Source organism: Petromyzon marinus, chromosome 74 (assembly GCF_048934315.1).
Source record: "Petromyzon marinus isolate PM22_M1 ecotype Great Lakes invasive population chromosome 74, UKy_Petmar_22M1.pri1.0, whole genome shotgun sequence".
Classification (NCBI taxonomy): domain Eukaryota; kingdom Metazoa; phylum Chordata; class Hyperoartia; order Petromyzontiformes; family Petromyzontidae; genus Petromyzon; species Petromyzon marinus.
In genome coordinates, this window is record NC_133740.1 from 10,758,098 (window position 1) to 10,821,144 (window position 63,047).

Genomic DNA, 63,047 nt, shown 5'->3' on the forward strand with positions numbered 1-63,047 from the left:
CATCACCAAGTCCACCCACCTCGACCATCAACCTTGTATCTCCAAGTCCACCCACCTCGACCATCAACCTTGCATCACCAAGTCCACCCACCTCGACCATCAACCTTGCATCACCAAGTCCACCCACACTGACCATCAACCTTGCATCACCAAGTCCACCCACCTCGACCATCAACCTTGCATCACCAAGTCCACCCACCTCGACCATCAACCTTGCATCTCCAAGTCCACCCACCTCGACCATCAATCTTGCATCTCCAAGTCCACCCACACTGACCATCAACCTTGCATCACCAAGTCCACCCACCTCGACCATCAACCTTGCATCTCCAAGTCCACCCACCTCGACCATCAACCTTGCATCTCCAAGTCCACCCACACTGACCATCAACCTTGCATCACCAAGTCCACCCACCTCGACCATCAACCTTGCATCACCAAGTCCACCCACCTCCACCATCAAGCTTGCATCACCAAGTCCACCCACCTCGACCATCAACCTTGCATCTCCAAGTCCATCCACCTCGACCATCAACCTTGCATCACCAAGTCCACCCACCTCGACCATCAACCTTGCATCTCCAAGTCCACCCACACTGACCATCAACCTTGCATCTCCAAATCCACCCACACTGACCATCAACCTTGCATCACCAAGTCCACCCACCTCGACCATCAACCTTGCATCTCCAAGTCCACCCACCTCGACCATCAACCTTGCATCACCAAGTCCACCCACCTCGACCATCAACCTTGCATCACCAAGTCCACCCACCTCGACCATCAACCTTGCATCTCCAAGTCCACCCACCTCGACCATCACCCTTGCATCTCCAAGTCCACCCACACTGACCATCAACCTTGCATCACCAAGTCCACCCACCTCGACCATCAACCTTGCATCACCAAGTCCACCCACCTCCACCATCAAGCTTGCATCACCAAGTCCACCCACCTCGACCATCAACCTTGCATCTCCAAGTCCATCCACCTCGACCATCAATCTTGCATCACCAAGTCCACCCACCTCGACCATCAACCTTGCATCTCCAAGTCCACCCACACTGACCATCAACTTTGCATCTCCAAATCCACCCACACTGACCATCAACCTTGCATCACCAAGTCCACCCACCTCGACCATCAACCTTGCATCTCCAAGTCCACCCACCTCGACCATCAACCTTCTATCACCAAGTCCACCCACCTCGACCATCAACCTTGCATCACCAAGTCCACCCACCTCGACCATCAACCTTGCATCACCAAGTCCACCCACCTCGACCATCAACCTTGCATCTCCAAGTCCACCCACCTCGACCATCAACCTTGCATCTCCAAGTCCACCCACCTCGACCATCAACCTTGCATCACCAAGTCCACCCACACTGACCACCAACCTTGCATCTCCAAGTCCACCCACCTCGACCATCAACCTTGCATCACCAAGTCCACCCACCTCGACCATCAACCTGGCTCACCAAGTCCACCCACCTCGACCATCAACCTTGCATCACCAAGTCACCCACCTCGACCATCAACCTTGCATCACCAAGTCCACCCACCTCGACCATCCACCTTGCATCGGCAAGTCCACCCACACTGACCATCAACCTTGCATCTCCAAATCCACCCACCTCGACCATCAACCCTTGCATCTCCAAGTCCACCCACCTCAACCATCAACCTTGCATCACCAAGTCCACCCACACTGACCATCAACCTTGCATCTGCAAGTCTACCCACACTGACCATCAAACCTTGCATCACCAAGTCCACCCACACTGACCATCAACCTTGCATCACCAAGTCCACCCACCTCGACCATCAACCTTGCATCACCAAGTCCACCCACACTGACCATCAACCTTGCATCTCCAAGTCCACCCACCTCGATCATCAACCTTGCATCACCAAGTCCACCCACCTCGACCATCAACCTTCTATCTCCAAGTCCACCCACCTTGACCATCAACCTTCTATCTCCAGGTCCGGCCATGGTTGACTGTCCACCTTCCACCAAGATGAGCAGCACGAGATCAACCTCACCGTCCAATCAGGGAGCCGGCCACTGTGGACCGTCCAATCAGGGAGCCGGCCACTGTGGGCCGTCCACTCAGGGAGCCGGCCACTGTGGACTGTCCACTCAGGGAGCCGGCCTTGATGAACCGTCCAATCAGGGAGCCGGCCACTATGAACCGTCCAACCAGGGAGCCGGCCGCTGTGGTCCGTCCACTCATGGAGCCGGCCTTGATGGACCGTCCACTCAGGGAGCCGGCCACTGTGGACCGTCCAATCAGGGAGCCGGCCTTGATGGACCGTCCACTCAGGGAGCCGGCCACTGTGGACCGTCCAATCAGGGAGCCGGCCTTGATGAACCGTCCACTCAGGGAGCCGGCCACTGTGGACCGTCCAATCAGGGAGCCGGCCTTGATGGACCATCCAATCAGGGAGCCGACCACTGTGGACCGTCCAATCAGGGAGCCGGCCACTGTGGACCGTCCACTCAGGGAGCCGGCCTTGATGAACCGTCCAATCAGGGAGCCGGCCACTATGAACCGTCCAATCAGGGAGCCGGCCACTGTGGTCCGTCCACTCAGGGAGCCGGCCTTGATGGACCGTCCACTCAGGGAGCCGGCCACTGTGGACCGTCCAATCAGGGAGCCGGCCTTGATGGACCATCCACTCAGGGAGCCGGCCGCTGTGGACCGTCCAATCAGGGAACCGGCCACTGTGAACCGTCCACTCAGGGAGCCGGCCACTGTGGACCGTCCAATCAGGGAGCCGGCCTTGATGGACCGTCCACTCAGGGAGCCGGCCACTATGAACCGTCCAATCAGGGAGCCGGCCGCTGTGAACCGTCCACTCAGGGAGCCTGCCTTGATGAACCGTCCACTCAGGGAGCCGGCCGCTGTGGACCGTCCAATCAGGGAGCCGGCTTGATGGACCGTCCACTCAGGGAGCCGGCCACTATGAACTGTCCAATCAGGGAGCCGGCCGCTGTGAACTGCTTGATGAACCGTCCACTCAGGGAGCCGGCCGCTGTGGACCGTCCAATCAGGGAGCCGGCCGCTGTGAACCGTCCACTCAGGGAGCCTGCCTTGATGAACCGTCCACTCAGGGAGCCGGCCGCTGTGGACCGTCCAATCAGGGAGCCGGCCTTGATGGACCGTCCACTCAGGGAGCCGGCCACTATGAACTGTCCAATCAGGGAGCCGGCCACGATGGACCGTCCACTCAGGGAGCCGGCCACTGTGGACCGTCCACTCGGGGAGCCGGCCACTGTGGACCTTTGGTCTGCGGCCAGAAGCTGGGATGGACGGCTGACCCCCGCATCCCCCCTGGTGTCCCCCTGGCCGCCGGCGGGCTCGCCCGTCGAGCGCTGCGTGGACGTGCTGGTATCCAGCGCCAGGCACCCAGCGCTCTTCGCCGTGCAGGCCTGGAGCCAGCTGCACCGGCTGGAGCGGCTGGAGGCGAGAATGTGGCGCCACTATGGGAACCTCCAGGGCCACGGGGGCAGGCGGACGTGGCGGAGGAGGCGGAAGATGAAGAGGTGGCGGCTGAGGAGGTGGGCGACTGAGCCGTCGTTCGTAGCCTGCGTCAGGATGACCGGTGAGTGGTGTTGTATAAGTAGGTTATGAGAATTTGATGAGAATAATAAAATTAAATGAAATTTGGAAAATTGCGTAATTATCCGAAATTATGTTAATTGATGTAATTATGTGCATAAATTATGCTAATCCAGGAGATAATCGTATTCATTTATGTGCGAGTGTGATTATGCTACTGCAAGCCGTTATGGTAATCAGCCCCGCCTCGCTGACGAGGGTCGGATTATCAATCGGGATCATGCAATTAACGTATGAAAGTATGCAGGTGTGCTGTAAGTATGTCAGATTAAACTCAGCTTCGTTGTTTAACTTCGTATTATTGATCAGTATAATACAATTATTCTCGCTTTAACATTTGCTGAGTGTATGTGTGTTTATGTCAGGTCTCCAGATTCAGATCTCAACGCAGGATACAGCTCTTATGCATGAAATTTGCGGAAAGAAACACGCAACCACTTGTGCGTTAATCAATTTTATTTTCTAACTAAACTTTAACTCTAGAAGATGCAACTCCCGGCTTGGAATTCCAACACAGTATCAACACGGTATCACCAACGACTGCGTCGCTTCACTTTGACAACGACACATGTGACCCATTCGACCGCGTAACGCGAGCTCAGTTGGTGAGAGAGAGATAGAGATGGAGTCGTTAAAACATACAGGCACGCTATTCTAACAAAAACCTTAATACTCTATTATGAATGATTATACTTGAATTGCCCACGCAGTACTGCACTCATTATTGATCATATGCAACCCTTAATGCAGTTCTTGTCACGTTGCTAACAGGGCAGCAGGCCGATTGATTATTATGCAACGATATTCATATGACAAGGCAATCAAACAATTATTAATTCCCAAAAGCACAAGTATCCGTCAATAGATTAGTCGAGAGAGCTAAGAATATGAATGCACATTACAATTCCTTATAGGGGAAACACATTAATTAACGGATTATTAACATAGCATATAATCACTAACACATTACAACTAATTACTAATCTACAACTCATTACTAATCATAACCATTAACTGATTACTAATCGATTATAGAATTACAATACCCCCCCTCCGCCTCAAATCACTGCACCTGAAATGAGTTAAATGATGACGTCACCCTGCTGCTCTATTTAAAACCGGGAGCAAGCGAGGGCTTTACCATTCTGGCGAATTGCCCGATGATGCTGGATGTATTTACCAGCGAAACGTCGTACAACTCAAACTGTAAATGTTGTGGATTCACTCTTCAACACACCGGTGGGCTAAAGTAGTGAACTATTTGCCTTTTGTCAACTGTGACACTTTTTTTGCTGATTGGCCGTGTCGGGTGGTGGGAGGGTTACGACACATTTATGAATGTGTGAGTGTTGTTGATCTTCTGCGTTAATTCTTTGCGCAAAGCAGACGCCAAGGTTGGGGGCATCCCTTGTATCAAAAATGTGTTTGTTCCCCTGCGGGGGAGCGGTGGGGGTGTGAGGGTGTGTGTGTCAAACGGACAGCGGGGTTTCCTCTGTCACGCGGTCGGCTGGAGTTCGGCTGATGCGGATTGACGAGTGGACACGGTGCTGTAGTCGCGGTGTTCCGTCGGTAGATGGCGCTCACTGGTTGCGCGCTCTCTAGCGCTGTGCGCTCCTGGTGGCTGCTGATTTTGCTCACGGGCGGCTGGTCAGGCTCTTTTCCGCTGCTGGATGGGCCAAGTCTCACGCGCTCTTCGCTGGTTCGCTGACCCTTTTGCTTGCGGGCGGCTGGTCAGGCTCTTCCGCTGCTGGATGACTGCGCTCTCTCTCTCTCTCTGTGGAGATGCCCGAACACGCGCCCTCTCTCTGGTTCGCTGGCAGCGGGCTCTCTCCGCCGCTGGATGGGCCAAGTCGGCACACGCTTGGCCGCTGGCGGCAGACGCTCTTGCTCGGTGCGTCGGTCGCGCTGCAGCTGTGAGCCGGCACCCGATGTGGAAATAAAAGTCTTTTGAGCGATACTTAGTAGCCTTCCAGCTCTGAACTCGCGCTCGTTGGCGCCTCGCTACTCGGCGAGCCTCGCCATTCTCAGTTGACCGCGGGGCCACCCCGGGCCTGCCGGGCGCCGCACTCTTCTGCAGCCCGCCGGGCTGACAACTTGTTGAACTCGCCGTTCCTTGTTGGACTGAACTTTTGAGATGATGGTTGAGCCATTTGAAAAGAAATCTCCGCTCTGCGCAGTGGGGGGGGGGGGGGGGGGTGGTCTGTGTGTGTGTGTGTGCATCCGTGTGTGTGTTCCGTGATCAGGATATGTATGTGAACTGTCAAAAGTCAAGCGGGTCATGGTATGTGATCCTTGGCAGTCTGGAGATCCTCCAGATAGTCGTTTGACCTTCCTTCGCCCCGGAGTTTATTAATTATTAATATTTTTAATGGACTTTTTACGGTCTACATCTGCTGTTTGCTGGGTCCTTGGTTTGTGTGTTTTTATTTATTATTTCGGACACAATAAAAAAAATGTATCGGCAAATATTATTGATATCGATTTTGGAAAAGGCCTATATATCCAACAATGGGCAGCGGTGAGGGGGACGCGGTGAGGGGGACGCGGTGAGGGGGACTCGGTGAGGGGGACGCGGTGAGGGGGACGCGGTGAGGAAGATGTGGTGAGGAGGATGTGGTGAGGAGGATGTGGTGAGGAGGATGTGGTGAGGAGGATGTGGTGAGGAGGATGTGGTGAGGAGGATGTGGTGAGGAGGATGTGGTGAGGAGGATGTGGTGAGGAGGACGTGGTGAGGAGGATGTGGAGAGGAGGATGTGGTGAGGAGGATGTGGTGAGGAGGATGTGGTGAGGAGGATGTGGTGAGGAGGACGTGGTGAGGAGGATGTGGTGAGGAGGATGTGGTGAGGAGGATGTGGTGAGGAGGATGTGGTGAGGAGGATGTGGTGAGGAGGACGCGTGTCGCTCTCCCTCAGGGTGTACCGTGTGGAGCTGAAGTGCGCATGCCCGCCGGGCAAGGCCATGGTGTACCGGGTGGACTACGGCGAGTGGGACCTCGTCCCCTTGTCCACCCTGCGGCCCCTCGTCCCGGCGTTCACCCGGCTTCCCGTGCAGGCCCACCTGGCCCAGCTCGCGGGTGAGGCCCCCGGGTGTCCCCCACCCCCGGGTGACCCCCACCCCTGGGTGACCCCCACCACCCAGGTGACCCCCACCCCCAGGTGACCCCCCCCCCCGGGTGTCCCCCCCTACCCCCAGGTGTCCCCCACCCCCGGGTGACCCCCCCCCCCCGGGTGTCCCTACCCCCAGGTGTCCCCCACCCCCGGGTGACCCCCCCCCCCGGGTGTCCCCCCCCCCCTACCCCCAGGTGTCCCCCACCCCCGGGTGACCCCCCCCCCGGGTGTCCCCCCCCCTACCCCCAGGTGTCCCCCACCCCCGGGTGACCCCCCCCCCCCCGGGTGTCCCCCCCCCAGGTGACCCACCCCCGGGTGTCCCTACCCCCGGGTGACCCCCCCCCCCCCACCCCCGGGTGTCCCCCCCCCCCCACCCCCGGGTGTCCCCCCCCCTACCTCCGGGTGTCCCCCCCCCTACCCCCGGGTGACTCCCCCCCGGGTGACCCCCCCCCCCCGGGTAACCCCCCCGCCCCCCCCCACTCCCCGGTTCCCCCCCCGCCCCACCCCCCGCTGACCGCCGTGAATGTCCGCTCCGCCTCCCGCCCTCAGACGTCCCCTGCAGGCGCTGGTCGCCGGAGCTCAGCCAGGTGTTCAGGAAGCTGGTGGAGGGGCGGCCGTTTGTGGCCCGCGTGGAGGGGGCGGGGGGCGACCCGGCGGGGCGAGCGCCCAGGCTGAGGGTGTCCCTGGTGGACACGTCCCATCCCGAGCGGGACGTCGTCATCGGCCAGGTCATGATGGGATTTGCTCGGGATTGGTGACGAGGAGGACGACGAGGGAGGAGGACGAGGAGGAGGAGGACGATGAGGAGGAAGAGGAGGAGGAGTGCAGCGTCGTCCCACGCACAGCGTCGTCGCCACGCGCAGTGTCACGCACAGCGTCAATACACGCACAGCGTCGTCACACACACAGCGTTATCACAGCGTCATCACACGCACAGCGTCATCACAGCGTCATCACACGCACAGCGTTATCACACGCACAGCGTTATCACAGCGTCATCCCATGCACAGCGTCGTCACACGCACGCGTCGCCACACGCACAGCGTTATCACAGCGTCATCACACGCACAGCGTCATCACACGCACAGCGTCATCACACGCACAGCGTCATCACAGCGTCATCACACGCACAGCGTCATCACACGCACAGCGTCATCACACGCACAGCGTTATCACAGCGTCATCACACGCACAGCGCCGTCCCACGCACAGCGTCGTCACACGCACAGCGTCATCACAGCGTCGTCGCCATGCACAGCGTCGTCGCCATACGCAGCGTCATCACCACGTGCAGCGTGACCACGCACGTCATCACACGCGCAGCGTCATCACACACACAGCGTTATCACTCGCACAGCGTTATCACAGCGTCATCACACACACAGCGTCGTCGCCATACGCAGCGTCATCACACGCACAGCGTTATCACAGCGTCATCACACGAACAGCGTCATCACACGCACAGCGTCATCACACGCACAGCGTCGTCACACGCACAGCGTTATCACAGCGTCGTCGCCATGCACAGTGTCGTCGCCATACGCAGCGTCATCACCACGTGCAGCATGACCACGCACGTCATCACATGCGCAGCGTCATCACACGCACTGTTATCACAGCGTCATCACACGCACAGCGTCGTCACCACGCGCAGCGTTATCACAGCGTCATCACACGCACAGCGTCATCACACGCACAGCGTCATCACACGCACAGCGTTATCACAGCGTCATCACACGCACAGCATCATCACACGCACAGCGTCGTCACGCGCAGCGTTATCACAGCGTCATCACACGCACAGCGTTATCACAGCGTCATCACACGCACAGCGTCATCACACGCACAGCGTCATCACACGCACAGCGTCGTCGCCATGCGCAGCGTTATCACAGCGTCATCACACGCACAGCGTCATCACACGCACAGCGTTATCATAGCGTCATCACATGCACAGCGTCGTCACACGCACAGCGTCGTCACACGCACAGCGTTATCACAGCGTCATCACACGCACAGCGTTATCACAGCGTCATCACACGCACAGCGTCATCACACGCACAGCGTCATCGCACGCACAGCGTCATCACACGCACGGCGTCGTCGCCAAGCGCAGCGTCATCACCACGCGCAGCGTGACCACGCACGTCATCACACATGTCATCACATGCGCAGCGTCGTCACACGCAGAGTCCTCACACGCACAGTATCATCACCACGTGTTGCGTCATCACGCACAGCGGCCGCCCCGGTTAATGCCGCCTGCTGGACTGACCGCGGCGATACTCTGCAGGACCCTCTTTTGAATCGTCTTGAGACTCGGCGAGGCGAACCCAACGGCACCCGCAAGCTTTTTGCGAGTCACTCCACGTTAACCAGGGCTGCCTCGGGGTCCCGAACCGCGACCCTCTGTAGCAGGCCGGTGTTAAAACGCGCTTAACCGCATGGCCACTCGAATCATCATCATCATCATCACCGCCACCCACCCCCCACCACTTCTTTAATCGCATGAGAAAATAATTTCGACGCTTTTGTTGTTCCGTGCCGCGCTTATTTTTGATGTTTGTTGACTGTGTTGAAATACACGTGGCGATGGCAGGCGCGGGTCTGCGTGTCGGTTCATCCAACGGGGCCGCGGGACGTTGTTATTGCACGGCGCTGCGAACCTGGAAACGCACCCGAGTTCGAGTCCCCTCCGTGGCGAACATCGGTGGCGAGCGATGCCTTTCACAACCTGTTCCGCCCACCCCCTCCCCAACCTTCGCCAACCCTCAATGACGAGCGTGGCGAAGCATGGTCACGTGATCACCACCAGCGGTGGTCACGGCGCACGTGGCCGCTGACCAGTCACTGTGGAGGCAGGCAGCGAGGGTTGGTGGATTGCACACGGATGGGCTGTGTGGAGTCGTACCCCTGGCTCTGGTAGCAGAGGGCGTTGTAGCAGAGTGTGTGAACTAATCTCCATCTGTTCCATCTCACTCCCTTCTAACACCGTGTGTGGACTAATCTCCATCTGTTCCATCTCACTCCCTTCTACACCGTGTGTGGACTAATCTCCATCTGTTCCATCTCACTCCCTTCTAACACCGTGTGTGGACTAATCTCCATCTGTTCCATCTCACTCCCTTCTACCACCGTGTGTGGACTAATCTCCATCTGTTCCATCTCTCTCCCTTCTACATCGGGTGTGGACTAATCTCCATCTGTTCCATCTCACTCCCTTCTAACACCGTGTGTGGACTAATCTCCATCTGTTCCATCTCACTCCCTTCTACACCGTGTGTGGACTAATCTCCATCTGTTCCATCTCACTCCCTTCTACACCGTGTGTGGACTAATCTCCATCTGTTCCATCTCACTCCCTTCTAACACCGTGTGTGGACTAATCTCCATCTGTTCCATCTCACTCCTTTCTACACCGTGTGTGGACTAATCTCCATCTGTTCCATCTCACTCCCTTCTAACACCGTGTGTGGACTAATCTCCATCTGTTCCATCTCACTCCCTTCTACCCATGTGTGGACTAATCTCCATCTGTTCCATCTCACTCCCTTCTACACTGTGTGTGGACTAATCTCCATCTGTTCCATCTCACTCCCTTCTACCCGTGTGTGGACTAATCTCCATATGTTCCATCTCACTCCCTTCTACACCGTGTGTGGACTAATCTCCATCTGTTCCATCTCACTCCCTTCTACCACGTGGGTGGACTAATCTCCATCTGTTCCATCTCAATCCCTTATAGCACGTGTGTGGACTAATCTGCATCTGTTCCATCTCACTCCCTTCTACCACGTGTGTGGACTAATCTCCATCTGTTCCATCTCACACACTTCTACCACGTGGGTGGACTAATCTCCATCTGTTCCATCTCACACACTTCTACCACATGGGTGGACTAATCTCCATCTGTTCCATCTCACACACTTCTACCACATGGGTGGACTAATCTCCATCTGTTCCATCTCACTCCCTTCTACACCATGTTTGGACTAATCTCCATCTGTTCCATCTCACTCCCTTCTACCCCTGTGTGGACTAATCTCCATCTATTCCATCTCACTCCCTTCTCCACCGTGTGTGGGCTAATCTCCATCTGTTTCATCTCACTCCCTTCTACCCCTGTGTGGACTAATCTCCATCTATTCCATCTCACTCCCTTCTACACCGTGTGTGGACTAATCTCCATCTGTTCCATCTCACTCCCTTCTACACCGTGTGTGGACTAATCTCCATCTGTTCCATCTCACTCCCTTCTACCACGTGTGTGGACTAATCTCATTAAGTCTGTCAAGGCTACACGGGTGACCTTTGTCTTTAGTTCATAGAGTGCTAATCGCTAACAGCACTTGCCCCCAACTGACCGTTAAGGCTACCCGGGGGACCTTTGGCTTTGTGGTCCCTTCCCTGAGATATCGCGAGACTTCACCCCCCCACCCCCCACATCTCGCGAGACCCGCCAGCAAAGATGGCAAACCCTCACGGAGGTGAACATCTCTCTGTGTGGTGGTGGTGTTGTTGGCCTTCTCCCCGTTCATTCGTCTCGCTCATCTTTGCTAAGAACTCTTAGCGGCTCTCCTCGTTAAGAGAACAACAAATCACTCTCGCTTCGCGTCTCCGTCGTCAGCCGCCCCGATGTCGAGGAGGTCGGCGGCGGTGGGTCGGTGGATGGCGGGCGGGCGGGAGGTTTGGGGGGTGAAGCCGCTAGGAAAGCCGCAGGCTCGAGATCTCCGTCGCCAGGGGCCCCCTCCACCGCGGTGCATTGAGCGGGAAGACGCGAAGCTAAAAAAAAGATTTAAAATAAATTTCCTTTTGTTATAAGCCCGAGACGAAGGGGAAAGCGCGCGGTTGTATTGGGGCGCGCTGGATGGGGTCATCGAGAGGGCCGGGGGCATCGCATCGGTTTAGGAGGCCTTTGAAGCGTCTTGCTTGGGCGGTGTGAATCTGTTGGTTGGGTCGCCTTGTACATGGTCGGATATCTCCGGCGTTAAATCGATATTCTGATGTTGATTGTTACGTTATTTGTGGTGGTGGTGGTGGCGGTGGTGGTGTCGGTGGTTTTGATGATGGTGCGGTAGTGGTGATTGCAATGGTGGTGATTATTGAGGTAATGGTGGTGGTGGTGGTTGTTGCTATGATTATGGGGGTGGTCACGAATGATCTGGTTATTATATTATTATGACGGTAATGGTTTGATTGATATGATGGTGAAGATTGGAATGTGCTTTTTTTTTGGGGGGGGGGGGGTTGGGATCAAGGTAGCGGGGGGGGGGGTGTGATGATATTTAGTGCGGATTGCGGTTCTGATGATTATTATCGCATAATGATGCTTCTCCCGTTTGCACTGCTGATGCCTGCCTGCTTATGGTGCAGCTGTCACAGCGGGCTGTGATGTTGGTTCTATTAATCCTGCTGCTACTGCTGCTGCCGCCTATGATGATCTTGCTACTGGCTATCCTGCGGTAGCGAGATGTTAACTACCTCGCCTGGTGTACAGGAGTGGGGGTGGGTTTGAACCCGACCCTGACGCCTGCTGGATATTTGGGAGTTTGCGTGTTCTCCCTAGTGGTCGCGTGGATTTTTCTCCGGGTCCTCCGGTTTTCCCCACCACATTTAGAAACGCGCCTTTAGAATGATTCGCTGTTATACATTACCGCATGATAAGCCACTTTATTGGGCTATCATTTGTGGCCAGGTCGCTTCTGAAAAAGAGCTATATAGCTCAGTGGACCTTACCTGCTAAAATAACAAAAATGTTTACTTTAGTACTGCTCTTATTGCTGCGATTAACACGGTTGGCTATGCATGGTGCGAAAGAAGTTTAACATTGATTATCTTGCAACCTCTGATGCTGCTGTTGATGCCGATAATGCTACTCCTCTTGCTACCGAATGATGCTCATGCCACTGCTGATGATGATGATGCTACTGCTGCCAGTATTCACAAATCCGCTTGTGCTGTGTACAGTTGGATCAGCGATCCCCCCCCTCATCCCTGGCCTGCATAAGAGAGCAGCGCTACTGAGTCCCCGCTTCCCCAGTGAGTCCCTCATGGGGGGGGGGGGGGGTGGCGTCATTGATAGAGACTCGCACAGAGACCAATAGACTCACACAGAGACTCATAGACTCACGTGTCCGCCCGTAAACCCACACATAGACCCACAGACTCGCACAAACCCACAGAATCACCCAGAGACCCATAAACTCACGCCGAGATCCATAGACTCACACAGAGACTCATAGACTCAAAATGATACCTGCAGACTCGCATAGAGACTGGCAGACTCGCATAGAGACCCGTAGACTCGGAGATGTAACTTTACATAGAAGCTCATACGTACAGAGGTCCATAGCGTCACACAGAGATCGATATAAAAACTTGTTTATTTACCAGGTAACACCCACTGAGCAATGTAGCTCTTTTTCAGAAGCTACCTGGCCACAAATGATAGCTCAACGAAGTGGCTTATCACGTGGAAATTGTATAGCAGCCAAATACTCAAAACCAGTGGTTCTTCTTGACGTGGGGGTGCGAGACATGGCAATATTTTTGTTAGAAGGTAAGTCATCAAACAAAAATTAAGCACAGGCACGTGAGTACAATCAAACCTATATATTTCTTAACATATTTTTCTACGATTGAGAACCAGAGGGGGTGGAAGGCTGCAATAAAGGTTAAGAACCACTGCTGTTAACGAATGTTTCTTAACGTGCAGGGAAAAACCGGAGGACTCCCCCAGATAGCCTCACACACACAGACCCCGTAGACTTACACAAAGACATATCGACAGACACTCCAGAGACTTGACTGCCCCACGCTGTCCCGGTGCCACGTTAACGCTCCCGCTCTTGTCGCCCTGCAGTGCTGGGGAGTCCAGCTATGGGCCGCGGGGGTCTCCTGCCTTCGCCAAACCGGTGAGTTTCCCCCATTGGACTCCGGTCTCAACCAACAAGGCAATGGTGCAATTTTTAGTCTATGGTGCAGTGTTTTGAGTATTTGGGCAGTGTTGAGTCTGTGGATTGTCGAATCTATCGTGCAATATTGATTCCGGTGCAGTGTTGAGTCTATGGTGCAGTGTTGAGTCTATGGTGCAGTGCTGAGTCTATGGGTAGTGTTGAGTCTATGGGCAGTGCTGAGTCTGTGGGTAGTGTTGAGTCGATGGGCAGTGCTCAGTCTATGGGCAGTGTTGAGTCTATGGCCAGTGCTGAGTCTGTGGGCAGTGCCGAGTCTGTGAGTAGTGCTGAGTCTATGGGCAGTGTTGAGTCTATAGGCAGTGCTCAGTCTATGGGCAGTGCTCAGTCTATGGGCAGTGTTGAGTCTATGGACAGTGTTGAGTCTATGGTGCAGTGTTGAGTCTACGGGACGTGTTGAGTCTATGGTGCAGTGTTGAGTCTATGGGCAGTGCTGAGTCTATGGTGCAGTGTTGAGTCTATGGGCAGTGTTGAGTCTATGGGCAGTGTTGAGTCTATGGGCAGTGTTGAGTCTACGGGACGTGTTGAGTCTATGGTGCAGTGTTGAGTCTATGGGCAGTGTTGAGTCTATGGTGCAGTGTTGAGTCTATGGGCAGTGTTGAGTCTATGGGCAGTGTTGAGTCTATGGGCAGTATTGAGTCTATGGTGCAGTGTTGAGTCTATGGGCAGTGCTCAGTCTATGGGCAGTGTTGAGTCTATGGGCATTGTTGAGTATGGACAGTGTTGAGTCTATGGGCAGTGCTGAGTCTATGGGTAGTGTTGAGTCGATGGGCAGTGCTCAGTCTATGGGCAGTGTTGAGTCTATGGCCAGTGCTGAGTCTGTGGGCAGTGCTGAGTCTGTGGGTAGTGCTGAGTCTATGGGCAGTGTTGAGTCTATAGGCAGTGCTCAGTCTATGGGCAGTGCTCAGTCTATGGGCAGTGTTGAGTCTATGGGCAGTGTTGAGTCTATGGGCAGTGTTGAGTCTATGGGCAGTGCTGAGTCTATGGTGCAGTGTTGAGTCTATGGTGCAGTGTTGAGTCTATGGGCAGTGTTGAGTCTACGGGACGTGTTGAGTCTATGGTGCAGTGTTGAGTCTATGGGCAGTGTTGAGTCTATGGTGCAGTGTTGAGTCTATGGGCAGTGTTGAGTCTATGGGCAGTGCTGAGTCTATGGGCAGTGTTGAGTCTATGGGCATTGTTGAGTCTATGGGCAGTGCCGAGTCTATGGGCAGTGCTGAGTCTATGGGCAGTGCTGAGTCTATGGGCAGTGCTGAGGCTGGACATTGCTGAGCCTATGGTACAGTGTTGAGTCTATGGGACGTGTTGAGTCTATGGTGCAGTGTTGAGTCTATGGGCAGTCTTGAGTCTATGGGTATTGTTGAGTCTGTGGGTAGTGTTGAGTCTTTGGGCAGTGTTGAGTCTATGGGCAGTGCTGAGTCGATGGGCAGTGTTGAGTCGATGGGCAGTGTTGAGTCGATGGGCAGTGTTGAGTCGATGGGCAGTGCTCAGTCTATGGGCAGTGCTGAGTCTATGGGCAGTGTTGAGTCTATGGGCAGTGTTGAGTCTAAGGGCAGTGTTGAGTCTATGGGCAGTATTGAGTCTATGGTGCAGTGTTGAGTCTATGGGCATTGTTGAGTCTATGGACAGTGTTGAGTCTATGGGCAGTGCTGAGTCTATGGGTAGTGTTGAGTCGATGGGCAGTGCTCAGTCTATGGGCAGTGTTGAGTCTATGGCCAGTGCTGAGTCTGTGGGCAGTGCTGAGTCTGTGGGTAGTGCTGAGTCTATGGGCAGTGTTGAGTCTATAGGCAGTGCTCAGTCTATGGACAGTGCTCAGTCTATGGGCAGTGTTGAGTCTATGGGCAGTGTTGAGTCTATGGGCAGTGTTGAGTCTATGGGCAGTGTTGAGTCTATGGTGCAGTGTTGAGTCTACGGGACGTGTTGAGTCTATGGTGCAGTGTTGAGTCTATGGGCAGTGCTGAGTCTATGGTGCAGTGTTGAGTCTATAGGCAGTGTTGAGTCTACGGGACGTGTTGAGTCTATGGTGCAGTGTTGAGTCTATGGGCAGTGTTGAGTCTATGGTGCAGTGTTGAGTCTATGGGCAGTGTTGAGTCTATGGGCAGTGCTCAGTCTATGGGCAGTGTTGAGTCTATGGGCATTGTTGAGTCTATGGGCAGTGCCGAGTCTATGGGCAGTGCTGAGTCTATGGGCAGTGCTGAGTCTATGGGCAGTGCTGAGTCTGGACATTGCTGAGCCTATGGTACAGTGTTGAGTCTATGGGACGTGTTGAGTCTATGGTGCAGTGTTGAGTCTATGGGCAGTGCTGAGTCGATGGGCAGTGTTGAGTCGATGGGCAGTGCTCAGTCTATGGGCAGTGCTGAGTCTATGGGCAATGTTGAGTCTATGGGCAGTGCTCAGTCTATGGGCAGTGTTGAGTCTATGGGCAGTGCTGAGTCGATGGGCAGTATTGAGTCTATGGGCAGTGTTGAGTCTATGGGCAGTGCTGAGTCTGGGCACTGCTGAGTCAATGGGCAGTGCTGAGTCTATGGGCAGTGCTGAGTCTATGGGCAGTGCTGAGTCTATGGGCAGTGCCAAGTCTATGGGCAGTGCTGAGTCTATGGGCAGTGTTGAGTCTATGGGCAGTGCTGAGTCTATGGGCAGTGTTGAGTCTATGGGCGGCAGTGTTGAGTCTATGGGCAGTGCTGAGTCTATGGGCAGTGCTGAGTCTATGGGCATTGCTGAGTCTATGGTGCAGTGTTGAGTCTACGGGACGTGCTGAGTCTATGGTGCAGTGTTGAGTCTATGGGCAGTGCTCAGTCTATGGTGCAGTGTTGAGTCTATGGTGCAGTGTTGAGTCTATGGGCAGTGCTCAGTCTATGGGCAGTGCTGAGTCTATGGGCAGTGCTGAGTCTATGGGCAGTGCTGAGTCTATGGGCAGTGCTGAGTCTATGGGCAGTGCTGATTCTATGGGCAGTGCTGAGTCTATGGGCAATGCTGAGTCTATGCGCAGTGTTGAGTCTATGGGCAGTGTTGAGTCTATGGGCAGTGCTGAGTCTATGGGTAATGTTGAGTCTATGGTGCAGTGTTGAGTCTATGGGCAGTGCTGAGTCTATGGGCAGTGCTGAGTCTATGGGCAGTGCTGAGTCTATGGGCAGTGCTGATTCTATGGGCAGTGCTGAGTCTATGGGCAATGCTGAGTCTATGCGCAGTGTTGAGTCTATGGGCAGGGTTGAGTCTATGGGCAGTGCTGAGTCTATGGGTAGTGTTGAGTCTATGGTGCAGTGTTGAGTCTATGGGCAGTGCTGAGTCTATGGTGCAGTGCTGAGTCTATGGGCAGTGTTGAGTCTATGGGCAGTGTTGAGTCTATGGGCAGTGCTGAGTCTATGGTGCAGTGCTGAGTCTATGGGCAGTGCTGAGTCTATGGGCAGTGCTGAGTGTATGAGCAGTGCTGAGTCTATGGGCAGTGCTGAGTCTGGACATTGCTGAGCCTATGGTACAGTGTTGAGTCTATGGGCAGTGCTGAGTCTATGGTGCAGTGCTGAGTCTATGAGCAGTGCTGAGTCTATGGGCAGTGCTGAGTCTGGACATTGCTGAGCCTATGGTACAGTGCTGAGTCTATGGTGCAGTGTTGAGTCTATGGGCAGTGTTGAGTCTATGGTGCAGTGTTGAGTCTATGGTGCAGTGTTGAGTCTATGGTGCAGTGCTGAGTCTATGGTGCAGTGTTGAGTCTGTGGTAGGGGGGACTGCTCAGTGTATTCACAGCACACTGCAGACCTCTTAGCCGAGACCCTACCTACTACGGCAGGTACCGTGACCCCACGTGACGCACGGGGGCGGGCTCACCGTGTGCGTTGTGTGGCGACGGCGCAGGTTCGTCTCTCCCCACGACTCGTTTGATCGCGGCGGCGGCGGCGGCGGCGGCGGCGCCGTCCCGGTCCACTACCGCGCCGTGGGAATCCGCCCGCCGCTCATCCGGGCTCCGCCGCTCATGGGAGTCGTCCCACAGCCTCCCCAGCGCCTCCCGTCCCTGCTGCCGGGACGCATGGTGCCCGGCGCCCCGATCTCGATCCACCCGCTGCTGGTGAGGCCTTCACTCTACGTCCCGGCGCCCCTCGCCTAGGCCGACTCGGCCTCCCAGCAAGCGCCTGGCGAGGCAATGCGTAGTCAACGTCGCCCCCGGCGGGCGATGGCAAACGCGGCCGAGCGTGGTGCCGGGCCACCCACCGCTCCCTCCTCCCCGCCTCTTGTTGCCGTGTCGGCCTTCGTAGGGCGCTCGATCACGGCGCTTGCCCCAACGCTCTTTTTAAGGCTACACGGGGGGGGGGGATCTTTGTTTTTGTACTTGCGGTTGTGTTAATGTGCGAGTGCAGCGGGTAGATGCCGCCGCGCTACGAACAGGGGCTGCGACACCTCGGCTTTAAATGTTAAATGAGTGAACCTCGTGCGGGTCTGTGTGTGTGTGTGTGTGTGCCCGTCGGTGTGTCGAACGCCGCCACTGGGGAGGTGAAGGCGGGTCGGCCGTGGTGCTGGCCACACAACCGGTTCGCGCGTCGTGTTGGACTTGATGGGGTGCTCCCCGAACAAGCCCGCGGGTGTTTGGCCCCCAGTCGAGTTGTTTGCAGCGAACGTTGCGACATTTCGGGATGTTTTGGCCGATGCCCGATCATGCTGTGTTCTCCGAGCTCATGGGAGGGAGCCCGGGGGAAGCCGAAGCCAACCCATGCCGATCGGGGAGGAGGGGACATACGGTCACGGTGGCTAGGGAGATGTTAACTCTCTCGCCCGGTATACAGGAGGTCGTGGGTTTGATCCCGACCCATGACACCTGCTGTATATTTGGGGTTTGCGGTGTCTCTCATCGTCATCACCACGGTGGCAAGGAGATGTTAACTACCTCGCTTGGTATACAGGAGGTCGTGGGTTTGATCCCGACCCCTGACGCCTGCTGTATTATTTGGAGTTTGCGGTGTCTCTCTCTTATCATCATCATGGTGGCTTTGAGATGTTAAATACCTCGCCCGGTATGGAGGAGGTCGTGGGTTAGATCCCGACCCATGACACCTGCTGTATATTTGGGGTTTGCGGTGTCTCTCATTGTCATCACCACGGTGGCAAGGAGATGTTAACTACCTCGCCTGGTATACAGAAGGTCGTGGGTTTGATCCCAACCTTGACGCCTGCTGTATATTTGATAAAATACGAATCGGTTTTACCCTTTCTGGCAATAAAACAGGGAGGTGTTAAGATGTTCAAACACCAAATATAATCCTTTTGCAAGGAATCAAGTTACTGCATTAACCACACACAGTACTTGTGGTGAACGTGCAAACAAACTTACTCTGATACTGTTTGATGCATTGTCTTTGATAATAATATAATTGTAATGTTACATGCATTGTCTTTACTAATAATGTAATTGTAATGTTACACGAATTGTCTTTGAAACTCATTGGGCCTACACCAGAAACAGCAGCAGCCTTAAATTTTGATTTAAAGCTTTCGTGACTGCAGGAATTCATATTCTTGGTTCTTTCGGTAAAGTCACCACGTAGAAGGGAAACAATAAAATAATAAAAATATAAAAAACAATACAATTCTCACGACGTTTTGACTGCAACACAAGCAATCATCATCAGGTGTGAAAACCACAGCAAGAAAAAATGTAAAAAGTGGCGGTTTTCACACCTGATGATGATTGCTTGTGTTGCAGTTGAAACGTGAGAATTTTATTGTTTTTTATTTTCTTGTTTCCCTTCTACGTGGTGACTTTACCGAAAGAACCAAGAATATATTTGTCTTTTGTCAACGTGACACTTTTTTGCTGATTGGCCGTGTCGGGTGGTGGAGGGTCACGGCACATTTATAAATAACGCCATCTAACCCAAAAACCTTTATTATGAAAATTGGTGTCTGTTTGTGTTTCTCACTTGTGATGGGACTTTGCGGGATAAACGTTGAGATTTACAAGGGGCACGGGGGGTAGACCAATAAGTTACTGCATTAACCACACGCAGTACTTGTGGTGAACGTGCAAACAAACTTACTCTGATACTGTTTGATGCATTGCCTTTGATAATAATATAATTGTAATGTTACATGCATTGTCTTTAATAATAATGTAATTGTAATGTTACACGAATTGTCTTTGAAACTGATTGCGGCCTACACCAGAAACAGCAGCAGCCTTCTCTATGGCTTAGCCTCACTAGCAGTGTCAGTAGACCAAGTAAAATGTCAAACCTCAAAAAATAAGTAATAATTAAAGAAAACTTTTTTTCAAACCACGCTTTCATGAAATGTACCGTACTAGTAATGACAGAACTCCACGACTCCAGGAATTGGCCCTGAAGCTTGCCATAACGTAAGGGGGCCCGTGGTGATTTACAGCCAACGTTAGTTGAGCGTGGACAATCAGAGCCAAGCCGAAACATAACATGTAAAAAATGATATTTAAAAATATAAATTAATTTTTTTACGATAGAATGTAGTATTGTTATCAGTATGACATCAGTATACCGAGTTTGCAGTCGAAACCACACTGGGAAGTGGGTTAAAATCGAGTTACAAGATTTGAGGATACAACAACAGACAGAGTGAGTTAATGAACAAAAAAAAAGCGTGTAAAATAGCGAACGGTTTAGCCGATACAAACTCCGCACGCAGAAAGCTGCCCGAGTTGCCAATCGAGCCCCCCCCGCCCTCCCTCCCCCCCCCCCCCCCGGTCCTTTGCTTGCGCCGCGAGGCAACGGGCGCGGCCGCAGCGCCACCCTGCCGGGCCGTGAGCCTTGACGGGCCGCCGTACTGTCCCCCCGCAGCCTCGCCTGGGCTTTGGGCGCCCGGGCGCGATGCCGCCGCCCGTGAAGAGGAAGATGATGACGCCGCCGTCGGCGCTGGAGATGGGCGCGCAGGCCAAGCGGGCGCGCCCTCGCCACACACCCAGCCCCGCTCCGCTGCTCAAGACGGTGGCCCGCAGAGGCCACGGTCAGTGACACGCTCGCTCAAGTACTCCCTTGCTCACGTGCTCGCTCACTCACGTGGTCACTCACGTGGTCACTCACGTGCTCGCTCGCTCACTCACGTGCTCGCTCGCTCACTCACTCACGTGCTCGCTCGCTCACTTATTCACGTGCTCACTCACATGCTCACTCACATGCTCGCTCGCTCACTCACTCACCCGCTCACTCACGTGCTCGCTCGCTCACTCACATACTCCCTTGCTCACTCACTCGCTCACTCACGTGCTCGCTCGCTCACTCACTCACGTGCTCGCTCGCTCACTTATTCACGTGCTCACTCACATGCTCACTCACATGCTCGCTCGCTCACTCACTCACCCGCTCACTCACATGCTCGCTCGCTCACTCACATACTCCCTTGCTCATTCACTCGCTCACTCACGTGCTCGCTCACTCACTCACATACTCCCTTGCTCACTCACTCGCTCACTCACATGCTCACTCGCTCACTCACATGCTCGCTCGCTCACTCACTCACGTGCTCGCTCATTTATTCACGTGCTCACTCACATGCTCGCGCACTCGCTCGCTCACGTACTCTCACTTGCTCGCTCACTCACGTGCTCGCTCGCTCACTCACATATTCCCTTGCTCACTCACTCGCTCACTCACATGCTCGCTTGCTCACTCACGTGCTCGCTCACGTACTCACGTGCTCGCTCACGTGCTCACTCACATGCTCACTCACATGCTCACTCCCGTACTCACTTACTCACGTACTCGCTCACTCACTCGCGCACTCACCCGCCCACACACTCTCCACATACTCATCCAAACGTTAATTTGCTCACTCATCACACACTCGTACGCCCGTCTGCTCATAATCTCGCTCGCACACTCATCCATACATACACAACACACGGACACAACCGCTTAAACAACCACTCACCACACTCTTCACATCCTCTCTCACATACCCATACACTAGTCTGCTCACTTATTCAAATATTCCTTTGCTCACCGGCTCGCTCGCTCAATTACACTTACACCACGGTGACTCATGTTATCCTGGATCACCACTTGTTTTTTTCACTCGCTCATTCACCCGCTCACTCACTCATCAATGCACCAACTCATTCATTCACTCACACACCCATGAATGAGACCACATCACTCATTCACACTCGTCCACACACCACTGTCTCGCTCACACACCACAATACAACAACCGCCATTCACCAAGTGACGGTGACGTCACCCCGGCACCTGTGCCAGGCCACACACCGCACTCACTCACCCACACACCGCACTCGCCCCCACTCAATCACCCACACACCGCACTCGCCCACACACCCCTGTCACTCACTCACACACCTCACTCACCCACACACCCCGCTCACTCGCCCACACCCCACTCTCTCATCCACACACCTCCACTCACTCACCCACACACCGCACTCACTCACCCACACACCCCCACTCACTCACCCACACCCCTCTCACTCACTCACCCACCCACACCCCTCTCACTCACTCACCCACACACTCCACTCACCCGCACACCACTTCACACTGGGATTGACCCAATTGCTGCGCTTTGACCTGTGTGCGCGTGTGCATGTGTGTGCGTGTGTACACGTGTGTGCGTGTGTGTACACGTCTGTGTACATGTGTGTGTACACGTGTGTGCGTGCGTGCGCGTGTCACTCCGCAGTGTTTGCAGGAGGCAAGATGACACTTTTGGTGAGGACCCCCTGACCCCTGTGATGACCTCATGACCTCCGTTAACCCTCTGCCCATGACCCAGTGTCAGCCACTGCCTCTTGTTAAATGACACTTAACACACACTCACACCCTTTCACTCTCGCTCGCTCAGCCACTCGCCGCTCATTCTCTCTCACTACCACTCGCTCACTCCCGGCACGGACTCGTCCACTCACCCATTCACCCTTGCTCAACCACTTGTTCACTCGCCACTGTCTCATTCACTCATTGACACACCACTCGCTCCCTCACTCGCTCGACCGTTCACCAGCTCATTCAGGCACCCCTCATTCACCTCCCCCCCCCATTCACCCTCGCTAATTCACACGCCACTCACTGATCCATATACCACACTCAAACCCGCTCATTCACACACAACCACTGACTCACCCATCCGTTTACACACCACACAATCATTCACGCACCACTCGCTCACATTCACACACACACAGTCATTCGCACAACCACTGACTCGCCCACCCCGTTCACACGCCCACACAATAACTCACAGGCCACTCGTCGGTCCCAGAGGGCAGTGCAGCAAACACAATTGTTGGACTGTGCTTCTGTGCTTCCACATCCAGGTCAAGTACTGACCCTCTCCCCTCGCCCCGCTTTATGCATGGCATGGGGAGGCCCTCATCCAGCAGTGGACTGTACGTGTCTGTGAATAACACAGTTTGTGTGTGTGTGTGTGTCTGGTGCACGCGGTGCGTGTGCATGCGTGTGTGCACGCGGTGCGTGCCGGTGCCTCTGCGCGGTGCCTCCGTGCGGTGCCTGTGTGCGGTGCGTTGTTGAAACGCTGCGACTGTTGCAGGTGCCGCCGTCCTCCGGCGGTGCGCCAGTCCCGAGTTGCGGTGAGTTTGTTCGCGCGCCGCTCGTTCACCCGGCTTTCAGGAGCGTCCTGCCAAGTGTTTTTTTGCCGTGCGGGGGATGGGGTTCACGTTGAAAAGTTGCTGCTGCTGTAATAGAGTTAATTTTTTTTGGGTTGGATCGCGTGAATATATAAATGTGTCGGTAAAACCCGCCACCACCCAACACAGGCGAACAGAACGTGCCAATTCGTCACTAGTACAGCACTAGTGTATAGTGCAGTGTGCAAGTGTAGTGTATAGTAGTGTATAGTAGTATAGTAGTGTAGTGTATAGTAGTGTAGTGTATAGTAGTATATAGTGTAGTGTATAGTCGTGTATAGTAGTGTATAGTAGTGTAGTGTATAGTAGTGTATAGTAGTGTAGTGTATAGTAGTGTAGTGTATAGTAGTGTCGTGTATAGTAGTGTAGTGTATAGTAGTGTACAGTAGTATATAGTGTAGTGTATAGTGTAGTGTATAGTAGTGTATAGTGTATAGTGTAGTGTATAGTAGTATATAGTGTAGTGTATAGTGCAGTGTAATAGTACAGCACACCGGTTTGTTGGAGAGCCAAGCCACAACATTTACAATCTGTGTACGACGCTCCGCCAGTAATTACAACTGGCTTCAGCAGGCGACAGCCGGATCTGCTGTTGTTGCTGTGATCCCAATTGAGTCAAATTGACGGTGAGATATTTCAACGGTGGGATGTTTGGCCAATAGTTTTGTGTCCGTGCGTGTGTACCAGTAACGATTATCTGAACATGGTTATGGGGCCTCCCCCTTGGTCGACTAGGCCTCAAATGAGTAATCCGGTGCGGTCTGTGGTAAACACCGGCATTGGGAAGACAAAGGCGGCCAGGCGTGGTGGTGCCGGCCACCCACCCCCTCGTGTGCCGTGCCGGCCTTCATAGGGTGCTGTTCTCTACCAGCGCTTACCCCAACAGTCTGTTACGGCTACACGGGGGATCTTTGTCTTTTTTTGCCGTAGGGTTTTTTCACACCTGATGACGACCGTTTGTGTTATGGTCGAAACGTCGTGAGAATTTTTTATTGTTTTATATATATATATTTTATTGTTTCCCTTCAACGTGACTTTACCGAAAGAGCTAAGAATATGAATATCTTTGTGTGTGTTTGATTTTGAGCAATAATCGCCCTAAATCTATGTTGTTTCTGTCACTCGATTTTACATTAACACCCGCAGCTCCCCCCCCCCCCACCTCCTCGCCCTCCCCTCCTCTCCCTCCCCTCTCTTCCTCTCTCCATCCCCTCCTTCCTCCCTCCATCCCTTGCTTCCCTTTCTCCCTCCCCTCTCCCTCCTCTTCCTCCCTCCATCCCCTCCTTCCCTCTCTCTCCCTCCCTCCTCTCCCTCCCCTCCCTCTCCCCCTGGCTAGAGCGGTGCGGGGGTTTGAACGGAGCGCCGTGTCTTGTTGCAGATGAGGGCCGGCGTGGTTGTGAGATGCCTGAGAAGAACTGGTGAGTGGGGTCTTGCCGTGGAGCACTCCCATTGGCATAGCGGCCCGCACAAGCGGATGTCACAGAGCTACCACTGAGATCCCTTCAGCTGACACTGATCCACGCACAAGCGGATGTCACAGAGCTACCACCGAGATCCCTTCAGCTGACACTGATCCACGCGCAAGTGGATGTCACAGAGCTGCCACTGAGATCCCTTCAGCTGACACTGATCCACGCACAAGCGGATATCACAGAGCTAACACTGAGATCCCTTCAGCTGACACTGATCCACACACAAGCGGATGTCACAGAGCTACCACTGAGATCCCTTCAGCTGACACTGATCCACACACAAGAGGATGTCACAGAGCTACCTCTGAGATCCCTTCAGCTGACACTGATCCACGCACAAGCGGATGTCACAGAGCTACCTCTGAGATCCCTTCAGCTGACACTGATCCACACACAAGCGGATGTCACAGAGCTAACACTGAGATCCCTTCAGCTGACACTGATCCACACACAAGCGGATGTCACAGAGCTACCACTGAGATCCCTTCAGCTGACACTGATCCACACACAAGCGGATGTCACAGAGCTAACACTGAGATCCCTTCAGCTGACACTGATCCACACACAAGCGGATGTCACAGAGCTACCACTGAGATCCCTTCAGCTGACACTGATCCACACACAAGAGGATGTCACAGAGCTACCTCTGAGATCCCTTCAGCTGACACTGATCCACGCACAAGCGGATGTCACAGAGCTACCATTGAGATCCCTTCAGCTGACACTGATCCACACACAAGCGGATGTCACAGAACTACCACTGAGATCCCTTCAGCTTACACTGATCTACACACAAGCGGATGTCACAGAGCTACCTCTGAGATCCCTTCAGCTGACGCTGATCCACACACAAGCGGATGTAACAGAGCTGCCGCTGAGATCCCTTCAGCTGACACTGATCCACTATTGAGATCCCTTCAGCTGACGTTGATCCACACACAAGCGGATGTCACAGAGCTGCCACTGAGATCCCTTCAGCTGACACTGATCCACACACAAGCGGATGTCACAGAACTACCACTGAGATCCCTTCAGTTGACACTGATCCACACACAAGCGGATGTGACAGAGCTACCACTGAGATCCCTTCAGCTGACACTGATCCACACACAAGCGGATGTGACAGAGCTACCACTGAGATCCCTTCAGCTGACACTGATCCACGCACAAGCGGATGTCACAGAGCTACCTCTGAGATCCCTTCAGCTGACACTGATCCACACACAAGCGGATGTCACAGAGCTACCTCTGAGATCCCTTCAGCTGACACTGATCCACACACAAGCGGATGTCACAGAGCTGCCTCTGAGATCCCTTCAGCTGACACTGATCCACACGCAAGCGGATGTCACAGAGCTACCGCTGAGATCCCTTCAGCTGACACTGATCCACACACAAGCGGATGTCACAGAGCTACCATTGAGATCCCTTCAGCTGACACTGATCCACACACAAGCGGATGTCACAGAGCTACCACTGAGATCCCTTCAGCTGAGACTGATCCACACGCAAGCGGATGTAACAGAGCTACCACTGAGATCCCTTCAGCTGACACTGATCCACACACAAGCGGATATCACAGAGCTACCACTGAGATCCCTTCAGCTGACACTGATCCACGCGCAAGCGGATGTCACAGAGCTACCACTGAGATCCCTTCAGCTGACACTGATCCACACGCAAGCGGATGTCACAGAGCTACCACTGAGATCCCTTCAGCTGACACTGATCCACACACAAGCGGATGTCACAGAGCTGAGATCCCTTCAGCTGACACTGATCCACACGCAAGCGGATGTCACAGAGCTACCGCTGAGATCCCTTCAGCTGACACTGATCCACGCACAAGCGGATGTCACAGAACTACCACTGAGATCTCTTCAGCTGACACTGATCCACACACAAGCGGATGTCACAGAGCTACCTCTGAGATCCCTTCAGCTGACACTGATCCACACGCAAGCGGATGTCACAGAACTACCACTGAGATCCCTTCAGCTGACACTGATCCACGCACAAGCGGATGTCACAGAGCTACCACTGAGATCCCTTTCTTCCTTCAAGTCTGACTGCTTTGCACTCTATGGAGGGGATCTTTGTGTGCGATTGATAGAGATGCAAAGGATGTGTGTGCGCGGTGTGCTTGTGGTGTGTGTGGTGCGCGAGTGGTGTGTGTGTATGGTGCGTGCGTGCGTGTGCGAGGTGCGTGTGGTGTGTATGCATGTTGTGTGGGCGTGGTGCGTGCGTGTGCGAGGTGCGTGTGGTGTGTATGCATGTTGTGTGGGCGTGGTGCGTGTGTGCGAGGTGCGTGTGGTGTGTATGCATGTTGTGTGGGCGTGCGTGTGTGTGCGAGGTGCGTGTGGTGTATATGCATGTTGTGTGGGCGTGGTGCGTGTGCGTGCGTGTGTGTGTGGTGTGTATGCATGTTGTGTGGGCGTGGTGCGTGCATGTGTGTGGTGTGTATGCATGTTGTGTGGGCGTGGTGCGTGCATGTGTGTGGTGTGTATGCATGTTGTGCGGGCGTGTTGCGTGTGCGAGGTGCGTGTGGTGTGTATGCATGTTGTGTGGGCGTGGTGCGTGCGTGTGTGTGGTGTGTATGCATGTTGTGTGGGCGTGGTGCGTGCGTGTGTGTGTGGTGCGTGCGTGTCACGTGCGCGTGGTGACGGTAATGCACCGCGACGGTCTGGGCGTCTCCCTGTGCGGCGGCGGCGGTGCAGGCTGACGCTGCACTGCGCTCTGTGCTCGTTCCGCACGCTGCACGCCGCCGAGATGGAGGAGCACTACGGCGGGGAGCTGCACGGCAGCAGCCTGGGCCTGCTGCGCCAGGCGCACGCCAGCGACTCGCGCGTCGTCGACTTCCTGCACGTGAGGGCCCCCCTCCAACCCACCACCACCACCACCACGCGAGGAACGATACAGCACATTGCACCACAGTGTGGTGTTGGTGACGATGCTGTGATGATGTATTTACTTATACCGTGATGACAGCGGTGGTGATGGCATGGTGACAGTGCCGGTGAGGGTGCTTGTAATAATGACGCTGATGGTGATGATGTTTCTGATGGTGATGCCGCTGATGACGATGCTGATGATGTTGCTTATGATGATGATGTGTTTGCTGATGGTGGTGATGTTCCTGATGGTGATGTTGCTGCTGATGGCGGTGATGATGATGTTGCTGCTGATGGTGGTGGTGATGGTGATGTTGCTGATGGTGGTGGTGATGATGATGGTGATGATGATGCTGCTGATGGTGGTGGTGATGTTGCTGATGGTGGTGATGGTGGTGGCGGTGTTGCTGAATGGTGGTGATTCTGCTGCTGGTGGTGGCGATGTTGTTGATGGTGGTGACGCTGCTGATGGTGGTGGTGATGTTGTTGATGGTGGTGAAGATGATGCTGCTGATCATGGTGATGATGTTGCTGACGGTGGTGATGATGTTGCCGATGGTGGTGGCGATGTTGTTGATGGTGGTGATGATGTTGCTGATGGTGGTGGCGATGATGCTGCTGATGGTGGTGGCGATGATGCTGCTGCTGGTGGTGGCGATGTTGTTGATGGTGGTGATGCTGCTGATGGTGGTGGTGATGTTGTTGATGGTGGTGAAGATGATGCTGCTGATCATGGTGATGATGTTGCTGACGGTGGTGATGATGTTGCCGATGGTGGTGGCGATGTTGTTGATGGTGGTGATGATGTTGCTGATGGTGGTGATGATGTTGCTGATGGTGGTGATGATGTTTCTGATGGTGATGCCGCTGATGAGGATGCTGATGATGTTGCTTATGATGATGATGGTGATGTGTTTGCTGATGGTGGTGATGTTCCTGATGGTGGTGATGTTGCTGCTGATGGTGATGATGATGTTGCTGATGGTGGTGGTGATGATGATGATGCTGCTGATGGTGGTGGTGGTGATGTTGCTGATGGTGGTGATGGTGGTGGCGATGTTGCGGAATGGTGGTGATTCTGCTGCTGGTGGTGGCGATGTTGTTGATGGTGGTGACGCTGCTGATGGTGGTGGTGATGTTGCTGATGGTGGTGAAGATGATGCTGCTGCTGATGGTGGTGATGATGTTGCTGATGGTGGTGGCGATGTTGCTGATGGTGGTGGCGATGTTGCTGATGGTGGTGATGCTGCTGATGGTGGTGGCGATGATGCTGCTGATGGTGGTGGCGATGATGTTGTTGATGGTGGTGATGATGTTGCTGATGGTGGTGATGATCTTGCTGATGGTGGTGATGATGTTGCTGATGGTGGTGATGATGTTTCTGATGGTGATGCCGCTGATGACGATGCTGATGATGTTGCTTATGATGATGATGGTGATGTGTTTGCTGATGGTGGTGATGGTGGTGGCGATGTTGCTGAATGGTGGTGATTCTGCTGCTGGTGGTGGCGATGTTGTTGATGGTGGTGACGCTGCTGATGGTGGTGGTGATGTTGCTGATGGTGGTGAAGATGATGCTGCTGATCGTGGTGATGATGTTGCTGACGGTGGTGATGATGTTGCCGATGGTGGTGGCGATGTTGCTGATGGTGGTGATGCTGCTGATGGTGGTGGCGATGATGCTGCTGATGGTGGTGGCGATGATGTTGTTGATGGTGGTGATGATGTTGCTGATGGTGGTGATGATGTTGCTGATGATGTTTCTGATGGTGATGCCGCTGATGAGGATGCTGATGATGTTGCTTATGATGATGATGATGGTGATGTGTTTGCTGATGGTGGTGATGTTCCTGATGGTGGTGATGTTGCTGCTGATGGTGATGATGATGTTGCTGATGGTGGTGGTGATGATGATGATGGTGATGATGATGCTGCTGATGGTGGTGGTGGTGATGTTGCTGATGGTGGTGATGGTGGTGGCGATGTTGCTGAATGGTGGTAATTCTGCTGCTGGTGGTGGCGATGTTGTTGATGGTGGTGACGCTGCTGATGGTGGTGGTGATGTTGCTGATGGTGGTGAAGATGATGCTGCTGATGGTGGTGATGATGCTGCTGATGGTGGTGGCGATGTTGCTGATGGTGGTGGCGATGTTGCTGATGGTGGTGATGCTGCTGATGGTGGTGGCGATGATGCTGCTGATGGTGATGGCGATGATGTTGTTGATGGTGGTGATGATGTTGCTGATGGTGGTGATGATGTTGCTGATGGTGGTGATGATGTTGCTGATGGTGGTGATGATGTTTCTGATGGTGATGCCGCTGATGACGATGCTGATGATGTTGCTTATGATGATGATGGTGATGTGTTTGCTGATGGTGGTGATGTTCCTGATGGTGGTGATGTTGCTGCTGATGGTGGTGGTGGTGATGATGATGTTGCTGATGGTGGTGGTGATGATGATGCTGCTGATGGTGGTGGTGGTGATGTTGCTGATGGTGGTGATGTTGCTGATGGTGGTGAAGATGATGCTGCTGATGGTGGTGATGATGTTGCTGACGGTGGTGATGATGTTGCCGATGGTGGTGGCGATGTTGCTGATGGTGGTGATGCTGCTGATGGTGGTGGCGATGATGCTGCTGATGGTGGTGGCGATGATGTTGTTGATGGTGGTGATGATGTTGCTGATAGTGGTGATGATGTTGCTGATGGTGGTGGTGATGCTGCTGATGGTGGTGGTGATGCTGCTGATGGTGGTGGCGATGTTGCTGATGATGGTGGTGGTGGTGCTGATGTTGCCGATGGTGGTGGTGGTGGTGCTGATGTTGCTGATGGTGGTGGCGATGTTGCTGATGATGGTGGTGGTGGTGCTGATGTTGCTGATGGTGGTGGCGATGTTGCTGCTGATGGTGGTGGTGATGTTGCTGATGGTGGTGGTGATGTTGGTGGCGATGTTGCTGATGATGGTGGTGGTGGTGATGTTGCTGACGGTGGTGGTGGTGTTGCTGGCAGGAGTGCACCGTTCACAAGAATCGGCGGATGTCCAAACGGCGCCAACAAATGAACATCCCTGACGGACGCGTTCCCATGAAGGGTGAGCGAGCGTGTGTTGACGCCTGTGTGAGTCTCTGTGTGAGTCTATGGGTCTCTGAGTCTGTGTGAGTCTACGGGTCTCTGTGTGAGTCTGTGGGTCTCTGTGTGAGTCTTTGGGTCTCTGTGTGAGTCTATGGGTCTCTGTGTGAGTCTATGGGTCTGTGTAAGTCTATGGGTCTGTGTACGTGTGTATCTCTGTGTGAGTCTATGGGTCTCCGTGTAAGTTGCCAAGACATTGTAGTAGTGCTTCGACATTCAAATCTTTACACGAATGCTGGCTTACCATGTCTTTCTGTCTCCTTGTGTCTCTGTCTCCATGTCCATCTCCTCCCGTGGTGTCCTTGTCTCCGTGTCCATCTCTTACCCCCCGTGTCTCCCCCTCCGTGTCTCCCCCTGCGTGTCTCCGTGTCCGTGTCTCCCCCTCCGTGTCTCCCCCTGCGTGTCTCCCCGCCCGTGTCTCCCCCTCCGTGTCTCCCTGTCCGTGTCTCCGTCTCTTACCCCCCGTGTCTCCCCCTCCGTGTCTCCCCCCCCGTATCTCCCCGCCCGTGTCTCTCCCTCCGTGTCTCCCCGTCCGTGTCTCCCCGTCCGGTCTCCCCCTCCGTGTCTCCCCCTGCGTGTCTCCCCCTGCGTGTCTCCCCCTGCGTGTCTCCCCCTGCGTGTCTCCCCGTCCGTGTCTCCCTGTCCGTGTCTCCCCCTCCGTGTCTCCCCCTGCGTGTCTCCCCCTCCGTGTCTCCCCCTCCGTGTCTCCCCCTCCGTGTCTCCCCCTCCGTGTCTCTCCGTGTCTCCCCCTCCGTGTCTCCCCCTCCGTGTCTCCCCCTCCGTGTCTCCCTCTCCGTGTCTCCCCTTCCGTGTCTCCCCCCCCCCCGTGTCTCCCCGTGTCTCTCCCTCCGTGTGTCTCCGTGTCTCCCGCGCCGTAGACGTCCAGCCGGACCTGTGCCTGCGCCAGGTGTCGCTGTCCCACTGCCTGGCCTGTGATGTCTTCATGCCGCTCGACCCCAGCTCCGTGCAGGAGCACGTCAAGTCGGAGTGTCACATCGCCCGCAAGGAGGTGACCTGGCCCTACGCTCGCTCTCTCTCTGTCGTCTGTCCCTCGTTGTTGTTGTTGTTGTTGTTATTGTTGTTATTGTCATTCACACGCGCACGTGCGTTGTTGTCGGAATTTCAATGGGGGGTCATAAATTTCGATTGAAAGCTTTCGTGACTGCAAGGATTCATCTTCTTTGGTTCTCTCGGTAAAGTCACCACCACCACGTAGAATGAGAATAAAATAATAAATTAATGAAATAAAATAACACGATAAAATTCTCACGACGTTTCGGCCACAACACAAGTGGCCTTCATCAGGTGAAGGGACGAGACTGTCTCGAGGACAGCGCTGGAGCGGGGGGTCATCGGAACCGGGGGGGGGGGGGGGTGGGGGTGGGGGTGGGGGTGAGCGGTCCGTCTGTTCTCCGATCTGTGGTCAGACTTTAACCACCCCCCCTTCCCGTCCCGACGCACGCTGTACGTCATCGCGATGTTGTGGCGTGTATGCTGTGCGTGCAAGCTCATAGCACCAGCGCCATGGTGACGTCACCGCCGCTTAGTGGTCAACGGAGGTCGTTGTTGTACGTTTGTGCTGTGCGTGGTGTGTTTGTGTGTGTGTGGTGTGTGTGTGTGTGCGTGTGTGTGTGAGCGGTGGTGTAGCGGTTAGCGCGCTGCGCTATGAACCTGGCGACCCAGGTTCGATTCCCGCTCACGGCCAACACCAAGTGACGATTATCTGAACCGGGCCTCCCCTAGGTCGACTCAGCCTCAAATGAGTACCTGGTGTGGTGTGTAAACATTGCCACTGGGGAGACAAAGGCGGTCGGGCGTGGTGCTGGCCACCCACCCCCTCGTGTACCGTTCCGGCCTTCGTAGGTGCTCGCTAACAGCACTTGCCCCTACAGTCTGTTAAGGCTACACGGGGGATCTTTGTCTTTGCGCTACGAACCCGGCGACCCGAGTTCCGTTCCACGCTCTCGCGGCCAGCACCACCAGCGACGATCATCTGAACCGGTCCCGGGGCCTCCCACTAGGGTCGACTCGGCCTCAAACGAGTTACCCGGTGCAGCGGCGTGTGTGGTTAAACGCCAACGCCGCTGGGGACGCGAGGCACCTTCGGGGCGTGGTGCTGGCCGCCCACCCCCCTTGTCGTGCACCGCAGCGGCGGCCTTGAACGGTGCCGTTGCTCGCTGACGGCACTTGCCCCCAACAGTCTGTTGGTGGGCTGTGTACCGGCGGGCGGGCGCGGGGGTCTTCATGCGCGCTTGCTCCACGCGCGCGTTTGCCGCTGTTGCGCCTGCGAGTTGCCGCCCTCGGCGTGTCTCGGCGCAGGTGTACGAGGCGGCCAGGAGCCAGACGGTGCAGCAAGTAGCTCGACACCTCATCTCCAATAAAGGCACCCGCGCCAAGTTTGAGATGTACAAGAAGGTGAGCTTCAGGACGCCCGGGTTCTACTCCGGGTTTCAGCCGCGCGCCCGCTCAGTGAGCCGGAGACTCGCACGGACGCCCGTAGGCTCGCTCAAGAGACCCGCGCTTACACAGAGACCCACACTTACACAGAGACCCATCGACTCGCTCGGAGAGCCATAGACTTGCATGAAGAGGCGTAGACTTACGCAGAGCCATAGGCTTGTTCAGACATCCAAAGACTCACAAAGGGAGCCATTGACACGCACAGAGACCCATTGACTCGCACAGAGAGCTATAGACTCACTCAGAGAACCATAGACTCGCTCAAAGAGCCATAGACTTGCACAGAAATCCATAGACTCGCACAGAAAGCCATAGACTCACACAGAGAACCATAGACTCACTCAGAGAGCCATAGACTCACACAGAGAGCCATAGACTCACTCAAAGAGCCATAGACTTGCACAGACATCCATAGACTCGCAAAGAGAGCCATAGACTCACACAGATAACCATAGACTCACTCAGAGAGCCATAGACTCACTCAAAGAGCCATAGATTTGCACAGACATCCGTAGACTCGCAAAGAGAGCCATAGACTCACACAGAGAGCTATAGACTCACTCAGAGAGCCATAGACTCACTCAAAGAGCCATAGACTTGCACAGACATCCATAGACTCGCACAGAGAGCTATAGACTCACACAGAGAACCATAGACTCACTCAGAGAGCCATAGACTCACTCAAAGAGCCATAGACTTGCACAGACATCCATAGACTCACACAGAGAGCCATAGACTCACACAGAGCTATAGACTCACTCAGAGAGCCATAGACTCACTCAAAGAGCCATAGACTTGCACAGACATCCATAGACTCGCACAGAGAGCCATAGACTCACACAGATAACCATAGACTCACTCAGAGGGCCATCGACTCACACAGAGAGCCATAGACTCACACAGAGACTCATAGACTCGCACACAGAGAGCCATAGACTCACACAGAGAACCATAGACTCACTCAGACATCCATAGACTCACACAGAGAGCCATAGACTCACACAGAGACTCATAGACTCGCACACAGACATCCATAGACTCGCACAGAGAGCCATAGACTCACTCAGACATCCATAGACTCACACAGAGACTCATAGACTCACACAGAGACTCATAGACTCACACAGATAGTCATAGACTCACACAAACTGAGTTGCTGCAAGTTGAGGGTCTGAGCCCGGCCTCCAAAAAATAATCTCCGACTTAAAAATGTCGTTCCGCACTCACTGTTTGCCTGAACTCTCCCAGCCTTGTAAATGAATCCCACACGCACACACAACCTCTCACGACCTCTCAACCACAGGGAGAAGATCCATTCTCAAAGGAGGACGATGACAAAAACAACACTGGTGAGGACGAGGTTGAAGAGGGGGAGGTGGGAGAGGACGAGGAGGAGGAAGATGACGACGAGGAGGAGGAGGAGGAGGAAGCTATCGATTATACCAACACCGACACGGCCACCGTCGCTAGCACCACCACTACAGCCGCCGCCGCTAGCACCACCACTACAGCCGCCGCCGCCGCCGCCGAGCCCAAAGAAGCAGCGCCAACGCCGAAGCGCGGCAGCGGCGAGCGCAAGCGCGGCAGCGGCGAGCGCAAGCGCAGCAGCAGCAGCGGCAGCAGCGGCAGCGGCAGCAGCGGCAGCGGGAGCAGCAGCAGCGGCGGCAGCAGCAGCGGCGGCAGCAGCAGCAGCGGCGGCGGCAGCAGCAGCAGCGGCGGCGCAGGCGGGGGGCGAGACACGGACGCGATATTGGGCTCGGACGACGACGCGACCGCCGGCGCGGCGCCGGCGAAAGAAGCCGACGGTGACGTTGACGAGGACGCCCTGCTCAAGCCGGAGCCGGAGCCGGAGCCGGCGGCAGCGGCGGCGGCGCAACCGCCCGGCCTCGAACCCGGGGCGGCGGAGTCGGCAGACGGCGGAACGAGCGGCGAAGGGGGCCAGAGAGATCTGCCTCGAACGCCGTCGGGATCCCCGCCGCCCGGGACGCCGGCCGCCCCGGAGCCGGAGCCGGAGCCGGCGGCGAAAGCGTTGGAGGAGGGGCCGGGAGAGAAGAAGGAGGATGAGAAGGAGGGAGATGGTGCCGAGGAGGAGGAGGCGGAGGCGGTGGCGGCGGCGGGCAGAGCGGTGACGCCGGGGCGCCGGGGCAAGCCCAGGGTTGGCACGAGCGGAGGGAGCGAGGGAAAGAGCCGGCGCGGGCGCAGGTCCAAGGCCAAGTAAAAGAGGGGCGGGCGATGAGGGGCGGGCGATGTGGGGTCGGGAAAAGCTCGGGGGGGGGGGAGGAGACTCGGGGAAGTCGATTGAGGATTCCTTGGGAAGATTCGCGAATTGTCCCAGGGAAAAAGGTCCCGTTGGGAAGCTCGGAATTTTCCCGGGAAAGACGCAGGCAGGACCGGGGGGGGGGGAGGGGGATGCAAGGATGCCCGAGAAGAACCCAGGAAGGCTTGGGGAACGCTTGGAGGAAGGAATTCAAAGGATCGAGGAGGCCTGGGAGGGCTCGAGAGAGAAGACCCAAGGGAGTTCGGGAAGATAACAAACGTGGGGATTTGGAGTGTCTTGGCTCGGCAAGTATCTGGAATGCCGCCCCCCCCAACCACGTAGCCTCAACAGAACCTGTGGGAAAGCCTTGGAAGGTCCCAAGACGGCCATGTGGAAGGGGCCCCCCCCGGGGGAAGGCTTCGTGAAGGCCGCCCTCGCAATTAGACCCTTTTGTGTTCACAGACAGTGCTCATAAGTAACCTCGTAGAATTTTATTTAGTGATTTAGTAAAACATTAGTCGACGTTTTGCCCTCGATTTAGTTTGACGTTTTGTATGTTTGCCATCGTCGTGAACGTTGTCGTCATTGTCGTTTTTTGTACGAGCCGGTGGGGGGGGGGGGGGGGGTGGGGGGCGGGGGGGGGCTGGGGGGCTCTGCGCGCCATCGCCCGGCGTTGGTTGGGGTCAGGGGTTATGCAGGGTGGTGGTGGAGGGGGGGGGGTGGGGGCGGCGTCTCGATTGGACGCCGATTTGCCGTCGTCTCTTTTTTTTCGCCGCATTCTCCTCCGGATCGTTGTGAACCGCAACACGTTGGAGCCACCGATCCCTGCGGAGGGTCGCGGTGGCGGTTCCGCGATCCGACGACCGGCGGACCCGCGGCGCCGGTGGTTAATTCCCACGGGGCGTTTCGGGTCCCTCGTAAGCCGTCGTTCGCAAGAGCCCCGGGGGCCGCCGCGGTGTTGCCACCGTACGTAGACAGCGGTCCTCATCGGAGGTGCCGGGGGCGGTGTAGGGGGGGGCGGGGGGAAGGACGACAAATTATTCGTAATAAAGGTTTTTGTTCGGAAAAGTTGTTGTTAACCCGCCCCCATCACCCGGCACGGCCAGTTAGCAAGGTTGCATCACAATTCTGACAGCAATCGCTCGATGATGCCGGATGTAATTACCGGAGGACTGTCACAGTTCTGAAATCGTAAACGTGGATTTACTCTCCAACACGCCGGTGGGCTGTACTAGTAACCAATTGGCCGCTCGTTGTCTACGTAACAAACCTTAATAATTGGCTGTCGGGGTGGTGGCAGGTTAGTGACACATCTATACTTACGCGATCTTAGCCCAATTACACTTGATTATGAATCGCATTGGTCGCGAAAGCCTACGTGTCAAACTGACAACAGGCAAACACGCAACAACAACAACAGCAAGAGAAGCAGTTGTAGAGAAATTCGTTTCTTGATGACAGCGCCAATACCAGACATCCTCTGTCGTCGTTATTTGTAGCTACCGTCATCCCTGTAAGAAGCTCGCTCGAAAGTAAACCGGCAATTTAGACAAGGCCCTCAACCTCCTCTCCAAGAAGAAGCCAGATCCAGACATTAAAAAGTTAGATGGTAACAAGATTGTTATCGATCAGAGCAACAGCCCAATTTCCGACAGCCTAAAATCAGTTCTGGCTAAAGGGTTGAATTTCGCAGTCACCCCTAAACACATCCCACTTGATGATATCATTGCCCAGGTCGACGTAGACCTAAAGGGTTTGGGACACGTTCCTAGAGACGTCGCAAGATCGTAAATCGCTGCAATCCTCAAAAACGCTCAGACACCGATTAGCAACATCAGCAAGGAGGAGCGCCTTGAACTCTCTCAACTAAAAAGAGAGATGATATAGTCATCCTCTCAGCTGACAAGGGCAACGCCGCTGTCATCATGGACAAAACCACATACAATAACAAAATTCAGGACCTACTTAATGATGGCAGCTATACCACAATTAATAGAGATCCTACCAACCGCCTGGTTACGAAAACCATCAGCATCACTGATTCGACGTCTTTAATCGAACTAACCAAGCGGTTTTCCTTAAAACCCTCCACTGCTAGACCACCCAGATTTTATGGCTTACCAAAAATCCATAAAGAAGGTACACCACTCCGTCCTATCGTCTCCACCATTGGCTCACCCACCCACAAACTGGCCTGATTTCTGTCTTAGACCTTGCAACCATTCACTGGTAAGACCACCTCGGCTGTGCTTAACTCAGCTCACTTTGTTTCTTCAATTAAGGACATCTCACTATCTCCAGGTGATTTACTTGTCAGTTTCGATGTGGTATCTTTGTTTACCAACGTTCCTGTGCCTGACACCATTAACAATCGTTGAAGATTTGGTCCAACAAGGACTGAATGCTGATGTATCGGCCCTGGTTAGACACTGCCTCACCAACACTTGCTTCATCTGGAATGGAACATTCTACAAACAAGTTGAAGGTACCCCAATAGGCTCTCCCTTATCTCCAGTTTTAGCCAATGTTTTCATGGAGAAATATGAGACAGATGCTATCCAGGCATCTACCCTACATCCTTGTGGAAGAGGTACGTACAGTGAGGGAAATAAAGTATTTGATCCCCTGCTGATTTTGTACGTTTGCCTACTGACAAATAAATTATCAGTCTATAATTTTAATGGTAGGTTTATTTGAACAGTGAAAGAATAACAAAAAAATCCAGAAAAATGCATGTCAAAAATGTTATTAATTGATTTGCATTTTAATGAGGGAAATAAGTATTTGACCCCTCTGCAAAACATGACTTAGTACTTGGTGGCAAAACCCTTGTTGGCAATCACAGAGGTCAGACGTTTCTTGTAGTTGGCCACCAGGTTTGCACACATCTCAGGAGGGATTTTGTCCCACTCTTTGCAGATCTTCTCCAAGTCATTAAAGTTTCGAGGCTGACGTTTGGCAACTCGAACCTTCAGTTCCCTCCACATTTTCTATGGGATTAAGGTCTGGAGACTGGCTAGGCCACTCCAGGACCTTAATGTGCTTCTTCTTGAGCCACTCCTTTGTTGCCTTGGCCGTGTGTTTTGGGTCATTGTCATGCTGGAATTCCCATCCACGACCCATTTTCAATGCCCTGGCTGAGGGAAGGAGGTTCTCACCCAAGATTTGACAGTACATGGCCCCGTCCATCGTCCCTTTGATCCGGTGAAGTTGTCCTGTCCCCTTAGCAGAAAAACACCCAAAGCATTATGTTTCCACCTCCATGTTTGACGGTGGGGATGGTGTTCTTGGGGTCATAGGCAGCATTCCTCCTCCAAACACGGTGAGTTGAGTTGATGCCAAAGAGCTCCATTTTGGTCTCATCTGACCACAACACTTTCACCCAGTTGTCCTCGGAATCATTCAGATGTTCATTGGAAAACTTCAGACGGGCATGTATATGTGCTTTCTTGAGCAGGGTGACCTTGCGGGCGCTGCAGGATTTCAGTCCTTCACGGCGTAGTGTGTTACCAATTGTTTTCTTGGTGACTATGGTCCCAGCTGCCTTGAGATCGTTGACAAGATCCTCCCGTGTAGTTCTAGGTTGATTCCTCACCGTTCTCATCATTGCAACTCCACGAGGTGAGATCTTGCATGGAGCCCCAGGCCGAGGGAGATTGACAGTTTTTTTGTGTTTCTTCCATTTGCGAATAATCGCACCAACTGTTGTCACCTCACCAAGCTGCTTGGCAATGGTCTTGTAGCCCATTCCAGCCTTGTGTAGGTCTACAATCTTGTCCCTGGTATCCTTGGAGAGCTCTTTGGTCTTGGCCATGGTGGAGAGTTTGAAATCTGATTAATTGATTGCTTCTGTGGACAGGTGTCTTTTATACAGGTAACAAGCTGAGATTAGGAGCACTTCAAGAGTGTGCTCCTAATCTCAGCTCGTTACCTGTATAAAAGATACCTGGGAGCCAGAAATCTTTCTGATTGAGAGGGGGTCAAATACTTATTTCCCTCATTAAAATGCAAATCAATTTATAACATTTTTGACATGCGATTTTCTGGATTTTGTTATTCTGTCTCTCACTGTTCAAATAAACCTACCATTAAAATTATAGACTGATCATTTCTTTGTCAGTGGGCAAACGGGCAATATCAGCATGGGATCAAATACTTTTTTCCCTCACTGTAGATTATACGTTCGTCATCTGGCCACATAGCCTACCAGCTCTGGACCAATTCTTCAACCACATCAATTCCATACACCAAGCCATCAAATTCACCATGGAGGTGGAAAAGGATGGCAAGTTACCATTGGACGTTTAAATCGAAAAGAGACTGATGGCTCAATGGGGCACTGTCTACAGGAAAGCCACCCACACGGATGCCTAACTAAAACCTGACTCCCACCACCATCCATCCCAGAAGAATTTCCTAATCAAAACTCTACACCATAGAGCTCAATGTATTTCTGACCATCACCACCTAGCCCTCAAGATGAATGGATATTCAGACTACACAATCCGTAAAGCTATCACCCCAACCGTTGGGAAAGAACCATCTGAGGACCCAATCAAAACCATCACCCTGCCATACATTGCAGGGGTCACCAAAAACATTTCCAAAATCATAAGCAAGTACAAAATTCAGGTACGGTTCAACACAGTACATAAAATTCGTGATTTGATCCCATCTGTGAAGGATGTGATCCCTGACATGCAATACCCCGGTGTCTACAAACTAAGCTGTGTCTGCAGCAGCAGTTACATTGGGGAAACTAAACGACATGTCTCGGACTGGATTCGTGAACACAAGGCAGATCTGAAACACAGTAGGACCAATACCTCAGCCGTGGCTGATCATTATTTTAACGCGGTGGGCACACGAAATTGATTTTGCCAAGACGAAGGTACTCTGCAAACCCACGGGCTATCAGCAATGATTCGTTCATGAAGCCATCCAGATATATAAACAGACAATTTCAAACGAGAAGATGGGTACAAACTGAGCAATCGCTGGAAGGACGTTATTAATCAGTTTAGGTCATAACTGGCTGTGATGTTCCTATCCCACCTACCTTTGTTAGCAGTTACATTCGACTCTGAGTTACATTCACTAACGCAGCCAACATTGAGGTTTGTTAGTAAATGGCGGCTTGCCACGACGTCCTCTGGGCCCTCGCCGAGCTTGCATTGACAAGCAAATTTCTCTCCCCTACTCGCTGCTCAAATCTCTCCTCTCTCTCCTACTCGCTCCTCAACTCTCTCCTACTCGCTTAAATCTCCTACTCCTCAAATCTCTCTCTGCCTACTCGCTCCTCAAATCTCTCCTCTCTCCTACTCGCTCAAATCTCTCCTCTCCTACTCGCTCCTCAAATCTCTCTCCGCTACTCGCTCCTCAAATATCTCTCTCTTACTCGCTCCTCAAATCTCTCCTACTCGCTCCTCAAATCTCTCTCTCCCTACTCGCTTCTCAACTCTCTCTCCCTACTCGCTCCTCAAATCTCTCTCTCCCTACTCGCTCCTCAAATCTCTCTCTCTTACTCGCTCCTCAAATCTCTCCTACTCGCTCCTCAAATCTCTCTCTCCTACTCGCTCCTCAAATCTCTCTCCCCTACTCGCTCCTCAACTCTCCCTCTCTCCTTAAATCTCTCTCTCCTACTCGCTCCTCAAATCTCTCCTCTCCTACTCGCTCCTCTTATCTCTCCTCTCCTACTCGCTCCTCAAATCTCTCTCTCCTACTCGCTCCTCAAATCTCTCTCCCTACTCAAATCTCTCTCCCTACTCGCTCCTCAAATCTCTCTCTCCTACTCGCTCCTCAAATCTCTCTCCCCTACTCGCTCCTCAAATCTCTCCTACTCGCTCCTCAAATCACTCTCCCCTACTCGCTCCTCAAATCTCTCTCTCCTACTCGATCCTCAAATCTCTCCTACTCGCTCCTCAAATCTCTCTCTCCTACTCGATCCTCAAATCTCTCCTACTCGCTCCTCAAATCTCTCTCCCCTACTCGCTCCTCAACTCTCTCTCTCCTCAAATCTCTCTCTCCTACTCGCTCCTCAAATCTCTCCTCTCCTACTCGCTCCTCAAATCTCTCCTCTCCTACTCGCTCCTCAAATCTCGCTCTCCCTACTCGCTTCTCAACTCTCTCTCTCCCTACTCGCTCCTCAAATCTCTCTCTCCTACTCGTTCCTCAAATCTTTATCTCCTACTCGCTCCTCAAATCTCCCTACTCGCTCCTCAAATCTCTCTCCTACTCGCTCCTCAAATCTCTCTCCCTACTCAAATCTCTCTCCCTACTCGCTCCTCAAATCTCTCTCTCCGACTCGCTCCTCAAATCTCTCTCCTACTCGCTCCTCAAATCTCTCTCCCCTACTCGCTCCTCAAATCTCTCCTACTCGCTCCTCAAATCTCTCTCCCCTACTTGCTCCTCAAATCTCTCTCTCCTACTCGATCCTCAAATCTCTCCTACTCGCTCCTCAAATCTCTCTCCTACTCGCTCCTCAAATCTCTCTCCCCTACTCGCTCCTCAACTCTCTCTCTCCTCAAATCTCTCTCTCCTACTCGCTCCTCAAATCTCTCCTCTCCTACTCGCTCCTCAAATCTCTCCTCTCCTACTCGCTCCTCAAATCTCGCTCTCCCTACTCGCTTCTCAACTCTCTCTCTCCCTACTCGCTCCTCAAATCTCTCTCTCCTACTCGTTCCTCAAATCTTTATCTCCTACTCGCTCCTCAAATCTCTCTCTCCCTACTCGCTCCTCAAATCTCTCTCTCCTACTCGCTCCTCAAATCTCTCTCTCCTACTCGCTCCTCAAATCTCCCTACTCGCTCCTCAAATCTCTCTCTCCTACTCGCTCCTCAAATCTCTCTCCCTACTCAAATCTCTCTCCCTACTCGCTCCTCAAATCTCTCTCTCCGACTCGCTCCTCAAATCTCTCTCCTACTCGCTCCTCAAATCTCTCTCCCCTACTCGCTCCTCAAATCTCTCCTACTCGCTCCTCAAATCTCTCTCCCCTACTTGCTCCTCAAATCTCTCTCTCCTACTCGATCCTCAAATCTCTCCTACTCGCTCCTCAAATCTCTCTCCTACTCGCTCCTCAAATCTCTCTCCCCTACTCGCTCTTCAAACTCTCTCTCCTTACTCGCTCCTCAAATCACTCTCTTTTTTTTACGATCAGAAGAAACAAGAAGATGCTCGGTGTAGTCGGCACTTTGCTCCGTTCATCATTTCAGTTTTTTTTAATGCTTTGCTTTATGTAACCCTCCCCCCCCCCCCTTTTAAGTGAAAGACCCAATTTTTTTTTCTTTCCCCTTCCCTCTCTCTCTACCCCCCTCTCTGCCCCCCCTCTCTCTCTCTACCCCCCTCTCTGCCCCCCCTCTCTCTATACCCCCTCTCTGCCTCTCCTCTCTCTCTACCCCCTCTCTTCCTACTCCATTTGGCTCTCTCTCGCTCTCTTTTTTCTTTATAACTACGACAAGTGCTGCATCTGCACTCAGCCCTTCCCACAGTCAAACGGCCTCCGACGGGTAGCTTAAAAAAATCTCTCTCTCCTACTCGCTCCTCAAAGCTCCCTCTCCTAGTCGCTCCTCAAATCTCTCTCCCCTACTCACTCCTCAAATCTCCCTCTCCTGCTCGCTCAAATCTCTCTCCCCTACTCGCTCCTCAAATCTCTCTCTCTACTCCTCAAATCTCCCTCTCCTGCTCGCTCCTCAAATCTCTCTCTCCTACTCGCTCCTCAAATCTCTCTCCTACTCACTCCTCAAATCTCTCTCCCCTACTCGCTCTTCAAATCTCTCCCTACTCGCTCCTCAAATCTCTCTCTCCTCTACTCGCTCCTCAAATCTCTCTCTCTCCTGCTCGCTCCTCAAATCTCTCTTTCCTACTCGCTCCTCAATAAGAATATTTTTTTATCATGTTACAGTGTATTATTGTCCGTTCTTATTCCAGTTAAAACGATAGTCCCATGTAAGTGTTATAATTTTTCGTATAAGCGTGGCCGCTTGAGAAACAGGGACGATGGTGACCAGGCCTGCATCACGACGGGGGGAGGGGGGGGGGGATGATTCTGACTCTTAACGGAGCAGCTTGCAAGCGGCAGCGGCGGCGGCGTCTTCCGGGACGAGAACCTCCCTCTGCCACCACACGGGGGGAGGCCGGTCTCTGGAGTAAGATTCTGATTGGCCCTGCTGTTCGTTTCGTCAAGCCGCGTGCCCTAGTCACGTTATTCTTCCCTTCCCCCGGCTGAATACGGTCAATAATCCGGAGAATACGGTGGGGAAACAAAACTTCTTTTTTTTTTGTCCGTTGTTGTGGTCGGCATAAGCTAGCTCTCTCGGGAGTGCGTGTGGCTGTGTGGAACTGGAGCATTTTTTTTTTACTCGGGATCGAACGTTCCGTCGGCCGATTTGGCGTGGATACGATTTCGAAACCGAGGCCGTTGTTTGCGTGTAGGTGGGGGGGGGGGGCTGAAAATAGAGCTCCAGGGAGGTCCAACTTCCTTAATTGAAGAAAGCGGCCGTGCCGACGAGCGGCAGTGGGGGTACTCGGCACGGACGGAAGGACTGACGGACTGACCACCAATCCGTGAGACTGACCATCCGTCCGTCAGACTCGCCATCAGTCCGTCAGACTGACCATCAGTCCATCAGACTGACCACCAGTCCGTGAGACTGACCATCAGTCCGTGAGACTGACCATCAGCCCATCAGACTCGCCCACAGTCCATCAGACTGACCATCAGTCCGTGAGACTCGCCATCAGTCCGTCAGACTCGCCATCAGTCCGTCAGACTGACCATCAGTCCGTGAGACTCGCCATCAGTCCGTGAGACTGACCATCAGTCCGTCAAACCGACCATCAGTCCGTCAGACTGACCATCAGTCCGTCAGACTCGCCATCAGTCCGTCAGACTGACCATCAGTCCGTCAAACCGACCATCAATCCATCAGACTGACCATCAGTCCGTGAGACTCGCCATCAGTCCGTGAGACTCGCCATCAGTCCGTGAGACTCGCCATCAGTCCGTCAGACTGACCGTCCGTCAGACTCGCCATTAGTCCGTCAGACTGACCATCAGTCCGTCAGACTGACCATCAGTCTGTCAAACCGACCATCAGTCCGTCAGACTGACCATCAGTCCGTGAGACTCGCCATCAGTCCGTGAGACTCGCCATCAGTCCGTCAAACCGACCATCAGTCCGTCAGACCGACCATCAGTCCGTCAGACCGACCATCAGTCCGTCAGACCGACCATCAGTCCGTCAGACCGACTGATGTTCGGACGTTCGAGGCCCTCGCGATGTCCCCAGGCGAGTGTGCCTTCCTCGCGTGACACTAGCTGCGGGGAGAATGACTCGCCAACAAAATAAAAGATCGCGTGATGAAATGGCGGAGGCGTGAGGGGGGTCGTGTGTACGTGTGTGTGTAGGTGTGTGTGTGTAGGTGTGTAAACCAACCCCCTACCTCGTGGTGCCGGACGGGCAACGCTGTCTTGGACAGTGCTGTGGGGGGGAGGGCCAATTCCGATTGGCCTATCCCCTCATGGTGCCTGTGATCACCACAGCGGCTAAATGGGGGCTCTGGATGAGTGCGAGGGGCTGGTAACCCCTCCACCTTCAATTAATTACCACTAAACCATAACTGAAAATTTTTATTAACAAGCTTGTGCCGGAGGCCCCGGGGGAACAGGCGTCTATGATGTCTCCTGGCCAAACCCCATTTGGCGGAGTCAGGAGATTGAATCTTTACCCTCGGGGCTCCTCCAGAAACAACATAAAGCCACTACGGATGGCCACGTGAAATGTTCGAACGCTCACTGCGGAGGAGAGGCTGCCACTCCTCTGTCGGGAGCTGGACCGGTACCGCCTGGATCTCTGTGGTATTCAGGAGGTCCGGTGGACTGGCTCTGGCTCCTGCCACCATGAGGGGTGGACAGTCCTCTACTCGGGGCAGGAGACTGCCAAACAACAGGGAGTGGCTCTTCTGAACAAAATAATGAAGGGGGTGTGGGAGCGTGGCAGTGAGGTGTGGGAAGCTGTAAGCCCCAGGCTACTTTGGGCTCGCCTTCCCATCAACCGGAGGCGAGGAGTGGTGGTCGTGGTTACTTATGCCCCCACTGAAGACGAACATCCGTGGAGGGATGCAGGCAAGGCTGATGAGTCAGATGCCTTCTATGACCTGTTACAGGTGCTAGCTAAAGTGGCCCCTCGGGATAGTCATCTTGTTGGGAGACTTTAATGCTGGCACCTGGTCTGGAGTGATTGGAAGGCATGAGCCAGATCAGCTCAATAACAGTAGGAGGCTACTAGATTTTTGTGCAGCCCATGGGCTTGTAATTACCAACACGCTGTTCCGGCATCGGCGCATCCATACATCATGGATGCATGCCGGGTCCAAGCAGGAACATCTGCTGGACTACGTAGTGACAGACCAGCGGATGTGGGCCCATGTCCTTGACACCAGGACCTACCGTGGAGCTGATCTATCCTCTGACCATCGACTAGTCATCTGTAAAACGCGCCTGCCATTCTTCCACTCCAGTGGTGGGTGTACACCCAGGACCCCATTCAAACCTAAGGTGGCCTGGTCTCAGCTAGCTGATTAAGTTGCAAGCGAGAATTTCATCATCGCTTGCAGCTGGGGTTGGCATTGTCCCCCACTCCTCCAGATGTTGACGGTAAATGGGTGAGGTTTAGGACTGACTCGGGCAGCTGCAATGGTTGCTTTGGGTACACGGTCCAGACCTCCCCAGAGACCCTGGCTGACAGAGGAGGTGTTCAAGTTGGCTGAGAAAAAGCGACAGGCCCACTCTCATCGGCTACAGCATTCCACGTCGGAGAATGAGGAAGCTTACCGCATCATTCGCTCGGAGGTTCGGAGAGCCGTGAGGCGCTGCAAGGATGGGTGGTGGTCGCGGGTTGCTGAGGAGATGGAATCTGCCTCAATGGCCTGCGATCACAAATCCCTATTTAATTCCATCAAAAAGTAACCTGCAGCGCCACACCTATTACCATTATTAGGGGAAGAAACGGTGATCCAATCTCCAACCCCCAGGAACAGGTTTGCAGATTTGCTGAGCATTTTTGTGAAGTCCTGGGGGAGGGGAAATCCCTCCACATGGAAGGCATCGTGGGACAAAGTAGGGAAGACCCTGCTGAGGCTGCGGTGCCTCACATATTGGAAGAGGAAGTCACCTCCTTTGAGTGGCTGTCTGAGGTGCCATCTGTTGAGGAAGTACTGAAAGCGATCCAGAGTCTGAGACCAGGAAAGGCACCAGGCAGAGATGATCTCCCAAGCGAAATGCTGAGGGACGGTGGCATTTGTGCACAGACTGCCCTACATGACATATCAACAGTCTGGACCACTGGACGGGTTCCGCAGGACTGGAAGGATGCCCTGGTGATCCCCATCTTTAAGAAGGGAGACCGCACAGACTGTAACAACTACAGGAGCATCTCACTCCTCAGATATTTTGAGAAAGGTCTTCGCAAGGATTATTCAACACCGCCTTGCCAGGCACGCTGAGGAGAGCCTTGCGGAGCCCCAATGTGGTTTCAGGAAAGGGCAGTCCTGCACAGATGCCATATATTCTGTCTGCTTGCTACAGCAGAGGTGTAGGGAATTCCAACAAGACCTACATCTCTGCTTTATTGACCTGGTCAAGGCCTATGATACCATCAGTAGGCCTGGGCTCTGGGTCGTTCTTCGTGCTTTCGGAGTCCCTGACTCTCTGCTCACGATCATTAAGGACCTTCATGATGTTGAGCGGGCCCGGGTAAAACTACGTGGCCGGGAGTCAGAGCCATTCCCTGTACACCTTGGGGTGCGACAGGGATGTCCTTTGGCTCCAAAATTGTTTTACATCTATTTTGACCACGTAGTTCGTGAAGCCTTCAGTAGCTGTACCGGAGGAATTTCAATCTGGTACAGATACAATGGGAGGCTGATCGATGCCTGGGTGTGGTCAAGGGATGGCTCCCTATTGGTCAACCACGTTATGTATGCCGATGACCTGGTAATTGCGGCTCACTCAGAGGAGGAGTTGGAGGCGCTGCTGCTGAAACTGGAGTGTGCCACTAAGAGGTGGGGCCTTACCATCAGCCCCACCAAAACGAAGCACCTGCCTGGGTATTTTGTACCGTCGGGCACTCCACCCCCACAACTTCCAATCGTTGATGGGGCAGTTGTGGAGAGTTTCCCATACCTGGGCAGTGTGCTCATGACCAGCTCCGGTTTAACAGCAGAGGTCTCACTCCGAATCAGTCGAGCGGCATTATCTTTTCATCGGTTGCATAATGCTGTGTGGAAGCTACCTGGTCTGTCGCTCCGCACTAAGCTTCAGGTCTTCTCGACCACAGTCATTCACTCCCTTCTCTACGCTTGCGAAATGTGGACCCCCCTTCCGTCCGCGCCTCTTTCCCGCACCGCGCAACTCGTCTCAGTCACGTGGTGTTGGTAAGCCCACAAGCTCTAACCCCTAGTAGCCTACATGAGTAAGCCCACAAGCTCTAACCCCTAGTAGCCACAATGAGTAAGCCCACAAGCTCTAACCCCTATTAGCCACAATGAGTAAGCCCACAAGCTCTAACCCCTAGTAGCCACAATGAGTAAGCCCACAAGCTCTAACCCCTAGTAGCCTACATGAGTAAGCCCACAAGCTCTAACCCCTAGTAGCCTACATGAGTAAGCCCACAAGCTCTAACCCCTAGTAGCCACAATGAGTAAGCCCACAAGCTCTAACCCCTAGAAGCCACAATGAGTAAGCCCACAAGCTCTAACCCCTAGTAGCCTACATGAGTAAGCCCACAAGCTCTAACCCCTAGTAGCCTACATGAGTAAGCCCACAAGCTCTAACCCCTAGTAGCCACAATGAGTAAGCCCACAAGCTCTAACCCCTAGTAGCCACAATGAGTAAGCCCACAAGCTCTAACCCCTAGTAGCCTACATGAGTAAGCCCACAAGCTCTAACCCCTAGTAGCCTACATGAGAAAGCCCACAAGCTCTAACCCCTAGTAGCCTACATGAGTAAGCCCACAAGCTCTAACCCCTAGTAGCCACAATGAGTAAGCCCACAAGCTCTAACCCCTAGTAACCACAATGAGTAAGCCCACAAGCTCTAACCCCTAGTAGCCTACATGACTAAGCCCACAAGCTCTAACCCCTAGTAGCCACAATGAGTAAGCCCACAAGCTCTAACTCCTAGTAGCCTACATGAGTAAGCCCACAAGCTCTAACCCCTAGTAGCCTACATGAGTAAGCCCACAAGCTCTAACCCCTAGTAGCCACAATGAGTAAGCCCACAAGCTCTAACCCCTAGTAGCCACAATGAGTAAGCCCACAAGCTCTAACCCCTAGCAGCCTACATGACTAAGCCCACAAGCTCTAACCCCTAGTAGCCTACATGAGTAAGCCCACAAGCTCTAACCCCTAGTAGCCTACATGAGTAAGCCCACAAGCTCTAACCCCTAGTAGCCACAATGAGTAAGCCCACAAGCTCTAACCCCTAGTAGCCTACATGACTAAGCCCACAAGCTCTAACCCCTAGTAGCCACAATGAGTAAGCCCACAAGCTCTAATTCCTAGTAGCCTACATGAGTAAGTCCACAAGCTCTAACCCCTAGTAGCCTACATGAGTAAGCCCACAAGCTCTAACCCCTAGTAGCCACAATGAGTAAGCCCACAAGCTCTAACCCCTAGTAGCCTACATGAGTAAGCCCACAAGCTCTAACCCCTAGGAGCCTACATGAGTAAGCCCACAAGCTCTAACCCCTAGTAGCCACAATGAGTAAGCCCACAAGCTCTAACCCCTAGTAGCCACAATGAGTAAGCCCACAAGCTCTAACCCCTAGTAGCCTACATGAGTAAGCCCACAAGCTCTAACCCCTAGTAGCCTACATGAGAAAGCCCACAAGCTCTAACCCCTAGTAGCCTACATGAGTAAGCCCACAAGCTCTAACCCCTAGTAGCCACAATGAGTAAGCCCACAAGCTCTAACCCCTAGTAACCACAATGAGTAAGCCCACAAGCTCTAACCCCTAGTAGCCTACATGACTAAGCCCACAAGCTCTAATCCTAGTAGCCTACATGAGTAAGCCCACAAGCTCTAACCCCTAGTAGCCTACATGAGTAAGCCCACAAGCTCTAACCCCTAGTAGCCACAATGAGTAAGCCCACAAGCTCTAACCCCTAGTAGCCTACATGAGTAAGCCCACAAGCTCTAACCCCTAGTAGCCACAATGAGTAAGCCCACAAGCTCTAACCCCTAGTAGCCACAATGAGTAAGCCCACAAGCTCTAACCCCTAGTAGCCTACATGAGTAAGCCCACAAGCTCTAACCCCTAGTAGCCTACATGAGAAAGCCCACAAGCTCTAACCCCTAGTAGCCTACATGAGTAAGCCCACAAGCTCTAACCCCTAGTAGCCACAATGAGTAAGCCCACAAGCTCTAACCCCTAGTAACCACAATGAGTAAGCCCACAAGCTCTAACCCCTAGTAGCCTACATGACTAAGCCCACAAGCTCTAACCCCTAGTAGCCACAATGAGTAAGCCCACAAGCTCTAACTCCTAGTAGCCTACATGAGTAAGCCCACAAGCTCTAACCCCTAGTAGCCTACATGAGTAAGCCCACAAGCTCTAACCCCTAGTAGCCACAATGAGTAAGCCCACAAGCTCTAACCCCTAGTAGCCACAATGAGTAAGCCCACAAGCTCTAACCCCTAGTAGCCTACATGAGTAAGCCCACAAGCTCTAACCCCTAGTAGCCTACATGAGAAAGCCCACAAGCTCTAACCCCTAGTAGCCTACATGAGTAAGCCCACAAGCTCTAACCCCTAGTAGCCACAATGAGTAAGCCCACAAGCTCTAACCCCTAGTAACCACAATGAGTAAGCCCACAAGCTCTAACCCCTAGTAGCCTACATGACTAAGCCCACAAGCTCTAACCCCTAGTAGCCACAATGAGTAAGCCCACAAGCTCTAACTCCTAGTAGCCTACATGAGTAAGCCCACAAGCTCTAACCCCTAGTAGCCTACATGAGTAAGCCCACAAGCTCTAACCCCTAGTAGCCACAATGAGTAAGCCCACAAGCTCTAACCCCTAGTAGCCTACATGAGTAAGCCCACAAGCTCTAACCCCTAGTAGCCTACATGAGTAAGCCCACAAGCTCTAACCCCTAGTAGCCTACATGAGTAAGCCCACAAGCTCTAACCCCTAGTAGCCTACATGAGTAAGCCCACAAGCTATAACCCCTAGTAGCCTACATGAGTAAGCCCACAAGCTCTAACCCCTAGTAGCCTACATGAGTAAGCCCACAAGCTCTAAACCCTAGTAGCCTACATCAGTAAGCCCACAAGCTCTAACCCCTAGTAGCCTACATGAGTAAGCCCACAAGCTCTAACCCCTAGTAGCCTACATGAGTAAGCCCACAAGCTCTAACCCCTAGTAGCCTACATGAGTAAGCCCACAAGCTCTAACCCCTAGTAGCCACAATGAGTAAGCCCACAAGCTCTAACCCCTAGTAGCCACAATGAGTAAGCCCACAAGCTCTAACCCCTAGTAGCCTACATGAGTAAGCCCACAAGCTCTAACCCCTAGTAGCCTACATGAGAAAGCCCACAAGCTCTAACCCCTAGTAGCCTACATGAGTAAGCCCACAAGCTCTAACCCCTAGTAGCCACAATGAGTAAGCCCACAAGCTCTAACCCCTAGTAACCACAATGAGTAAGCCCACAAGCTCTAACCCCTAGTAGCCTACATGACTAAGCCCACAAGCTCTAACCCCTAGTAGCCACAATGAGTAAGCCCACAAGCTCTAACTCCTAGTAGCCTACATGAGTAAGCCCACAAGCTCTAACCCCTAGTAGCCTACATGAGTAAGCCCACAAGCTCTAACCCCTAGTAGCCCAATGAGTAAGCCCACAAGCTCTAACCCCTAGCAGCCTACATGAGTAAGCCCACAAGCTCTAACCCCTAGTAGCCACAATGAGTAAGCCCACAAGCTCTAACCCCTAGTAGCCACAATGAGTAAGCCCACAAGCTCTAACCCCTAGTAGCCTACATGAGTAAGCCCACAAGCTCTAACCCCTAGTAGCCTACATGAGTAAGCCCACAAGCTCTAACCCCTAGTAGCCTACATGAGTAAGCCCACAAGCTATAACCCCTAGTAGCCTACATGAGTAAGCCCACAAGCTCTAACCCCTAGTAGCCTACATGAGTAAGCCCACAAGCTCTAAACCCTAGTAGCCTACATCAGTAAGCCCACAAGCTCTAACCCCTAGTAGCCTACATGAGTAAGCCCACAAGCTCTAACCCCTAGTAGCCTACATGAGTAAGCCCACAAGCTCTAACCCCTAGTAGCCTACATGAGTAAGCCCACAAGCTCTAACCCCTAGTAGCCACAATGAGTAAGCCCACAAGCTCTAACCCCTAGTAGCCACAATGAGTAAGCCCACAAGCTCTAACCCCTAGTAGCCTACATGAGTAAGCCCACAAGCTCTAACCCCTAGTAGCCTACATGAGAAAGCCCACAAGCTCTAACCCCTAGTAGCCTACATGAGTAAGCCCACAAGCTCTAACCCCTAGTAGCCACAATGAGTAAGCCCACAAGCTCTAACCCCTAGTAACCACAATGAGTAAGCCCACAAGCTCTAACCCCTAGTAGCCTACATGACTAAGCCCACAAGCTCTAACCCCTAGTAGCCACAATGAGTAAGCCCACAAGCTCTAACTCCTAGTAGCCTACATGAGTAAGCCCACAAGCTCTAACCCCTAGTAGCCTACATGAGTAAGCCCACAAGCTCTAACCCCTAGTAGCCCAATGAGTAAGCCCACAAGCTCTAACCCCTAGCAGCCTACATGAGTAAGCCCACAAGCTCTAACCCCTAGTAGCCACAATGAGTAAGCCCACAAGCTCTAACCCCTAGTAGCCACAATGAGTAAGCCCACAAGCTCTAACCCCTAGTAGCCTACATGAGTAAGCCCACAAGCTCTAACCCCTAGTAGCCTACATGAGTAAGCCCACAAGCTCTAACCCCTAGTAGCCACAATGAGTAAGCCCACAAGCTCTAACCCCTAGTAGCCTACATGACTAAGCTCACAAGCTCTAACCCCTAGTAGCCACAATGAGTAAGCCCACAAGCTCTAATTCCTAGTAGCCTACATGAGTAAGTCCACAAGCTCTAACCCCTAGTAGCCTACATGAGTAAGCCCACAAGCTCTAACCCCTAGTAGCCACAATGAGTAAGCCCACAAGCTCTAACCCCTAGTAGCCTACATGAGTAAGCCCACAAGCTCTAACCCCTAGGAGCCTACATGAGTAAGCCCACAAGCTCTAACCCCTAGTAGCCACAATGAGTAAGCCCACAAGCTCTAACCCCTAGTAGCCACAATGAGTAAGCCCACAAGCTCTAACCCCTAGTAGCCTACATGAGTAAGCCCACAAGCTCTAACCCCTAGTAGCCTACATGAGAAAGCCCACAAGCTCTAACCCCTAGTAGCCTACATGAGTAAGCCCACAAGCTCTAACCCCTAGTAGCCACAATGAGTAAGCCCACAAGCTCTAACCCCTAGTAACCACAATGAGTAAGCCCACAAGCTCTAACCCCTAGTAGCCTACATGACTAAGCCCACAAGCTCTAACCCCTAGTAGCCACAATGAGTAAGCCCACAAGCTCTAACTCCTAGTAGCCTACATGAGTAAGCCCACAAGCTCTAACCCCTAGTAGCCTACATGAGTAAGCCCACAAGCTCTAACCCCTAGTAGCCACAATGAGTAAGCCCACAAGCTCTAACCCCTAGTAGCCACAATGAGTAAGCCCACAAGCTCTAACCCCTAGTAGCCTACATGAGTAAGCCCACAAGCTCTAACCCCTAGTAGCCTACATGAGAAAGCCCACAAGCTCTAACCCCTAGTAGCCTACATGAGTAAGCCCACAAGCTCTAACCCCTAGTAGCCACAATGAGTAAGCCCACAAGCTCTAACCCCTAGTAACCACAATGAGTAAGCCCACAAGCTCTAACCCCTAGTAGCCTACATGACTAAGCCCACAAGCTCTAACCCCTAGTAGCCACAATGAGTAAGCCCACAAGCTCTAACTCCTAGTAGCCTACATGAGTAAGCCCACAAGCTCTAACCCCTAGTAGCCTACATGAGTAAGCCCACAAGCTCTAACCCCTAGTAGCCACAATGAGTAAGCCCACAGGCTCTAACCCCTAGTAGCCTACATGAGTAAGCCCACAAGCTCTAACCCCTAGTAGCCTACATGAGTAAGCCCACAAGCTCTAACCCCTAGTAGCCTACATGAGTAAGCCCACAAGCTCTAACCCCTAGTAGCCTACATGAGTAAGCCCACAAGCTATAACCCCTAGTAGCCTACATGAGTAAGCCCACAAGCTCTAACCCCTAGTAGCCTACATGAGTAAGCCCACAAGCTCTAAACCCTAGTAGCCTACATCAGTAAGCCCACAAGCTCTAACCCCTAGTAGCCTACATGAGTAAGCCCACAAGCTCTAACCCCTAGTAGCCACAATGAGTAAGCCCACAAGCTCTAACCCCTAGTAGCCTACATGAGTAAGCCCACAAGCTCTAACCCCTAGTAGCCACAATGAGTAAGCCCACAAGCTCTAACCCCTAGTAGCCACAATGAGTAAGCCCACAAGCTCTAACCCCTAGTAGCCTACATGAGTAAGCCCACAAGCTCTAACCCCTAGTAGCCTACATGAGAAAGCCCACAAGCTCTAACCCCTAGTAGCCTACATGAGTAAGCCCACAAGCTCTAACCCCTAGTAGCCACAATGAGTAAGCCCACAAGCTCTAACCCCTAGTAACCACAATGAGTAAGCCCACAAGCTCTAACCCCTAGTAGCCTACATGACTAAGCCCACAAGCTCTAACCCCTAGTAGCCACAATGAGTAAGCCCACAAGCTCTAACTCCTAGTAGCCTACATGAGTAAGCCCACAAGCTCTAACCCCTAGTAGCCTACATGAGTAAGCCCACAAGCTCTAACCCCTAGTAGCCCAATGAGTAAGCCCACAAGCTCTAACCCCTAGCAGCCTACATGAGTAAGCCCACAAGCTCTAACCCCTAGTAGCCACAATGAGTAAGCCCACAAGCTCTAACCCCTAGTAGCCACAATGAGTAAGCCCACAAGCTATAACCCCTAGTAGCCTACATGAGTAAGCCCACAAGCTCTAACCCCTAGTAGCCACAATGAGTAAGCCCACAAGCTCTAACCCCTAGTAGCCACAATGAGTAAGCCCACAAGCTCTAACCCCTAGCAGCCTACATGACTAAGCCCACAAGCTCTAACCCCTAGTAGCCTACATGAGTAAGCCCACAAGCTCTAACCCCTAATAGCCTACATGAGTAAGCCCACAAGCTCTAACCCCTAGTAGCCACAATGAGTAAGCCCACAAGCTCTAACCCCTAGTAGCCTACATGACTAAGCCCACAAGCTCTAACCCCTAGTAGCCACAATGAGTAAGCCCACAAGCTCTAATTCCTAGTAGCCTACATGAGTAAGTCCACAAGCTCTAACCCCTAGTAGCCTACATGAGTAAGCCCACAAGCTCTAACCCCTAGTAGCCACAATGAGTAAGCCCACAAGCTCTAACCCCTAGTAGCCTACATGAGTAAGCCCACAAGCTCTAACCCCTAGGAGCCTACATGAGTAAGCCCACAAGCTCTAACCCCTAGTAGCCACAATGAGTAAGCCCACAAGCTCTAACCCCTAGTAGCCACAATGAGTAAGCCCACAAGCTCTAACCCCTAGTAGCCTACATGAGTAAGCCCACAAGCTCTAACCCCTAGTAGCCTACATGAGAAAGCCCACAAGCTCTAACCCCTAGTAGCCTACATGAGTAAGCCCACAAGCTCTAACCCCTAGTAGCCACAATGAGTAAGCCCACAAGCTCTAACCCCTAGTAACCACAATGAGTAAGCCCACAAGCTCTAACCCCTAGTAGCCTACATGACTAAGCCCACAAGCTCTAACCCCTAGTAGCCACAATGAGTAAGCCCACAAGCTCTAACTCCTAGTAGCCTACATGAGTAAGCCCACAAGCTCTAACCCCTAGTAGCCTACATGAGTAAGCCCACAAGCTCTAACCCCTAGTAGCCTACATGAGTAAGCCCACAAGCTCTAACCCCTAGTAGCCACAATGAGTAAGCCCACAAGCTCTAACCCCTAGTAGCCTACATGAGTAAGCCCACAAGCTCTAACCCCTAGGAGCCTACATGAGTAAGCGTACAAGCTCTAACCCCTAGTAGCCACAATGAGTAAGCCCACAAGCTCTAACCCTTAGTAGCCACAATGAGTAAGCCCACAAGCTCTAACCCCTAGTAGCCTACATGAGTAAGCCCACAAGCTCTAACCCCTAGTAGCCTACATGAGAAAGCCCACAAGCTCTAACCCCTAGTAGCCTACATGAGTAAGCCCACAAGCTCTAACCCCTAGTAGCCACAATGAGTAAGCCCACAAGCTCTAACCCCTAGTAACCACTATGAGTAAGCCCACAAGCTCTAACCCCTAGTAGCCTACATGACTAAGCCCACAAGCTCTAACCCCTAGTAGCCACAATGAGTAAGCCCACAAGCTCTAACTCCTAGTAGCCTACATGAGTAAGCCCACAAGCTCTAACCCCTAGTAGCCTACATGAGTAAGCCCACAAGCTCTAACCCCTAGTAGCCACAATGAGTAAGCCCACAAGCTCTAATCCCTAGTAGCCTACATGAGTAAGCCCACAAGCTCTAACCCCTAGTAGCCTACATGAGTAAGCCCACAAGCTCTAACCCCTAGTAGCCTACATGAGTAAGCCCACAAGCTCTAACCCCTAGTAGCCTACATGAGTAAGCCCACAAGCTATAACCCCTAGTAGCCTACATGAGTAAGCCCACAAGCTCTAACCCCTAGTAGCCTACATGAGTAAGCCCACAAGCTCTAAACCCTAGTAGCCTACATCAGTAAGCCCACAAGCTCTAACCCCTAGTAGCCTACATGAGTAAGCCCACAAGCTCTAACCCCTAGTAGCCACAATGAGTAAGCCCACAAGCTCTAACCCCTAGTAACCTACATGAGTAAGCCCACAAGCTCTAACCCCTAGTAGCCACAATGAGTAAGCCCACAAGCTCTAACCCCTAGTAGCCACAATGAGTAAGCCCACAAGCTCTAACCCCTAGTAGCCTACATGAGTAAGCCCACAAGCTCTAACCCCTAGTAGCCTACATGAGAAAGCCCACAAGCTCTAACCCCTAGTAGCCTACATGAGTAAGCCCACAAGCTCTAACCCCTAGTAGCCACAATGAGTAAGCCCACAAGCTCTAACCCCTAGTAACCACAATGAGTAAGCCCACAAGCTCTAACCCCTAGTAGCCTACATGACTAAGCCCACAAGCTCTAACCCCTAGTAGCCACAATGAGTAAGCCCACAAGCTCTAACTCCTAGTAGCCTACATGAGTAAGCCCACAAGCTCTAACCCCTAGTAGCCTACATGAGTAAGCCCACAAGCTCTAACCCCTAGTAGCCACAATGAGTAAGCCCACAAGCTCTAACCCCTAGCAGCCTACATGAGTAAGCCCACAAGCTCTAACCCCTAGTAGCCACAATGAGTAAGCCCACAAGCTCTAACCCCTAGTAGCCACAATGAGTAAGCCCACAAGCTCTAACCCCTAGTAGCCTACATGAGTAAGCCCACAAGCTCTAACCCCTAGTAGCCTACATGAGAAAGCCCACAAGCTCTAACCCCTAGTAGCCTACATGAGTAAGCCCACAAGCTCTAACCCCTAGTAGCCACAATGAGTAAGCCCACAAGCTCTAACCCCTAGTAACCACAATGAGTAAGCCCACAAGCTCTAACCCCTAGTAGCCTACATGACTAAGCCCACAAGCTCTAACCCCTAGTAGCCACAATGAGTAAGCCCACAAGCTCTAACTCCTAGTAGCCTACATGAGTAAGCCCACAAGCTCTAACCCCTAGTAGCCTACATGAGTAAGCCCACAAGCTCTAACCCCTAGTAGCCACAATGAGTAAGCCCACAAGCTCTAACCCCTAGCAGCCTACATGAGTAAGCCCACAAGCTCTAACCCCTAGTAGCCTACATGAGTAAGCCCACAAGCTCTAACCCCTAGTAGCCTACATGAGTAACCCCACAAGCTCTAACCCCTAGTAGCCACAATGAGTAAGCCCACAAGCTCTAACCCCTAGTAGCCTACATGACTAAGCCCACAAGCTCTAACCCCTAGTAGCCACAATGAGTAAGCCCACAAGCTCTAATTCCTAGTAGCCTACATGAGTAAGCCCACAAGCTCTAACCCCTAGTAGCCTACATGAGTAAGCCCACAAGCTCTAACCCCTAGTAGCCTACATGAGTAAGCCCACAAGCTCTAACCCCTAGTAGCCTACATGAGTAAGCCCACAAGCTCTAACCCCTAGTAGCCTACATGAGTAAGCCCACAAGCTCTAACCCCTAGTAGCCACAATGAGTAAGCCCACAAGCTCTAACCCCTAGTAGCCACAATGAGTAAGCCCACAAGCTCTAACCCCTAGTAGCCTACATGAGTAAGCCCACAAGCTCGAACCCCTAGTAGCCTACATGAGAAAGCCCACAAGCTCTAACCCCTAGTAGCCTACATGAGTAAGCCCACAAGCTCTAACCCCTAGTAGCCACAATGAGTAAGCCCACAAGCTCTAACCCCTAGTAACCACAATGAGTAAGCCCACAAGCTCTAACCCCTAGTAGCCTACATGACTAAGCCCACAAGCTCTAACCCCTAGTAGCCACAATGAGTAAGCCCACAAGCTCTAACTCCTAGTAGCCTACATGAGTAAGCCCACAACCTCTAACCCCTAGTAGCCTACATGAGTAAGCCCACAAGCTCTAACCCCTAGTAGCCACAATGAGTAAGCCCACAAGCTCTAACCCCTAGTAGCCTACATGAGTAAGCCCACAAGCTCTAACCCCTAGTAGCCTACATGAGTAAGCCCACAAGCTCTAACCCCTAGTAGCCTACATGAGTAAGCCCACAAGCTCTAACCCCTAGTAGCCTACATGAGTAAGCCCACAAGCTATAACCCCTAGTAGCCTACATGAGTAAGCCCACAAGCTCTAACCCCTAGTAGCCTACATGAGTAAGCCCACAAGCTCTAAACCCTAGTAGCCTACATCAGTAAGCCCACAAGCTCTAACCCCTAGTAGCCACAATGAGTAAGCCCACAAGCTCTAACCCCTAGTAGCCTACATGAGTAAGCCCACAAGCTCTAACCCCCTAGTAGCCACAATGAGTAAGCCCACAAGGTCTAACCCCTAGTAGCCTACATGAGTAATCCCACAAGCTCTAACCCCTCGTAGCCTACATGAGTAAGCCCACAAGCTCTAACCCCTCGTAGCCTACATAAGTAAGCTCATAAGCTCTAACCCCTAGTAGCCTACATCAGTAAGCCCACAAGCTCTAACCCCTAGTAGCCACAATGAGTAAGCCCACAAGCTCTAACCCCTAGTAGCCTACATGATTACGCCAACAAGCTCTAACCCCTAGTAGCCTACATGAGTAAGCCCACAAGCTCTATCCCCTAGTAGCCTACATGAGTATGCCCACAAGCTCTAACCCCTAGTAGCCACAATGAGTAAGCCCACAAGCTCTAACCCCTAGTAGCCTACATGAGTAAGCCCACAAGCTCTAACCCCTAGTAGCCTACATGAGTAAGCCCACAAGCTCTAACCCCTAGTAGCCTACATGAGTAAGCCCACAAGCTCTAACCCCTAGTAGCCTACATGAGTAAGCCCACAAGCTATAACCCCTAGTAGCCTACATGAGTAAGCCCACAAGCTCTAACCCCTAGTAGCCTACATGAGTAAGCCCACAAGCTCTAAACCCTAGTAGCCTACATCAGTAAGCCCACAAGCTCTAACCCCTAGTAGCCACAATGAGTAAGCCCACAAGCTCTAACCCCTAGTAGCCTACATGAGTAAGCCCACAAGCTCTAACCCCCTAGTAGCCACAATGAGTAAGCCCACAAGGTCTAACCCCTAGTAGCCTACATGAGTAAGCCCACAAGCTCTAACCCCTCGTAGCCTACATGAGTAAGCCCACAAGCTCTAACCCCTCGTAGCCTACATGAGTAAGCTCATAAGCTCTAACCCCTAGTAGCCACAATGAGTAAGCCCACAAGCTCTAACTCCTAGTAGCCTACATGAGTAAACCCACAAGCTCTAACCCCTCGTAGCCACAATGATGACCCCCCCCCCCACCCGGTCCGTGAAAAAATTGTCTTCCACGAAATCGGTTCCTGGTGCCAACAAGGTTAGGGACCGTTCCTCGAATGAGCCAGACGTGTGAGACGCATGCCCTGGTCATTAGCAGAGGAATGACAATTCTCGTGCACAACACGTGGGGCCTCAAAGTGGAAGTGCCGCTGGGTAGTGGGGGAGGTAGAGAAAAGGCACGCGCCTCCAAGGTAAACTTCTGGTGTCGGAACCCCCAGACTCACGCCTCAATTCTAGTGTAGTGTATAGTGTAGTGTATAGTAGTGTATAGTGTAGTGTATAGTGTAGTGTATAGTGTAGTGTATAGTGTAGTGTATAGTAGTGTATAGTGTAGTGTATATTAGTGTAATGTATAGTGTAGTGTATAGTGTAGTGTATATTAGTGTAATGTATAGTGTAGTGTATAGTAGTGTAGTGTATAGTGTAGTGTATAGTAGTGTATAGTGTAGTGTATAGTAGTGTATAGTGTAGTTTATAGTGTAGTGTATAGTTTGTAGTGTAGTGTATAGTAGTGTAATGTATAGTAGTGTAGTTTATAGTGTAGTGTAATGTATAGTGTAGTTTATAGTGTAGTGTATAGTTTGTAGTGTAGTGTATAGTAGTGTAGTTTATAGTGTAGTGTATAATGTAGTGTTAGTGTAGTTTATAGTATATAGTAGTGTAATGTGTAGTAGTGCAGTGTATAGTAGTGTAGTTTATAGTTTGTAGTGTATGGTAGCGTAATGTGTAGTGTTAGCAGTGTAGTTTCTAGTGTATTGTATAGTAGTGTATAGTGTAGTGTATAGTTAGTGTAGTTTATTGTGTAGTATATAGTAGTGTAATGTGATGATGATTGCAGCACAAGCAATCATCATCAGGTGTGAGTCTGTGGGTCTCTCTGTGGTTATTTTTTTCCACACCTGATGATGATTGCTTCTTGTGTTGCAGTCGAAACGTCGTGAGAATTTTATTGTTTTATATTGTTATTCTTTTATTATTTCCCTTCTACGTGGTGGTGACTTTACCGAAACAACCAAGAATATGAATCCCTGCAGTCACGAAAGCTTGAAAACGAAATGTTTATTTCTTTATTTCTCATTTATACATTTTCATTTATTTGAGACCGGCAAAACCCCAGAGTCCACAGGGTATCGATTTAAATTATATTTTTTGTTAATTATCATTACACGTGGGGGTGGAAGGAGTCGGTGAGTCCTGATTGGCTGAGAATGTCCAATGGGCGGGGCGGGGCGGGGCATTTTGTAAAGAGCTTTTTAATATTTTGATTTAAAGCTTCCGTGACTGCAGTAATTCATATTCTTAGTTTTTTCGGTAAAGTCACGTTGAAGAGAAACAACAAAATAATAAAATATATATAAAACAATAAAAAATTCTCACGACGTTTCGACCATAACTCAAACGGTCATCTTCAGGTGTGTTGGTTTGCATAAATTTCTTTTTAAACGGCGCATTTATTTATTTATAAAACACTGACCTCTGCTGCTGTAACTTCTTCTAATGCGAAACGAATTCTTTTCAAAACTAGCTTAGCTCTTATCTCAGAAAAAATCAGACTTATACGCACAGAACTAGATCAGTTAGACAAGACACTCTACAAATCACACTTATCATTGACGGCAATAATGTCCACATCGGATTGGGAACATGTAGACAATATGACTGCCTCTTCAGCTGCTACTATGTCGACCAAATGTAAGGAAAACCTGATTTCCAAATTTAACCTCCTCTTCAACAAAAGACCGGACCCACACACCAAAAAGTTAGACGTTAATAAAGTCGTAATTAATCGCAGTAACAGTTCTATTTCCGATGGTCTGAAATCCGTTTTAGCTAAAGGTCTAAACTTTGCAGTCACACCTAAACACATACCAGTTAATGATATAATTGCCCAAGTAGACGTTGCTCTCAGGGGCCTGGGTCACATCGCTGCAGACGTAGCAAGATCTGAAATCGCTGCAACCCTCAAAAACGCTAAGATGCCAGCTAGCAACCTCAGCAAAGATGAGCGTTTTGAATTATATAAATTAAAAAAGAGGAATGATATTGTAGTTCTCTCAGCTGACAAAGGCAATGCTACTGTCATCATGGATAAAATAGAATACAACAACAAAATTAAAGAATTACTCGACGATGGTAGTTATACAAAAATAAAAAGAGATCCCACCAACAGCCTCGTCACACAAACCAACAAAATAATTTCTGATTCAACCGCATTAATTGATCAATCTAAACAGTTTTCGTTGAAACCTTCTGCTGTCAGGCCACCAAGATTATACGGCTTACCAAAAATACATGAAGTTGATACACCTCTTCGTCCCATAGTCTCTACTATCAGCTCCCCCACCTACAAACTAGCTCGTTTTTTGTCTGAAATCCTGCGTCCTTTCACTGGAAAGACCACCTCTGCAGTACAAAATTCTACTCACCTGGTATCGACAATCAAGGGTATTTCCCTGTCCCCAGACGACCTGCTTGTTAGTTTTGATGTAGTTTCCTTATTCACCAAGGTTCCTGTACCTGACACCATTGCAATCATTGAAGACTTGGTTCATCAAGGACTAAACACTGAGGTACCCCCCCTGGTGAGACACTATTTAACCAATACATACTTCACTTGGAATGGAACTTTCTACAAACAAACTGAGGGCACCCCAATGGGCTCCCCCCTTTCTCCAGTTATAGCTAACATTTTCATGGAGAAATTTGAGACTGACGCCATCCAGACTGCCACTCTGCGCCCAACCTTATGGAAGAGGTACGTGGATGACACTTTTGTCATCTGGCCACATGGCCGGCCTGCTCTAGACCAATTCTTCGACCACATCAATTCCATACACCCAGCCATCAGATTTACCATGGAAGTCGAAATAGATGGCAAGATACCTTTTTTGGATGTCCTAATTAAAAAGAGACCTGATGGTTCAATGAGCCACTCTGTCTACAGGAAAGCTACCCATACGGATGCTTATCTGAAACCGGATTCCCACCACCATCCATCACAGAAGAATTATTTCAGCAAGACTCTGTATCATAGAGCCCAATGCATATCCGACCAGGAACACATAAGCAGTGAACTCAAGCACGTACACCAAGCTCTTAGGGCTAATGGTTACACCGACTATACAATCCGCAAAGCTATCACTCAAACCATGAAGAAGAACCCTCTTGAGGAGCCTTTCAAAACCATCACTTTACCCTACATTGCTGGGATCACAAAAAAGATCTCCAAAATCTTGAATAAACACAAGATCCAGGTCCGTTTCAACACATTACATAAAAT

At 52.3% G+C, this 63,047-nt stretch overlaps 2 protein-coding genes across 4 annotated transcripts; both read left to right on the forward strand.

Moving 5' to 3' along the window:
• Positions 1 to 6,399: 6,399 nt before the first annotated feature.
• Positions 6,400 to 9,334, forward strand: LOC142907085 (tudor domain-containing protein 7B-like). Its single transcript, XM_076056110.1, has 2 exons — positions 6,400 to 6,702; positions 7,286 to 9,334. The coding sequence occupies exons 1-2, from the start codon at positions 6,588 to 6,590 to the stop codon at positions 7,492 to 7,494; spliced, it is 324 nt and encodes a 107-aa protein (XP_075912225.1). The 5' UTR covers positions 6,400 to 6,587; the 3' UTR covers positions 7,495 to 9,334.
• A 1,790-nt stretch (positions 9,335 to 11,124) lies between these two features.
• Positions 11,125 to 36,063, forward strand: LOC142907086 (uncharacterized). Of its 3 annotated transcripts, none has more exons than XM_076056111.1 (13): positions 11,125 to 11,223; positions 12,704 to 12,775; positions 13,599 to 13,650; positions 17,554 to 17,764; positions 20,499 to 20,664; positions 22,354 to 22,382; positions 23,221 to 23,260; positions 24,654 to 24,735; positions 27,507 to 27,654; positions 30,691 to 30,772; positions 31,689 to 31,819; positions 33,130 to 33,225; positions 34,574 to 36,063. In XM_076056111.1, the coding sequence occupies exons 1-13, from the start codon at positions 11,205 to 11,207 to the stop codon at positions 35,486 to 35,488; spliced, it is 2,043 nt and encodes a 680-aa protein (XP_075912226.1). In that variant the 5' UTR covers positions 11,125 to 11,204; the 3' UTR covers positions 35,489 to 36,063. The 3 variants fall into 3 exon arrangements, with proteins under 3 accessions (XP_075912226.1, XP_075912227.1, XP_075912228.1); XM_076056112.1 differs by having other exon boundaries at positions 24,696 to 24,735; XM_076056113.1 differs by lacking the exon at positions 11,125 to 11,223 and adding an exon at positions 11,235 to 11,392.
• The last annotated feature ends 26,984 nt before the right edge of the window (positions 36,064 to 63,047 follow it).

What these genes read in the sequence shown, in the direction of transcription:
- LOC142907085 (XM_076056110.1), top strand. Translation starts at nt 6,588, where the DNA reads ATGGTGTACCGGGTGGACTACGGCGAGTGGGACCTCGTCCCCTTGTCC. An exon ending in CCACCTGGCCCAGCTCGCGG is followed by an intron (nt 6,703 to 7,285) that starts GTGAGGCCCCCG and finishes TCCCGCCCTCAG; the next exon opens with ACGTCCCCTGCAGGCGCTGG.
- LOC142907086 (XM_076056111.1), top strand. An exon ending in TCTCGATCCACCCGCTGCTG is followed by an intron (nt 17,765 to 20,498) that starts GTGAGGCCTTCA and finishes GTCCCCCCGCAG; the next exon opens with CCTCGCCTGGGCTTTGGGCG. An exon ending in GTCACATCGCCCGCAAGGAG is followed by an intron (nt 31,820 to 33,129) that starts GTGACCTGGCCC and finishes GTCTCGGCGCAG; the next exon opens with GTGTACGAGGCGGCCAGGAG.